This window comes from Cervus canadensis, chromosome 18 (assembly GCF_019320065.1).
Source record: "Cervus canadensis isolate Bull #8, Minnesota chromosome 18, ASM1932006v1, whole genome shotgun sequence".
NCBI lineage: Eukaryota > Metazoa > Chordata > Mammalia > Artiodactyla > Cervidae > Cervus > Cervus canadensis.
Window position 1 is genome coordinate 22,039,798 of NC_057403.1, and position 67,054 is coordinate 22,106,851.

Below are 67,054 nucleotides of genomic sequence, written 5' to 3' on the forward strand. Positions count from 1 at the left end.
ATTTTGCTTTCTATGAAGAACTCAGTAAAATGATCTATGAGCTGATTTGGAAGGCTCAGGGAAAGCTGGGTTTTGAAAACTTAAGAACTGGAAAGCCAATGTAAGAGACAATTGGTTGTAGGCCAGTACATCTTTACACAAAAGACAGAGGTCCACAAAAATCATATTTCTAATCTGAGAAGTAGAGATGAGGGGCCCCATTTTAGGATGAGTGAACCAGGGGTCTGAGCAGTAAGGATAGTCCTGAAGTGCAAAGATTTAAACAGCCAGACCTGGGATTTGAACCCAGGACAGCTGTCTGCAGAGCATCTCATGCCACTCTCACCAGTTCTGCCTGTCTTGTGGCCACGTCCTTTGAAAACCCTGATGCCACCCTTGGCTTCCCTCTCGTGACCCCAGAACACTCACAGGCCATCGTCAGATAGATCAGTTCACTTCTCTGAATGACAGTCCCTAAGACGATTTTGACCCCACACTGCAGCGGCGAGTCATAGTTCTTGACCCTTGTGATGATGAGGGTCTTTGTGTCTGGGGAGATGGCCGTGCGTTCAGAGCTGGACACCAGTGTGTGGGCCACATACCACTGGACCTCAGTGTTGTTGGTGTGGCAGATGGCAGCCATGGAGTCCACATCCTCTAGCACGATGCTGGCGTTGACTGAGATGTCCAGGGTTTCAAACTCTGGGTGAAAGAGGAAAGAGAAGATTAAGCGTTGGATCTGACTCTCCAAGCTCTGCTCCTCTCCGTAGGGAGTTTCAGGGTATCTTGGGGGAGAAGGCAAGACTTGTCAGATAGGATCTAGAATCCTGGCAGGAGGTATCCTGGGGCTAAGAGGGTCAGAGGAGCAGGGAGTGGGCAAGAGGCAGTCAAGATGCAGGCAATCACCCGAGCCCATCATCCAATGCTCTGAGCCATCTCTATGGCTCTCTTTCAATGACGGTTAGTTCTTCCCACAGGTGTGTAGCCATATGGTTCTTTCTGAACCTTCAAACAGAAAACTGCCATCCAAGGAGCCACAGGTTGAATTCAGAGTGAGGGGTGGTCTTTGCTCTCCATAACTATTCCTCCCATGATCTGAGTCCCATTCCCTTTACAAATACTTCCTCCAACCTTACAACAGACCACAATGGGGGTAGAACCTGCCCCCATTCTATAGATGAGAATACTGAGGACCAGAGAGGGAAGACAAAAGTGATTTGGTATACATAGAGTCAGAGGTAAGCAAAGTTCTCCCAGTCTTCAAAATCCACACAGTCCAGCCCTAGCTCTGTGGAGCCCCTGGGAACGCACTGGAGTAGACAGAATTCCAAGATGACTCCATGATCTCTGCTGCCTGGTATAACCCCTGTGTAACCCCACCCCCTCAATGCCGGTGGGCCCTGTGACTTTCTTGTAGCCTATAGAAGATGGTGAAGGTGATGGGCTGTCCCTCCCATCATTGTCTGACTGTGTGTGCTCAGTCGCTTGTTCATGTCTGACTGTTTGTGGCCCCATGAACTATATTAGCCTTCCAGGCTCTTCTGTCCATGGAATTCTCCAGGCAAGAATACTGGAGTCGGTAGCCATTTCCTCCTCCAGGGGATCTTCCCGACCCAGGGATCTAAACTGCATCTCCTGGGGCTCCTGCATCGGCAGGCAAGTTCTTTACCCACTGAGACACCTGGGAAGCCCCAGTAGCCATTGTCCTATAAGACTCCTTTTCAGCAGTCTAGAGACAGATACTGTTTTTAACCTTGATGAGGCAAAGAGCCATGATGTGAAATCCTGTGGACAGAGTTACCCATGAGAACACAGCTCTAGCTGACACTTTGTGAGTCTCAGCTCAGTAAATGAGCCACTCTCAGACTTGTGACTCACAGAAGTGGGTGTCCTTTTAAGCTACTAAGTTGGAGGCTATTGGTCATGCAGCAGGAGATAACTAATACACTGAGAGGGAACCTGGAGCCCTTGAAAGTACTGAGGGTCCCGTCTCCGAGGAGAAGCTAGATGACCATCCGCTAAGGCTCCCAGTGTCATCTGGAGGCAGGTGGAGACTGGACAGTGTGAGGTCCAAAGAGCATCCCTCCCCAAACCTCCAGTCCAACTCAGCACAGTTAGACAGGGGGCAGCTGCCCACTCACCTTGAACCTCGAGCCAGCCAGTCGCTCTCTGGGTGTCACTGATGGCAGCCGCCCGCACGGTGTAGTTCCCCGTGTCATTTAGTCGAGACTCTTTGATCAGCAGGGCACCAGTAGAAATCATGCTTTCCTGGCCACTGTACATGGGCCCCTTCTGCTGGGAATGAGATGTGGCATTGTAACTGATAATCAGATTTTCCTCAGTGTCATTTGCACCCCGGTGCCAGCTGTATTCCTGAACATCTTCAGGGGTGTTCTCGATGACCAGCAGGCTCTGTTGTCCTACCACTCCTGTGAGTGAGGTGATATCCATCTGAGCTGAGCCCTGGCAGATCCCACAGGCCAGCAGACCGGCTGAGGAAGCCAACAAGAAAAAGACACACGCACGTGGATTTACAGCTGTAGGCAATGATCTGCAGAGATACTCATGAACAGGTCAAGAGCTTCTAGCTCCTGAAGGACTCATCAGTCTGTCCCCTCCTCCCCATCCCCTCAGCCCCTGCCTCGACCCATTCTTTTCTGATCCTTTTCCATGCTGGCCTCCTCCCTGGACACTCAGCCTCTAACGTCTTCAAGGGAAAGTTTTGTGGATCCTTATAAAGTTCTACTGGTGACCCTGCTTCCCACTGCCCCCGCCCCCCGCCTCGCTCCAGTATCTTCCATGGCTCCCCAGTGCTCTCAGGATAAAGTTCAAACCCTTAGCATGGCTTTTGAGACACTCTTTGTGAGAACGAGTGTTGAGAACCCAACTAACCCCTTTTTGGATCCCATCTACCCTACCACATCACCCCAGGCACTCCCTTACATTCATTCATTTGTGTATTCACTTCTCAGGAGATGCTGCATCCAGGCTGTGTGTCCCAATCACACATATAGCTCTCTCTTGACCCACCACACTCTCTCCTGACTTCAGGCTTCTGCACTTGCTCTTCCCCATTTCTGGTACCCTGATCCCTTGTCTTCCCTCCCCATCTGCATCTTCCTGTTTAACTCACATCCTTTCATCTTTCAGGCTTCAACTTTGATGTCTGCTCCTCTGCAGCCTGGATCAGGCAGCCCCTCTCTGCTCCCCTAGACTCTGAACCCTCTTATTTCCTCCCCCGACATGCAGGGTTATCAGAGTCTAATGGCAGATCTCCATCCTTCACGAGACTGAGCCTGGCTGCATTAGTCACCAGTGCCTCCCCAGCCGCCCTGAGCACAGGGTGGAACCCAGCACAGGGGCTGGGCATGGTTATCTGAGCAGATGAATCTCCCCCAAGACTCTACGCCTGCCTTTTATCTAGCATCTAAGTTCAGTGGAGTGAACATGAATGGAGGTGAGAATGTGTTTTCTTTCCAGAGTGTCTGCTGCTCTGGGAACCCTAAGCCTTGGTTCCATGGAGGAGGCAAAGACAGCTGAGACTCCCTGCTCCAGGGCTCCAGGTGCAGACCCCAGAGGTGTTGGAGGACGGTATATATGGCCACCAGGGAAACATGTCAGCGTTAGTCGCTCAGTCGTGTCAGACTCTTTGAGATCCAGTGGACTGTAGCCCACCAAGCTCCTCTGTCCATAGGAGCATACGAGAGAGAAGGAAGCATAGAGTCCTGGTGAAAGTGAGGAATTTGAAAGGGGTGGAGCTCATGAGGTAGCAGAAAGGATAAAGGTAGTTGGGAAACTCAGAGGAGGTGATTGGGGTGGTGGGCATTGAGGTCTAAGTGCAACACTTCATGGGGTGGGTAGAAATGAATGCTATGTGTGTGTGCGTGTGCATGTGTTTGTGATTTGGGCGCACTGTGGTCATGTGTGTGAGTTCATGAAAGTCCTGCTGATAGTCCTGGGTCACTCCCTTCTCCCCCCTCCTCTGTCCTGCTGCCCCGCTCTCTTACCCACAAGGATCAGTTCCCTTCAGAATCTGCACCTAGGGCCGGAAATGTCCATGAGCTGCTCCAGTCCTCCTGCTGGAGGGATCTCTCCAGGGACCCGACCGTCTTCTGGGCCCCTTTACAGACCTGCGTCCTCTCAGGCCCTGAGCTGTGGTCTCTACCTGCTTCCTGCTTAGGGATGGACTCTGAACCGCATGGTGGGAGGGGCTGGGGAGGAGACACTCATCTGAGTGGGTCATTATCTTTAGGACTTCATGCCCACATGGAAGGACCTTGGACACGTGGCAATGTATAATATCAATGACCATTGTGGGAAACGTTTGATCTTCCCAACTTACTTTTCTTAAAATTAAATCAAACCACTTGTGCTCAAAAAAAAAATGAATAGCATCACTCATCACTTAGTTGTACAAGGATTCAGTCACTACCTGCTGCAGTCTCTCATCACAGTGCACCTTGAGAGGAATTCAGGAGGAAAAAACAGGATAAGGCACTTTATGTTTTGAATAATCAGGCCCCTAGATGCACAGCTCAGGGAGAATTTCAATGACCCCAAACTTTTGCATCAGTCATATGCAAAAAAAGCACTAAAATCATTAACTTGAGATATCTGTTCTTTGTGATGAACAATGATCAGTTATCAAGATGTATGCTTAACGACACATCTTTCCCAGCCCCCAAATTCAAATATACACTGGCTCCTCACCTTCCTTTTTGGAGCAGGTCCTCAGAGATGTCTCCTAGGCTATAGTCCTCAGGAAGACTCCAAATAAAACTTAGATGCTCTGTGTTTTTCTTTCAGTCAGCATCCTTTAATATCACTTTAGTCATTCAAATTTATCACCCTGATACCTCCAACTTATATCGGTTAGTTCATATGCTTGTCAGGAAATCCACCATTGGGTGGGTTTGTCCAGGAACTTGAAGCAACAGACAACACTGTTATCCCCTGACACTCTGTTATTCCCAACCCTCATGTATCATGGCCATCCATTCCCACTGGCAGTATATCTTTATCCTCATCCTGGATTTGCAGTCACGGTCCTCGTGGCTTCGAAACACTCCGGATCCCTCGGGTTCCATTTCTCTGGAGAATCCTGATTAAAGCTCAGGGATCCTCACCCACGCAGACTGAATCCCCAACCTGTGTTCTCACTCTGTTTCCTAATAACCCAAATGTAACATTCAGGTCAAATATCCACTCTCTGTATACACATTTCTATGTATACCGTCAGTTGAAAATTAACTATTAATTACATTGGGACACCCTAGCAAACATTCACAGAAGCACAGTTCTCTTTTTCTAGCTCTCAGTCAAAGACATGAGTCTGGCGTTGCTATGACTCAAAGGGAAGCCAGGTGAGGAAGCTGGGAGCCCGTGACAGGGGCTGGAGATCCCAGTCTCAAATCTTCATGATTTACATCTGGAAGAACTTCTCAAGGCAGCTCACAAAGGCTTGTCTCTGAACAAGGACTAGACTTGCCTTCTTCTCTCAGAATCACTTATGTAAGAGCCCTCCCAGCTTCCCCTGGGTTCCACAGGGCAATCCTGGGATGGACTCTCCTTGGTGGGAGGCTCCAGGCAGTGACAGGCAGAAAGCCCCATCCACTCTTTCCTTTCTCTGTTCCCTGCACTCCCTGGAAAATTCTCATCCCTCCTCCAAGACAAAGGTCCCTGTTTACGTGGCGTGGCTTGACCACTGTCCAGCCCCACCCAGGATGAGCAGCAGAATTTGTAACTCCCCCACACCCCCAGTTGATATCAGGGATTAATTCAAATTTCCTGGAGGCATTGTCACTTCTGAATCAGGCTGGGGAATGAACCGGGGTGTGGGAGGTCGCCTGTGCCCTTGCTGGGTCCCAGCTGGGCGGTGGAGTCTCACAGTAGCTTTCTTCTAAAAATCAATCAGACACACGTATGGCTTCCTGGGACCTTTGCCAAGCACCTGGCCGGTGTGAGGCTCTGTGCCACGTATGCCGAAGGATCCTGAGGAATGCAAAATGTCGCCCTGGTTATGGAGATGAGGAATCAGGCTCAGAGAGGTTAGGCGGCTGCCTCGGGGTCACCCAGCCTCTCAGGGCAGCGTTGGGACTCACGCCCCTGCCGGTTTCTGAGGGTCTCTTCCTCATGGGCTGTTGTTGGGTCAGGCAACCAGCAGATCCCTTGCACCAAATAACATCCCTGAGACCTTTTGATTTTTACTGAAGAAGGGGGTAAATGAATCAGTGACTCGGGGATGAGACAGACACAGATGAGGTGATAAAGGCTAGAGCAGGGGTCTGCAACCCCGGTACCAGTTCATGGCCTCTTAGGAACCAGGACACACAGCAGGAGGTGAGCAGCGGGGAAAACCAACCCCACCCCACCCCCCGCAAACACCCCCCAAACACAGTCAGAAGACTGTGGAAAAATTGTCTTCTATGCAACCTGTCCCTGTTACCAAAAAGGTTGGGGAGTGCTGGGCTATAGGACCCCTGCACATTCCTTTATTTGTTTCCCCCCTTATTTTACAAATGGTTTAAAAACTGAGGCTAAATTTACCCAAAATGAAGTATAGAGATTTTCAGTGTACAATGGCATGAGCTCTGCCAAACGTGTCCTCTTGCATGACCAACATCCCCTCAGGATACAGAATTTCTCATCATCCCAGAAAGTTCCAGGTGCCCCTTCTCAGACAAGGTCCATACTTAAGAGCTGCTACTGTGTGATCCTAGCACTAGACATTATTTTCCATTTATATAATTGGAATTATGTAAGTTGGTGGATCAGGTAATAAAATAAAGTTATACCAATTATAACATACATTAGATTTTTATTACTATTAATATAAGGTATCTCATGAATAATATATTTGAATTAATCACATAATGTGTATAATACAAAATGATAAACTATACATTTTTGATAATACTGATAGAATTAAAAATGCTAATAGTATGATTGATAATTTAAATAACATAACACACAAATTCTATAAACATAATATATATAATTGATTTATGTAACTGAAGTCATGCAATATGCTCTTTTGTATGTTTTTTTCACTCATTATGGCTCACTTTGAGATTTGTCCATGTAGTGTGTATCAATATGTCATTTTTTTTGATTGTTGAGTAAGATAGCAGGGAATTACAGTTTATTTACCTATTTTTCTGTGGCTGCACATTATGTTTGCTTCCAAGTTTTGGCAATTATGAACATAGCTGCTGTGAACATATTTGTCCAAGGCTGGGTATAGAGATACATTTTCAAGTCGCTCAAGTTTTAGGAGGCAGAGTCGAGACGGAGACAGTGAAGTCAGAGCCACATGTTGGCAGCTCAAAGTTCCCTGGGATACCTCCCCTGCCCCAGGAGACCAACATCTGACAGGCAATTAGAAAGATTAGAAAGATGGATGGTCTGGAACTCAGGAGGAAGGTAGGGATGGAGATACACAGTGGAAAACACCAGGAGGTCCAATAGCCCTGGTAATGAATACTTGCTATTGTGGGTTGAATTGAGTCTCCCCCACAAAAAAAGATATATTCAAGTCCTCACCCCTAATATCTGTGAATGTGGTTCTGTTAGGGGAAGCACACTGATTGAAACCGCCCACCCTGGCCAGGCACCATAGTAAGCATTTGCATGAGCTGTTCTACGACAGGAGGTCCTGGTAAGGAACAGGGAACTAATAAGCCTCCACCAACCAGAAGAGTTCGGGAAAGGTCAAAAGGAGACACCATGTGTCTGACCACCTCCCAGAATCCTTCTCTCTGGCATCCATCTTGGCTGAACAAGGCGTGTACCACCAGGAAGGACTCTGAGTCAGAATGATTGGCTAAGGACAACCTGGAAACTAACCCCATCACCATAAAACCCGAGACTACAAGCCATGTGACAGAGCAGTTCTCCTGGGTTCCCTTACCCTAGTGCTCTCCACCCGGGCGCCCTTTCCCGATAAAATCTCTTGCTTTGTCAGCGGATGTGTCTCCCCGGACAATTCATTTCCGAGTGTTAGACAAGAGCCCAGTTTTGGGCCCTGGAAGGGGTACCCTTTCCTGCAACAGCTTTATTTGGAGAAAGGGTCTTTGCAGATGTAGTCAAGTTAATATGAGATCAGGTTGGACACATCAGGAGATGCCAAGTCCAGTGAGTGGTGTCCTTATACAAACAGGGGCATTTGGAACGTGTAGGGAGGAAGGCCGTGTGACAGAGGAGGCAGACAATTGAGCTATGCTGCCACAAGTGGAGAAATGCCATGGATTGTTGACAACCACCAGGAGTTACAAGAGGCAAAGGAGGAATCCACCCTAAACTCTCCCAAGGATGCATTGACCTGCCCAAACATTGATTTTCATCTTCTGTCCTCCACAACTGTGAGAGAATGTATTTCTGCTGTTTTAAGCCACCCAGAGTGTGGTATATTGTGACAGCAACCCTAGGGAATGGATACATTCACTGAGCACCCACAGAGCATTAAATCCTCACGTATCCTGCATTCTCCAATTCTAACGTTGAGTTTAGAGAGGATCAGCACCATCCCTGGGTCAGGAGGGGCCCGGGTGAGCAGCTCCACGCCACCCAGGCCAGCAGGTAGAGGGTCCAGGTTGAACCCGGGCACCACAGGGGGTAGTAACCCTGGGCTCCAGGGGCTGCCTTGTGTTCAGACAAAGTCCTAATTGCTGCGTGAACAATGGAACAAAGTGCTTCCTGAGAACAGTGATGACCGCAGGGGCTTGGCCACAATTCCATAGATTTGGCCAGAAAAGAGTCTCTCTCTTTCTTTCTTTCTTCTCACTTTCCTTCCTTCCTTCCTCCCATTCTAACCGCCATGGGGATGGACAAATTTTCTTATGTATTTTTGGGCACATCCATGAAGAAAGTTCAGAAAAAAGATCCAGAAAGGACATTATGAGAGCTGAACTAATTTCAAGCTGTTTTAACTTTATTGGTTTTTTTTTTCCTAATTATATTAACAATTTACGCATTTTGTGATTTAACCAACCCTACAGAATATACATTAAAGTGCACTAAAGGAAATTGAGATAGAACTGTTGATGGCTAACATTTTCCACATTTTTTTTTTTGACAAGGGAGGGTATATGTGCACATCTATGCATACATGTGTATATACATGTGTGTGTGCATGTGTGCACATTTCCCACATCAGTGAGTCTTTTCCCAGCCAAGTTTCTACCGATGACAAATTCACTCGACATGTGCTGTGCCCTAACATTTAAGCAGTTCCCGGAGTTGGGCATGTGTAGGTTGTTCTGTCTCTCTGTCACTGGCGATGCTGAGATGTGACATTGCAGCATCTCTGATGGTCCCAGGGTGTCGGGTTAAGGAAGCAGAGAAGTCAGAAACCTATTAACTGATGGGGAAGAGGCGCCGGAATTTGAGCAGAGAGCTTTGTGCATGTCCCGCCCTAGTCTGCAGCCCATTGGCCGGCTCTGATTGACAGATGGAGTAGCCAATGGCTACATACTCATGATGTCACACCCGCTGGTGCTAGGAGCAACCTGTAGACTTCCTCCGGGAGCCTCCGTCTCCCAATCCCAGGGCGACTGGCCTGGATCTCTTGCTCGACTGTACCCTCCAGCAGTCCTTGGACCCCTTCCCGCATAGGCCGTCTCTACAGGGACTCGCACTCCCCCCTCACCTCCTTGCCCATCTGGTCTTGTCCTCCAGGTTTGAGGTGGACTCTCATGTGGCCCGATTTTTCCTATGGGGGAAAATTATAGAAGAAGTCAGATCTGGGATCTATAGGAAACTGTGAGAACATAGGAGAGTCCTGCGTGGATGGGCGGACACTGCTTCTTTCCAAGTCCCCACACTCCTAAGGGAGCTGATGAATCTGGGTGCTTACCCCTTACAATGAGTCTCCAACATTCTCCATAGTTTAGTATTTTAAAGATCTTAAGGTCACGAGAGAAAGATGCCCGTGGGGGCACGGGGTGGGAGAGGGAAAGAGGCTGGGTGTTCCTGGGGAAGGTATTGGCACTACCTGGCCTGATTACTGATGATGATGAAGGAAACATCTGTTAAATGCCAGGCACTGTATGGTAGATGATTTATAGAAATTCTCTTGAACCCTTCCTAAAAAATAAGATGAAATTACACAAGGTAGGTACCTTAACCTTACTTTGTGCATGAAGAACCAGGAGTTCAGAGAGGTGAGGTCACTTGCCCAAAGTCACACAGCAAGGTGATACATAAACCAATAGTCTAAAACTAGCCTCTCTGATTCCCAGCTCCCTGCTCTCATGCCAGACTAAAGAACTCATGGAGTTCTTTATGGAGCGCCTGGTACCTCTAAGGGGAATGGAGAAGTGGAGATGTCAGGTTGACTCCTGGCTGTGAGGTGATGACTGGTTAGAGGGCTTCTCCCAGCATGTAGACAAGGACGTGACCCAGACCTCCTGGAAACACTCAAACTCCTTAGAGCTTATCACAACCAGTTTGGAACTGTATACTGAATAAGGTCAATATTAATAATAATAGACAAGGTTGGGTTGAGTGCTTACTATATGCCAAGCCTTGTTCAAAACCCTTCACCAGGATTAGCTAACTTTACCACCTTGGCATATATCCCTGTGAGGCTGGCAAACCTAGGTACAAAAGGGCTGACTTGCTATTGTCATGGGCTTCCCGGGTGGCTCAGTGGTAAAGAATCCATCTGCCAGTACAGGAGATGCAGGTGATGCGGGTTTGACCCCTGGTTTGGGAAGATCCCCTGGAATAGGAAATGGCAACCCACTCCAGGATTCTTGCCTGGAAAATTCCGTGGACAGAGGGGCCCGGCGGGCTACAGTCCATGGGGTCGCAGAGAATCAGACACGCCTGAGCCACTGAGCAGGCACGCATGTGCGCTGTTGTCAGCGACGGTCAGCAGTGTACGCTTCTTGATATAGAGACATTGTCATGATCACAAATAGGCTTATATCAAAATAATAAAAAATGACATGAAGAACATATCTTCTCAAATCTTCACCATCATCACCACACAGCACCACCATCACCATCATTATCACCATTGTTCTTATAATTTCCACCATTATCACAGTCATAACCATTATCACTGTTGTCTCCATCATGCTGCCATTTTTAACATCTACTCCAGCGGTCCTCAAACCAGTGCAGTTTGGGCCCCCAGGGGAATATTCTAATGCCTAGACCTGGGGCCTCTGGTACCTGGTGGAGTAACATTTGATCACGCTGAGAAGCAGATATCCACAGATGATGACGCTGCCCATGACTGACCCTGTGATGAGGAATGCCAGGAAGGGTGCTGAGATGCTGACCCCTTGGATAAGCCCTAGGAGAAGAGGCACAGAGGTCAGGACCACCATTCGAGCATCCCTTCATTCACCCACACATCCATTCCTCGGAGACTTATGAGTACTTACTATGTGCAATAGTGTTTCGGGTACTATGGGCTCAACAGTGAACAAAACAAACTTCCCGCCCTTATGGGGCTGACATTCTAGCTGGGAGTTAGCTGGGAATTCTAACTGGTGGACAGTTGAGAATTAAACATAGAGACATCCAGATTCACAACAGGCAGCAATAACTGCCTTGGAAAAGCTTCAACCCACATCAGGGGAGAGAGAAAGCACCAGGGTAGGGAGTGCTGCATACACAGGGTCATGAACTCTTTCCAGGGTGATTCATTCACTGAGCTCCAACTGTATGCCCGGCACCGTGTTAAAAACACATTGGTGATCAAAGAACTTGCCCAGCCTCTGTCCTCCTGAAGTTTTAACAGTGCAGAAGATGCCAAATGGCATGAAATGCGGCATCATACATACACAAAAACTGTATCATTTGATGCTTAGTAAATAGTGCGGAGAGACTGAAATGTCTCCAGCCCCCATTCAGTGTCTGCTCACCTCATTCTCTGGGACGAGCCAGGCTGACAGCTTCTCGTGCCCTGTCTGATGTCCCTCATGCAGCAACCCCATCAACTAGAACCCTCACTATCAAACTGCAAAGGGGGAAACTGGGGCTCAGAGAGGTGACGCTGCTGCCCCTGTTCATGCAGGGGGCAGCGGCAGAGCTGGGATTTGATCTCAGGTCACTGGGCTCCAGTGCGCCTGCTCTTCACGGCCCTGCATGACTGCTCTCTCCCAAGCCCGTCCATCTCTCTCCGTGGTGTAGAGGATCGGGCGTGGGGTCCCTGAATAGGTGCCTCCCCCACGTGCAGACTCCTTCCTAACCAGCTTCAGAGGCCACACCATGGACAGCTCCCCACCTCCCCTGCATCACCTCCCCCTGGCATGTTTGCTCTTCCTCATCTCAGAGCAGCCCCGAGGATCGTGGAGGGCAGAGGGTATGAGGTCAGATGGCCAGGGTTCGTATCTTGCCTCCTCTGCCCATTAGAACTGGAGCCTTGAACAAAGCACCCAAACTCTCTGTGGCTCCATTTGCTCACCCGTAGAGTGGAGGTGATGCTGATAAGGGTCACTTACTCTGTAGGGAGGCTGGAGGGTCACCCAGGTTAGAATGGTGGCTGCTGGCACAGAGTAAGTGCTCAGTCAGTGTTGGCTGATCCTGCATCCCTGGAATTCACTCCAACTCTGACCTGAGGACTCCAGGGGCTTCATAAAGGAGGCAGTTTGGACTTGGACCTGGGAGTCTGGGGGGACTTCTGACCATCGTGAGGATGGCAACACACAGTGAAAAGGGCATTTCTGATGACAAGTACTGCCTAGGCAGAGGCATAAGAGTGGCGCGATTTGGAGAGAGCAAGGGGCAGCTGCTGCACTCACTGGGCATGTGGGTCTGGACCTGGACTTCATCGTACAAGACCTCGTGGGTGGCGGGGTTCTCCGCGATGCACCTGTATCTGCCCATCTGGTCCCAGGTCAGACTTGGGAGGGTGATGTTCTTCTCTGAGAAGCTCAGGACAGAGATGTTGTGGATCCAGTGGTACTTGACTTGCGGTCTGCCATCAGAAAAACACTCCATCTTCACTTGGGAGCCAATCTCAGCAGGCAGGATGCCCTGGTAGTTAACGGGCGTGCTGAAGATTGTTGCATAGGAGGGTCCATCTGCAGAGACAGGGCAGGCCACCCGGACTATGTTTCTGACTGCTGGGGGTCCTGTCTCCTCTCAATTCACAGGAAGTCTCCCTCCTACCAAGGGTGTCCCCACTCTTTGTCCCAAGTGGATCGCCAGACCCACCCCATGAAGGCAGCTGGGCCAACAACAAGGAGAGTTATCACAGTGTCTTCTGTTATGGAGACTTACTACAGGCCAGCAGTCTGGCTGCCCTTCATGTCACAATAAAATAGGTGTAGAGTAGGAGCAGACAGACTTCTCTGGTGGTTCAGAATGTAAAGAATCCACCTGCAATGCGGGACACCCAGGTTCGATCCCTGGGTTGGGAAGATCCCCTGGAGAAGGGAATGATAACCCACTCCAGTAGTCTTGCCTGGAGAATCCCATGGATTCCATGGGGTCTCAAAGAATGTGATGTGACTGAGCATGCACTCAGTCCCTTCTTTACACAAAAGCTAGATGTGCATGCATTCATAATATTTCCTGTCTGAGAAGTAGGGATTTGGGCCCTCAGTTTAAACTGAGTGGACCGGGGTTGTGAGCAGTGAGGATAATTCTGAAGTCCAAAGCTTAAAACAGACAGAGCTGGGATCTGAAGCCAGGACAGCTGTCTTCACGGTGTCTCATGCCACACTCTCTGCTTGTTTTATCATGATGACCCTGGGAGACCCTGAGACCAGCTTGGCTTCCCTCCCATGACCCATGGGACTCACAGGTCACCCTGTGAGTGACCACCCTTCCCTCCCATGACACTCACAGGTCACCGTCAGATAGACCAGTTCGCTTTTCTTAATAATCTCTGAGAAGACTTGGATCCCACACTGCAGGGGTGAGTCGCTGCTCCTGACCCTTTTGATGATGAGGGTCTTAGTGTCTGGAGAGATGGTCATGCGTTCGTAGCTGGACACCTGTGTGTAGCCTACATACCACTGGACATTTGTGTCATTGGTCTGGCAGATGGCAGCCACGGAGTCCACATTCAGTACTGCGTAGCTGGTGTTGACTGAGATGCCTGGGGTTTCAAACACTGGGTGAAGCAGGAAGGAGAAGATTAGGGGTTGGATGTGCCTCTCCAAGCTCTGTTCCTCTCCATAGGGGCTTTCAGAGCAGGCTGGGAAGAAGCCCAGAATTGTAAGATGGGATCTAGGATCTAGGGCTGAGGCAGACAGGGAGGCAAGGAGTGGGCACGAGGTATTCGAGATGCAGGCGATCCCCTGAGCTTGTGGTCTTAAGGGCCGAGCCATCCCTCTAGCGGTTCATTGCAATAATGGTGAGTTCTTCCCATAGGCATGTTGTCATGTGGTTATTTCTATAAAACTTGGATCCTCCATCCATGGAACCACGGGTTGTATGGACTGAGAAATGGTCTGTGCTCTCCATAACAATTCCTCCTACTATCCGAGTCCCATTTCCCTTCACAAATACTTCCTCTAACCTTACAACTGACCACACTGTCTCTGATTCTACTGACAAGAGGATCAGAGAGGGAAGACTAAGGCGATTTGGTATATACAGATTCAGAGGTAAACAAAAGTCTTTCAGTCTTCAAAATCCACACTGTCCTGCCCTAGCCCTGTGGAACCCCCTGGAGCTCAGGGGAGGATACAGAATTCCAAGATGACTCCACGATCTCCACTCCTTAGTGTAAGCCCTGTATAATCCCATCCCCTCAATGCCGGTAGAACTTGTGACTTTCTTGTAGCCTATAGAAGATGGCGAAGGTGATGGGATGTCACTCCCATCATTGTGTGTCTGTGAGTGCTCAGCCTCTGAATCGTGTCCGGCTCTAGCCCGCCAGGGTCCTCTGTCCACGGGACTTCACAGGCAAGAATACTGGAGTAGGTTGCCATGCCCTCATCCATGTTCCTGACCCAGGGGTTGAACCCACATCTCCTGAGTTTCCTGAATTGCAGGTGTATTCTTTACCCATTGTTATATAAGGTTCCTTCTCAGCAGTCTAGAGAGAGATACTGTTTTTGACCTTGAAGAGACAAAGAGCCATGATGTGAAATCCTATGGACAGAGCCACCCACAAGAACCTAGCCCCGGCTGACACTTTGTGAGTCTCAGCACTGGAAATGGCTGAGCCACGCCAGGGCTTCTGACTCACAGAAATGAATGTCCTTTTAAGCTACTAAGCTTGAGGTTATTGGTCCTATTTGTCATGCAGCAGGAGATAACTAGTACACTGAGAGGGAACCTGGAGCCCTCGAACATGGTGAGGGTCCCGTCCCTGGGGAGAAGCTAGACGACCATGCACCAAGACTCCCAGTGTCATCTGAGGGCAGGTGGAGACTAGACACTCTGAGCTCCAAGGACCACCACTCCCCAAACCTCCATATTCAACTCAGTGCAGTCAGGCAGCAGGGCAGCTGCCCACTCACCTCGAACCTCGAGCCAGACAGTTGCTCTCTGGGTGTCATTGACGGCAGCCGCCCACACGGTGTAGTTCCCCGTGTCATTTAATTGAGAATCCTTGATCAGCAGGGCACCTGTATGGGACACTGTTTCCCAGCCACTGTACATGGGCCCATTCTGCTGGGAGTGAGATGTGGTGTTGTAGCTGATAATCGGATTTTCCTCAGTGTCATTTGCACCCCGGTGCCAGCTATATTCCTGAACATCTTTAGGGGCATTGTTGACAGTCAGGAGGCTCCGGAATCCCTTGAAGCCTGTGAATGGGTCTGAGCTGATGTACATTTGGCTGGAGGCCTGGGTGATCCTACAGGCCAGCAGACTGGCTGAGGAAGACAAACAGAAAAAGACACACATACACAGGTTTATACCCACAGGCGATGATCCACAGAGACACTGGTGAACAGGCCATGGGTTTCTAGCTCTGAAGGACCGCCCCGTCTCCTCTCCATCACCTCAGCCCCTGCCCTGGTCCATTCTTTTATCATCCGTTTCCAGGCTGGCCTCCTCCCTGGATACTCAGCCTCCAGTCCATCCTCAAAGGTCAGTTTTGGGGATCCTTATGAAGCCCCACAGGTGACCCTGCTCTCCCTCTGCTTATGTATCTTCCATGGCTCCCCAATGCTGTCACACTCTTAGAGAGCGAACTGGTCTCTAGGACCCAATGTAGGCTCTTTTTGAGTCACATCTACCCTACTTTGCCACCTTCATTCATTCACTCATGTATTCATTCATTCATCTGAAGACTGTGTGGCCCAGTCACACATACAGATCTCTCTTGACCAATTTCACTGCCTTCTGACTTGGATTTTTGCACATGCTCTTCCCCATTTCTATGTCCCTGGCACCCTAGCTCTCTCCTCCCCATGTCCATCTTCCTTGTTGACCCACTTCTGTGTCCCAGCTCCCCGGAGGTCAGGGTGGAACCCAGCAGGAGGGCTGAGAATGGTTATCTGGGTGGATTAAATTCCCCCAAGAGAATTTGCACTGTCTTTGATTTACCATATAGGTTCAGTGGCATGAAATGAATGGTGCTGGGGACCTGTTATCTTGGCAGGCGTCTGCTGCTCTGGGAACCTCCCCCCATGGAGGAGGCAAAGACAGCAAAGACCCCGCTCCCTAGAGATCCAGGTGTGGATCCTAGAGGTTTTGGAGGACAGTGTACATGGCCACCAGGGAAACACGAGAGTGGTCAGTATCAGGAGGAAGCAGAGTGTTTGGGGGAAAGTGAGGAGTTGGGAAGGGTCCTGCCAGAGAGGTGGTGGAGGGGATCAGAGCAGAGGAGGTGAATCCAGAGGAAGCGATTGCTGGGAGCTGTGTGCTGGGGTTTAATTTCATCACGCTTTGTGGTGGGTAGAGGTGAATGCTATCTGTGTGTGTGTGTGTGTGTGCGTCTTGGGCAAGCCGTGCCCAGGTGTGTGAGTTCATGAAAGTTCTACTGAGGGCCCTGGGTCCCTCCCTTCTCCCCATGCCCCCTGCCCCCCATCACGCTAGCCTGACTCTCTTACCCACGAGGACTAGTTTTCTCCAGAGTCTGCACCTGGGTCTGGAAAGGTCCATCAGTCACTCAGGTCCTCCTGCTGGAGGGATCTCTCCAGGAACCTGGCCGCTTCCTGTGTCCTGTTATAGACCTGCGTCATCTCAGGCCCTGAGCTGTGGTCTCCATCCCCTTCCTGCTCAGGGATGGACTCTGTACTGCAAGGTGGGAGGGGCTGGGGAGGAGACATTCTTCTGAGTGGGCGATTATCTTTAGGACTTGATACCCACAAGAAAGGACCCTGGACATGTGGCAATTAAAATATCAGTGACCATTTTGTGGAATTTTTGATATCCCAACCTGCTTTTCTTAAAACAGAATTGGACCACCTTGACCAAAAGGAGAACAAACAGCGTCACTCATCACCTAGTTGTACAAGGGTTTTCAGTCGCTACCTGCTGCAGGCTCCCACCAACAGTGCACCCTGAGAGGAATTCAGGATGAGGTACTCTGTGCTTTGGATAATCAGGCCCCAAGATGCATAGCTCAGAAAGGATTTCAATGATCCCAGACTCCAGCATCAGTCATACTAAAAAAGAAAAAAAAAAACTCTAAAATCATTAACTTGGTATATCTGTTCTTTGTGATAAGCAATGATCAGTTACTAAGATGTATGCTTGATGACACATCTCTCCCAACCCCCAAATTCAAATACACGCTGGCTCCTCCCCTTCCTCTTTGGAGCAGTTCCTCAGAGCTGTCTCCCAGGCTACAGTCCTCAAGGAGACCCTGAATAAAACTTAGATGCCCTGTGTTTTGCTTTAAGTGGACACCCTTCAATACAGTCAGCCTAACTTACCACCCTGGTTTCACCCACTCATCAGTTAGTTCATATGCTTATAAGTGAAGGCTTGCCAGTGACTCCACCAATGGGTGAAAGCCACTAATTGGGCAAAGCCTGAGAGGTCTCTAGGATTACTGTGAGGAGGCCAGCCTGCTAATTTAATATGTGGTCAGGCTTGGGAAATCACTGGGCCACTTCATGTGATTCCTAGGGTTTTCCCAAAGCCCGTTGATTGGACAAAATTCAGGCTTGCACACAAAAATCTGATGAACCTGTTTATTGACAGGGCCCACATGGGGTCTCACTGATAAGATGGCTCATTATGTTGACCTCGCAAACAAAAAATAAAGCACAGTGATCTGTGAGACTGAAATTGCCCAAATGGCATCCTGTTATCTCACTGGAGCCTATTGTCTCAAAGCTGCGAGACCACCAGATTCCAGACCTCTGGCTACGTGACCATCCCTTCAGGGAATTTTTCATTGGTGGGGTATAAGAAGGACTCCATCAGAAAGGGAGGATGCTGGTTCTCCTTAGGAGCCACTCATCCTCTCGTTTCCCTCTAATAAATGTCCCTTTTCTTGCCTGGCTGCCTGGCTTACTCTCTTTTTCTCTGCACTTGCCTTACATTTATGACTATCACAATCAGCTTCAGGTTATTTTAAAGGATATTCTGATCTTCCTTCAGATGTTAATTCCATCCAGGTAGCTTTTAACTCTATGTTTGCTAATGGGCTGAACCGGGACCTTTCTTTCTCATAAAAAGGACCAGGATGGGGTGGTAAGTGCTACTGAAGATTTAGCTAATCTGGAAAAACAGCTCTTTCACTCTCTAGAGGAGTTCCCTAAAAGGAAGACCTCCCCCCAAATTCTTCATCTTTAACTCCAGCCATTGAAGACCCCTCAATGAAAGCAAGACCCTCCTTGTTTCTGCTCTTATTGCAAAAAAAAAAAAAAAAAAACCAGGACATTGGAAAGGACTGTCATAAATTAAAGGTCTTAAGTTGCCTTTTTCCTCCCAATTCTCAATGACAGAGCATTGAGGAGCTATAGGGCCTCTTCCCCCTTTCTCCCTCTTCACTGGTTTGAGAAATACTTTAGATTGTGAGTAAACCTCTCTGGTCCTGATTCACACTGTAGATACACAATTGGTGCTCAACCCACTATCATAAAACAGCCCCTGCCTTGAGTACTAAAATCATCCAAACAGTGGGGATCTCCAGTGAACCCCAAGAGATTCTTGCCTCTGAACCTGTTCCCTCTGTTTAGACCTTTGAGGTGCTCACCCTTTTCTCCTTTGTTCCTCCACCCTATGGATTCATCAGGTTGAGACTCCTTAAAGAAGTATCACGCTGTCATATCTTTCTTCCAAAGGGGAAAATAATTCTAGAATTTGGCCGTAGTAGTAGAATTTGACAGCAGCCAACCAAGTGAATTAAATGACCCTTTGACATCTTTTCTTTGTTCCATCTCTGACAAAGCTAAAGCTGAACCTGGAAACACTGATAAATTATCTCTACGGAATCAGCTACCTTCCTCTTGGGCAAAATCTCCAACTGATAAGTCACAGTACACTTCCCACCAAAATCCAGAACTTCCCTGGTAGTCCAGTGGTTAAGACTTCACCTTCCAATGCAGGAGATGCAGGTTTAATCCCCGGTCAGGGAGCTGGAATCCCATATGCCTCAACAGTCAAAAAAACAAACCATGAAACGGAAGCAATGTTGCAACAAATTCATTAAAGACTTTTAGGGCCTTCCTGGTGGCTCAGGGGTAAAGAATCCACCTGCCAATGTAGGAGACACTGATTCAATCCCTGATCTGGGAAGATCCCACATGCTGGGGAGCAACTAAGCCCAAGAGCCACAAGTACTGAGCCTGTGTTCTGCAACAAGAGAAGGCTGCTCAATGAGAAGCCAGTGCCTCCCAGCTAGAGAAGCCCCCACTCACCACAACTAGAGAAAAGCCCACGCAGCAGTGAAGACCCAGCACCGCCAAATAAATGAATAAATTTAAAAAATACATAAAGACTTTAAAAATTCAAATAGAGCTCTCAAAATTGCTTTTCAGAATTAATATCTTATAAGCAAGAAGGTCTTCGTGCTTCCCAGGTGGCACGTTCGATCCCTAGGTTGGGAAGATCCCCAGGAGGAGGGCATGGCAACCCACTCCAGTATTCTTGCCTGGAGAATCCCTTGGACATAGCAGCCTGGTGGGCTATGGCACATAGAGTTGCAGAGAGTTGGCCGCAACTCACGAACCTTGGCACATATGCACAAGAAGTCCTTCGAGGCTTGCAGACCATCACAGAAGATTACAAGGCTCAAAGCCCTTGTACCAGTCCCTGTTAACACTGCCATTTTGGCACTGAGGATGAAGGTCTGTCCCAGGTCTTCAAGGGATAAACAGAATTGCTGTACTTTGACACTGTTATTCCTAACACTCATATGTTGTGGGCATCCCTTCCAACCGTAAGTAAATTCCTTACTGCAAGTGATTCTTTTATGCAAGTGAAGGCTCCGTCTTGAAAGCAGGACTCCATCTTGGGCCGGACTGTGGACTTTGAGCTATGTGCCCAGGATCTATGAAAACAACACACCAACTGGAGAAACAGGCCCCCGGAAGGAAGAGCCCCAGTCCCCTAAAAGAATACCCTAATTATCTGTATAACTGAATAGAATCATACATTCTATTATGCTTATTGGGGTAGGACTACAGGCATATTGATAACTGTCCACTGTTAACTACCTAGGCTTAAGGCATAAGAATCGAGGGTTAACTTTGATTGTATCTTTATTTTCCTTTGTTCAGACTAGTTTCAGAGAATTTGGGGAGGTGGGTTTGAGCGTCCTTGGCTAAGAGGAGACTCTGCCTTGGTCCCGCCTGTGCACTCCAATATCTGGGATGTCCTTCTGAGTGAGTTTTTTTCTGGAACGAGTGGCTACAACATTGTGAGCCCAGGGACTGTCCATGGCTCCTCTGTCCATGGGATTCTCCAGGCAAGATACTGGAGTAGGTTGCCATTTCCTTCTCCAGGGGATCTTCCCGACCCAGGAATCGAACCTGGATCTCCTGCATTGCAGGCAGATTCTTTACCTACTGAGCTATGAGGGAAGCCCCTGGTACCAGAGCAGTTTCCAAAGGACAGGATGCAGGGAGGCAGCCAGGAGAAGGGGCAGCAGGTCCTGGCTTCCCAAGTGCCTTAGGTTGTTCGTTGCCTTCTCTGGACTGCAGCATCTCTCTGAAAAATGGATAAATGAGCATCATTTCCCAAGACTGCCAAGCTGCAATGAGAAAAGGTCTGAGGTTCCTCTTCTATACACACACACACACACACACACACACGCACTTTTGTCAGAACTTCCTCTTGCTCACAGGGCTACTGGTTCCTTGAAAGAGGGAACCTAGACATCAGACAATCCCAGAAAAGAGCTTGGCCCTTCCCACTCCCTCTACTGTGCCCACCTGTGAAAAGAATTGACTCCTTGGAAAAGACCCTGATGCTGGGAAAGATTGAGGGCAGGAGGAGAAGGGGACGACAGAGGATGAGATGGTTGGATGGCATCACCAATTCGATGGACATGAGTTTCAGCAACCTAAAAAGAGATGGTGAAGGACAGGGAAGCCTGGCGTGCTACAGTCCATGGGATGCAAAATTAGATACGACTGAGTGACTAACAGTTTCACATTCACTTTAGGAGGCTAAAGCTTTCTTTTACAAATGAGAGGCAGGGGACGTGGGGTGGTCTGTCTCTGGGAAAGGCCCTTACTCAATGTCAGTTCCACACCTGGAGGAACTGAGGACCTCTAGGGTCTGGACTAGGGTTTCTCAGTCCCAATACTGTTGACTTTGGGGCTGGATGATTTCTGTCGCAGGAGTAGGGACTGGGGGTGGAGTATATAGCATGTTAGGAAGCTTCCCTGGCCTTGCCCACACCCATCGGATGCCAGTTTCACCCAATATCCAATGTCCCCTGGCGTTTTGGGGCAGGGGAAAGAACCACTGGTCTGGACAACAGGGTGACCCTCCCTGGCCAGGGCAGAAGGACTTAGCCATCGAGACATCTACCACACCCACCCCCCCACATGCCTCTGAGGTCTGCAGAACCCCTGGTGCACCCATGACAGGTCAGGAGGAGCCTCCACCAAATTCGAGAGGACTGGAGGTTCATGAGCCACATTCCTCGTCCCTGTTGCACTGCTGGAGGGATGAGCCGAGATGGGGGTCAGGACAGGGGTCCCCTGCGTGTCTGCTCCTCTCTGGGCAGGGCTCTGGGTCTCTGGGCCCAGGGGTGTCCTGTCCGCTGTGTGTGGAGGGGGGAGGAGCTCTGGCTCTGAAGTTCCTCTTCTGTGAACAGAGCTCTTGCTACTCCCCAGCCTCCCACGGGTCTCCCCGCAGCCCTACCTGCCTGTCACCTTCCCCTTCTCTTTTCACACACAGGACGCCCAGACACCCTCCGGCTCAGACATGCTGCCGCAGCTGCTGCCGCTGCTGTGGGCGGGTGAGTGGGCGGCGGGGCGGGGGTGGGCGGGGCGGGGCTCGGCTGACCCTCGATTCCCGCAGGGTCCCTGGCTCAGACTCCGAGATACTGGCTGGACGTGCAGCCATCCGTGTCGGTGCAGGAGGGCCTGTGTGTCCGCGTGCCCTGCTCCTTCTCCTATGACATGGGCGTCTTCAGTGCTTCTAGCCCTGTTCACGGCTTCTGGTTCCGGGAAGCGGCCAATGAAATCGTGGATGCCCCCGTGGCCACAAACAAATTAGATCGTCAAGTTCAGGAGGAGGCCCAGGGCCGATTCCACCTCTTCGGGGACCCCAGGAACAACAGCTGCTCCCTGGAGATCAGAGACGCCAGGAAGAGTGACAGCGGTTCCTACTCTTTTCGTGTGGAGAGAGGAAGTATCAAATGGAGTTACACGTCTGAACAGTTCTTCTTGAATGTGACAGGTAAACCGTGGATCTAGGAGAGGCCACAGTGGGGGTTGTGGGGGTCCCAGGGCAGGGCTGGGGTGGGGGCTCCTCCTGGGAGGGCGTTGGGGGTAAAGCAGGTGGGGGTTCAGAGGGAGGGGTTGGACTGCAGCCTGAAGCTTCTCTGGGGGCCACACCTCAAAGCCTCCTCCCGATCCCCATCTTCCCCCTCCTCTCACCAGCCCTAACCCACCAGCCCCACGTCCTCAGCCCGGGGGCCCTGGTGTCCGGCCGCCCCGGGAACCTGACCTGCTCTGTGCTCTGGGCCTGTGAGCGGGCCATTCCCCCCATCTTCTCCTGGACGTCAGCTGCCCCCAGCTCCCTGGGCCCCAGGACCCCCTTCTCGTCGGTGCTCACCCTCACCCCACGGCCCCAGGACCACGGCACCAGGCTCACCTGCCAGGTGAAGTTCCCCAGAAGCGGGGTGATGGTGGAGCGGACCATCCTGCTCAATGTCACCTGTGAGTGAGGGGTGAGGATGCCCGGGGGGCCTGAGGATGTGGGGGCAGGCAGGAGATGGGAGGTGCTCTTGTCCTGGAGGCCCAGCTAAGGAGGGGGCTAGAGGGATGTATGCCTGTCCCTCCTGGGTTCTACAGATCTGGGTAGGGGCGGGGAGGGGATGACTACACTTCCGTCATCCAGTCCTCCCGCTGAGGAAGGAAATCCTCTCTCCCAGTCCCAGGTGCTCCACAGAGACCAGTGACCAGAGACTTCCAAAGAAACAGCACAGGTATGAAGGAGGGCCCCTCCTGGGCTGTCGGGGGTGAGGGTGCTTCCGGCTCAGGGCTGGGCTGGGCTCTGCTGGTCCCTGTCTCACTCTGGACCCACCCCAGTGACCGGAGCCCCCTGGTGGGTGAGCCCAGTGGTCCCTGCCCCTCCTCTGCCCCCATGGCCACTCTGCCCAGCTGTCCCCACCGGCCCCTCACTCCCCTGGGACTTGCCCACTTCCTCTTCTGCTCCCCAAGAGCAGGGTGACATCCCCAGGGCAGAGTCCACCCCTCAAAGCGCCTCACCATCCATGACCTGACTCCTCCAGCTCTGCTGTTTATTTTCTCCCAATAGCTTGTAACTTATGCATGTTTTCATGGATCGTATATTTTGAAAGCGTTTTGTTTTCACCACGGCCATATATGGTGAAACCTTTTGCTCTTTGCTCATACCAGGTGAAAACTGGCATATCTATATGGCATTGCTTAGTTAAATGCATTATTTTTATTGAGGAAAAATCAGATAAAATAAAATCGACCATTTTAGCCAGTTTAAAACAGACAACAGTTGGCTTCAAGAATGTTCACGATGTTGTACAAGTCTCACCACTCCCTAAATCCATCCGTCTCAGATTTTCATCATCCCAGAGGGAAGCCTGGTGCCCATGAAGTAGTCACTCACCACACTGTCCTCCCCAGCCCTGGGCAACCACTGACCTGCTGTCCATGTCCATGGATCTGCCTATGGGGGACATTTCATACAAGTTGAATGTTACAAGACTGTGGCCTTTTCCATGTGGCTCCTTTCTCATAAAAAAAACATTTTCCAGGATCACTCATTAAGCATGTATCAGTATCAGTTTCTTTTTGTCTGAACAATATTTCATTGCATGGATGGACCAGCTTCTGGTTTATCTGTTTAGCAGTGGATGGACATCTGGGTTATTTCTACTCTGGGGCTATTACAATGCTGCTATGAATGTGCTATACTTTTTTTTTAATCATTGACTGCAGTTTTCTTGGGCATATACCTAGGAGTGAAATTTCTGGGTCAAATGGTAGATTCTACATTTAAATTTCTGAGGAAATGTCAGCTGTTTTTCACACTGGCAGGACCATTTTATGTTCCCACCATTAGTATATGTTGGCTCCAATTTCTCCAGATCCTTGTTGATGTTGTTGTTTTCCTTTAAAAGCGCAAAAGAAATTTGGGTGTGAAGAAATATCTCATCATGATTTCAATTATGTTTATGGAGTGAGTAATGATGTCATTCCTTTTTTAAAATGAAATTATTGGTCATTTGGAGAAATTTTTTAATCCGTTGTTCCATTTTTAAAATTGCAATGTTTGTCTTTTTGTTGTTGAATTGTAAGATTTTTTTAATATAGGCTGGGTACTACATACACATCAAATCTATGATGTGCAAATATTTTCTCCCATTAGATGGTTGGCTTTTCACTTTCTCAGTAGTGTCAATTGACAAACAGAATTTTTCGTTTTCATGAAGTCCAACTCATGCATTTTCTGCACCGCTCCCCCCCCCATTCAACTGCTGGATGGTAAGGGCATGGGGATGGGGTGAGGCGTGGGCACATGGGGTCTGGCATCCAGTGAGTCAAGATGGCCTGGAGTCCTTGTGGGAGAGGAAGGAGGCAGGATGAGGTCCAGCAGGTGAATTTGTCCTGGTCCCACTTTCCTGCAGGGCAGTCAGGGCGTGTGGCAAGGTGGTGCTGAAACCACAGGTGGCATCTTGGGGGGGCTCCAATGAGCTCTGGTTCTTTATGACTCAGCACAGAAAGAATTCATCGAGAGGCAAAGTCACAATAAGAAGTGATTTATTAGAACAGGATGCTGAGGAGGCTCACAAGCCGAATTTCCAGAGGGTGCCGTGCCCTGAGATCTCAGTGGTTTAAGTCTCATAAAGAAAGGAAAGGTGGAAACAAGGAGAAATTCAGCTCCTTCTTCATTCTTGAGTAGACGTCACATTCCCTCACTAGGTCGCCTTCCACATCATGCTGGGGAATCTGCTTGTCCCCACATGGTCAAGCTGGGGCTGCCGTGGCGTCATGGAAAATTCACATCTCAGTACAGTGAGGGCCTTTCACTTTGAAGGGTCCTCTCTCTGTAAATTATTATTTTTGTGTGTGCAGACAGCACATCCTAGGGCTCATTAACTCACTGAGCTTGCTGGGCAAGGTGTGGGGACTCATGCCGTGGACATTTCATTGTTTGGGGCCACGTCTCATGCTGCAGCTCCTGGTTTTGTTGCTAAGCAAGACTGCTCTCTTGAGTGACCATTAACTTGCAGGGTCTCGCATACCTTTTTCTTTACCTACGATCCCCTAGTGGGATTAACGATTTAATCACCTACTTTGTTCCTTTATTCTGTCCCTGCCAGTCCTGGTGGCCTTCTGGGAAGCGGCTGTCAAGATCGCACTCCTCTTCCTCTGCCTTCTGGCCCTCCTGTGAGCACTGCCCCGGGAGAGGGGAGGGGTGGGGCGGGCAGGGTGCAGGGGGCTGCAGCCTTGACCCAGCACCACCGGGGGTGGGGCAGGGCCAGCAGGAGGCTGACGGGAAGGGGGGGTTGGGGTTGGCGGTGCTTAGGGTTCCCCTGGGGTATGGGCTGTTCTCTGTCTGGCGTCAAGGTTGGGTGAGTCTGCTGCCCAGTTGCACCCTGTTCTGGTCAGAATGAAACAGCCTGGTCTCTTCTCTCAGCGTGAGGTCCTGCAGGGGGAAGACAGCCAGGCCTGCAGGGGGCACCTCAGATGCAACCTCCATCCCAGGTTAACCCTTCAGGTGAGTGATGCAGGCATCTCACTGCCCAACATCACACTGCACACCTCCCCCAGGATGACCTTCAGGATTGCCCGGCTCAGCGTGGCTGAAATAGAGCTGCCATCTTCCTTCCCATACTCACTTCTCTGCTTGGCTCTCTGTCACACTGATGACAAGCAGCCTCTAAGCCCAGATGTTGGTGAGGGGGCAGGCTTTCCCCTCTTTCATCACCCCCTTTCCTCCTCTGGGATCCAACAATTCAGTAAGTGCTATCCATTCTTCTTCCTAAGCACAGCTCATCTTGAAGCCCATCTCCTCCCGGTCCTGACCTGGTCCTTCCAGCAGCCTCGTCTCTTCCCCGAGTCACTGAACCCACCTACCTCCTGCTTCCTCTCGCTGGGAAACACGGCCCTTGGGTCAGAGGACTCACCAGACACGGTTCCCATCCACTTCCCACACATTCGGAGCAGCTGTGTTTCCTCCCCACTCAGGGGACAGAGGAGCCCACACCACAGGCTGTATTCGAAGCCCTGGTGGGCCCTCCGTGCTGACTCTCCACACAGATTAGCTCTCTGTCTGCATCTCCCAACATCTCCACACCCAGCCTGGTCAGAATCTGTGACTCTGAGACTCTCTATGCGCAGTGCCTTCTCCTGAAACGCCCTTTCCTCCCCATTCCTGCCTCCCTGAGTCCTGAGCAACCTGCAGGCTCAGGCTTCAACGTCACTGTGTGTGTGTGTGTGCACTTCATTGTCTGGTTTTGCCCTGAAGAGCCACATCCGTTTAATTGCAGAGTATTCATAAAGTACTATTGCACATCTACTTTAAGTCATCTTGTGGTAGGTGCCCAGTGGGCATCAGTGAATACAACATCAAAATTCTGTGTCATTGGGACTTCCCTGGTGGTTCAGTGGCTAAGACTGCCCTCCTAGTAGGTCAGCTGGGTTTGATCCTGGGTCAGGGAACTAGATCCCACATGCTGAAACTAAGAGTTCACATGCTGCAACCAGAGATCCTGCATGGGCAACTAACACAGCTAAATTTAAAAAAAAGTAAATGAATATATATTTTAAAAAATCTGTCATCGAGCATAGGGTACAGATTTGTGGTTGCCTAGGAGAAGGGGTGGTGGGAGATGGATGGACTGGGATTTTGTGGTTAGCAGATGCAAACTGTGATATATAGAATGGATAAACAGCAAGACCCTCATTCTACTGCATAGCACAGGGAATTATATTCAACATCCTGTGATAAACTATTATGGAAAAGAATATGAAAAAGAATATATATGTATGTATAACTGTTAGGTAGTTAGAATAGGAAAAAGGAGTCTGGAATGGCCATGACTAAAAGACAAGGAAGGGAATAGCCCATGAAAATAGAACAAAGGAAGGTCTGAGGACCTGAGTGAGGACCTCAGGTAGAACAAACAGCACTCCTGGCTAGCCCAGTTTACATAGGGCAGGCCCAGGTGGAGAAATAACATATAAAAAGAGGAGCCAAAGGGCCTGGGGGGTTGGGGGGGCCTCTCTTCTGCACACATGCATGTGCGCGTGCTCTCATCTGCTTGCTCTTCTCTTCATGTCTTTTGGGTCGGCATGCCCTCACGCCTCGAAGATATATTTTCCTTTATTTTCTAAATAAAGCCTAGCTGTAACACGGAGCTGTACCACTGATCTGTCTGAAAGCTGTAACACGGTCTGTGAGAGCTGAGACACGGTCTGTCTGAGGGCTTTAACGTCCGTCACTTCAAATTTGTATGGCGATGAGACAGAACCAAGGAAATTACACACTCACCTGACATAACTGAATCACTTTGCTGGACAGCAGAAACTAACATAACATTTTGGAAATTGCAAATCAACTATGGTGTGGCGTGGCATGCACGCTCCATCGTTTCCAACTCTTTTGTGACCCCATGGACTGTAGCCCGCCAGGCTCCTCTGTCCATGGCATTTCCCAAGCAAGAATACTGGAGTGGGTTGCCATGGCCTCCTCCAGCGGATCTTCCCAACACAGGTGTGGAACACATCAATAAAAAAGTTTCTTTTTTACAGCTCTATCATGAAGAAGCTGTCCTTCTGGAAACAAAGATAGAAACAAAAGGAAATAAGGGGGAAAATTGAGAGTGTTGGATGGTAATATGTGTTTAGAGAAGCTTCACCCAGGGAAAGACCACATGGCATTTAGGGGGACAATTTTGTATATCCGAGAGGTGATGTTTGAGCTCAGACTTGATGATGGTGAGAAAGCAGGTTCTGCGATCATCTGAGGGAGTTACCCCAAGAAGGTGGGCGTGGGGGAGGGGAGACAGGGAACGTGAAAGCTCCGATGCCGCTGTGCTGTGCTGCGGAAGCAACCAGAGGCTGGTGCGTGACAGCACAGGAAACCAAAGGGCGTGGGGAGAAGCTGGGGGGACGTTGCAGACCCCAAGGCCGTACAGACTTTGGGAGGGCCTCAGGTCAAGGCAGCATCCGGAAGTCTTTGAGGAGGGCAGTCATATGACTGAACCTTCATTTAAAAAGGATCTTCATGAAATTGCAAATCAAAACCACAATGAGGCATCAACTGCTACCGACCAGACTCACAAAAAAGGCTACAAGTAGTAAATGCTGGAGAGGATGTGGAGAAAAGGGAAGCTTCCTACACTGTTGGTGGGAATGTAAACTAGTGTAGCCACTATGAAGAACACAATGGAGGTTCCTTAAAATACCAAAAATAGAGTTACCATCTGATCCAGCAGTCCCACTCCTGGATGTTTATCCGGAGAAAGCTCTAATTCAAAAAGATACACGCAGCCCCATGTTCATAGCAACACTATTCACGATAGCCAAGATGTGGAAGCAATCTAAGTGTCTATCAATAGATGAATGGATGAAAAAGATAATGGTCTATGTATTTAGTGGAATATTACTCAGGCATAAAATGAAAAGAAATAATGTCATTTGCAGCAACATGGATGGACCCAGAGATTATCACGTTAAAAGAAGTCAAAGACTGACATTATACAAATCACTTACATGTGGAATCTACAAAATAATACAAATGAATGTATTTACAAGACAGAAACAGACTCACAGACATAGAAAACAAATTTATGGTTACCAAAGGGGAAAGGAGGTGGAGGGAGGGATAAATCAGGGGTTTGGGACTAACATATACACACTGCATGCATGTATACTAGGTATCTTCAGTGGTGTCTGACTCTGTGCGACCCTATGACTATAGCCTGCCAGGCTCCCCTGTCCATAGGATTCTCCAGGCAAGAATACTGGAGTGGGTTGCCATGCCCTCCTTCAGGGGATGTTTCACACCCAGGGATGGAAGCCAGGTCTTCTGCATTGCAGGTAGACTCTGTACCGACTGAGCCACCAGGGAAGCCTCATATACATACTACTATCTATAAAAGAGATAATCAACAAGGACTTAATGTAGAGCAGAAGGAAGTCTACTCAATATTCTGTAATAACCTATATGGAAAAAAAAATCTAGACAAGAATGGGTATATGTATGTGTGTAACTAAATCATGTTGCTGTACAACGGAAGCTAACACAGTCTTGTAAGTCAACTATATTCTAATACAAAATAAAAACTATATTACATTGAAAAATAAATCCTTTGGGGGCACATTTAAAAGAAGTTTTTTCTGCACTGACTCACAGGACATGTGTTTGCCCTTTTTGTTTTACATGAAGCAAGATGCTATACAGTTTTATTTTGAAAATGCAATTGAAAGTTTGTGAATCAGCATAGTAGAAGTTTTTTTCTTTAAAAAATCCCACGTCATAATTCAGAAACCCCCGAATGCTGCCAGGACTCATGGCAGTCTCACTAGCGACAAAGCTCTAGAGCCGGCAGCCCTGTGTGTCAGGGGAGGAAGTGAGGGCCCCTGGCGGGGGGCATCTCTCGGGCGGGGACCAGGTGAGTCGGATCCCTTCTGGCCTCCAGGTCACCACCCAGTGATGCTCACTGCTGGGGGGATGCGTGAAGGGGTGGCAGGCTGCTGCCTTCACTGCATCCAGGAGTCCCTTCTTGTGTCTGCTCCAGACACTCCCACAGACCGTAAAGAGCCCGACATCTGCCAGGATTGACCACCCGAGGGTCTCCGTGAGGCTATGACTCTCCGGGTCAAGAGAGGAGTTGAGCAGTGCTGGTGTAGACAGCGGAGCTCGGATGGGGGAACCTTAGGAGGCCGCCTGAGTCCCAGCCCTCGGCGTCCTCACAGGTCCAAGCTCTGCTGCTTGAGAGACGAGCCCGAGATGGGGGTGAGGACAGGGGTCCCCTGCGTGTCTGCTCCTCTCTGGGCAGGTCTCCGGGGTCTCAGGGCGGAGGGGTGTCCTGTCCGCTGTGTGTGGAGGAGGAGGAGGAGGAGGAGGAGAAGTTCCTCTTCTGTGAACAGAGTCTCGTGCTCCTCCCCAGCCTCCCACGGGTCTCCCCGCAGCCCTACCTCCCTCTCGCCTTCCCCTTCTCTTTTCACACACAGGACGCCCAGACACCCTCCGGCTCAGACATGCTGCCGCTGCTGCTGCTGCCGCTGCTGTGGGCGGGTGAGTGGACGGCGGGGCGGGGGTGGGCGGGGCGGGGGCTCGGCTGACCCTCGATTCCCCGCAGGGTCCCTGGCTCAGGATCCGAGATACTGGCTGAAGATGCAGCCGTCCGTGTCGGTGCAGGAGGGCCTGTGTGTCCGCGTGCCCTGCTCCTTCTCCTATGCCACGGACTCCCCCAGTGCTTCTAGCCCTGTTCACGGCTTCTGGTTCCGGAAAGGGGCCAATGAAATGGTGGATGCCCCCGTGGCCACAAACAAATTAGATCGTCAAGTTCAGGAGGAGGCCCAGGGCCGATTCCACCTCCTCGGCGACCTCAGGAACAACAACTGCTCCCTGGAGATCAGAGACGCCAGGCAGAGCGACAGCGGTTCCTACTCTTTTCGTGTGGAGAGAGGAAATATCAAATGGAGTTACACGTCTGCACAGTTCTTCTTGAATGTGACAGGTAAACCGTGGATCTAGGAGAGGCCACAGTGGGGGTTGTGGGGGTCCCAGGGCAGGGCTGGGGTGGGGGCTCCTCCTGGGAGGCGTTGAGGGTAAAGCAGGTGGGAGCTCAGAGGGAGGGGCTGGACTGAAGCCTGAAGCTTCTCTGGGGGCCACACCTCAAAGCCTCCTCCCGATCCCCCATCTCCCCCTCCTCTCACCAGCCCTCACCCACCAGCCCCACGTCCTCAGCCAGGGGGCCCTGGATGCCGGCCGCCCCGGGAACCTGACCTGCTCTGTGCCCTGGGCCTGCGAGCGGGCCACGCCCCCCATCTTCTCCTGGACGTCAGCTGCCCCCAGCTCCCTGGGCCCCAGGACCCCCTTCTCGTCGGTGCTCACCCTCACCCCACGGCCCCAGGACCACGGCAGCAGGCTCACCTGCCAGGTGAAGTTCCCCAGAAGCGGGGTGATGGTGGAGCGGATCATCCCGCTCAATGTCAGCGGTGAGTGAGGGGTGAGGACGCCTGGGGGGCCTGAGGGTGTGGGGCAGGGGGACTAGGCTGGGGATGCGAGGTGCCCTTGTCCTGGAGGCCTGGCTAAGGAGGGGTCTAGAGGGACATATGGCCTGTCCCTCCTGGATTTTTGTGGCTTCTGGGTTTGTGTGTGGGGGGAGGGGATGACTACACTTATCTCACTCCATCCCCCCTACCCCCACTGAAGACAGAAATGCTCTCTTCCTGTCCTAGGTGCTTCACAGAATCCAAGCGATATCTGCGCAGGTGACAGCACAGGTAGGACATAGCCCCGCCCCCCCCCCCAACCTGGGGCATTGACTAGAGTGGGGCCTCTGCCAGCTTGGCTCAGAGCTGTACTTTCCACATTCAAATGATGGGGTTTGAGCGGGGTCCTGCATTGAGACAGAAGCCCCCATTAGGTCTCATCCCGAATATCCCCCAACTCTGGTCTTGCCAAGTGACCCACACCTTCCTCCCTGCCCATTCTAAACATGCTCTTTGCCCTTCTCCAATCACTGAAGTCCTTGGCAGATATATATATATCTTTTAATGTATTAGACTTCATTTTGAGGAACACATTGAGGTTCATAGCAGAAGATAAAGAGACTTCCCCTGCCCGTCCTGCACTTTCTTACACACACACACACAGCCTCTCCCTCACCAACATCTCCCCACTCCTGGGTGCACGTTACAGTGAACTTCCACTGACACATCCTTTTCAACCAAAGTCCGTGATTGACGTGAGAGCTCACTCTTGGCGTGGCACGCTTAGTGTGTGCCCGTGTGCTCAGTCATGTCTAGCACTTTGCCACCGCCTGGACTGTAGCTGCCCAGGCCCTCCTGGCCATAGAATTTTCCAGGTGAGGCTACTGGAGTGGGTTGCCATTTCCTCCTCCAGGGGATCTTCCCAATCCAGGGATGGAACCTCCGTCTCTTGTGTCTTCTGGATGGGTAGGTGAATTCTTTACCATTGTACCACCTGGGGTACATTTCATGGGTTTGGACAAAGATGTAATGACATGCATCCACCATTAGAGTGTCACTCAGAGTGGTTTCATTGCCCCCAATGTCACTTTGGGTCATTTATTGACTGTCAGCACCACCCACCCACCCCCAGCCCTCCCGCTGACCCCTGTCTGGAGCCCATTACTCCCCTCGTTGCTCTAGCCCCACGGGTCATGACAACTGGGCAGTGAGCCCCATCAGCAGTCTCTCAGGAGTGCCCATCCAATCAATGACAAGTAATGTCCAGATGTACCTCATCTTGAGTGTTGGGGTCCCAGGAGGCTTGGCCAGGCAGGGCCAGGAGTACCCTCTGGATCTGATATGAAGGTTTGAGAAGGTTCCTTCTTCCAGTTCCTTCTAGAGGCTCAAAATATCACCGTGAACTCTGAGTGACAGAGCCAACAGAGGCCATCCCGAGCAGATTTAGACACCCTCCCTGGGAGGAAGGAGGGGCGAGGCCTTTCAGCATCCCCAAAGACTTGCTGTCTGTCTGTCTGTCTGAAATGTCCACGGGGCTCAGAGCCTCATGGTTCTGCTGTGGCCAGGCATAGGGTCTGTTACATAGAGACCGTGGATGGAGAAGTAGCTGACTCCAAGGAGAGCTGAAGTTTCTTGGAAGAGTGTGGGCCGGAGAGGTGGTACCGCTTAGACCGTGCCCTTCTGCAAAAGGCTGAGGTTCTGAGAGGGGAGGGGGAACCGAGGGGCTGGACCGTGCATGTGAGGGGCGGGATACCCTTCTGCGTGCTGAGGAGAGGAGTCAAGGTTGGAATTCTCTCCAAGTGTCTCTCTCGTCTGCAGGGGAATCGGGGACGGGGGCAGGAGTGACCGAGGGGGCCATCGCGGGAGCTGGTGTCACCATGCTGCTTGTTCTCTGCTTCGGCCTCATCTTCTTCGTGTGAGCTGGGCTGGGTGTGGGCCGGTGGAGGAGAAGAGGGGCCTGGAGGGATTTTGAGGACCCAGAGCAAGGGCAGGGTTGCAAGGGTAATGAGAATCCAGCTAGTAGCCACCTAGCCAGGCATGACGGTGCTCCCAGCCCTGGTCCTAGACATTCAGGACCTGATGGGGTGGGGGTGGGGGGCCTTGTTACAGTTTTATGATAAAAGCTCCTGGACTTACTCTACCGTTTTTAAATTTTTATTGGAGTATAGTTTGTTTATAGTGCTGTGTTAATTTCGGGTATACATCAAAGTGAATGCATTATGCATACACCTATATCCACTCTTTTTTAGATCCTTTTCCCACATAAGTCATTACAGAGTATTGAGTAGAGTCCCCTGTGCTGTACAACAGGTTCTTATTACTTATCTATTTTATGCATCATGCTCATGCTCAGTCTGTAAGTCATAGCCGACTCTTTGGGGCTCTGTGGACTGTAGCCCACCAGGCCCCTCTGTCCATGGGATTCTCCAGGCAAGAACACTGAAGCGGGTTACCATTTCCTTCTCCGGGGGATCTTCCCAACCCAAGGATCGAACCTGCATCTCCTGCATTGGCAGGCAGATTCGTTACCACTGAGCCTCCAGGGAAACCCATTTTATGCATAGTACTGTGTATATGTCGATCCCAATGTCACAACTTATCCCTCCCCCTCTTTTCTGCCCTGGTAGCCATTAGTTTGCTTTCTACATCTGTGACTCTATTTCTGTTTGGTGAATAAGTCCATTTGTGCCATTTTTTTTTTTTGTAGATTTCACATTTATGTGATTTCATATGATATTTGTCTTTCTCTGTCTGACTTCAGGCTTCCCTAGTGGCTCAGATGGTAAATAATCTGGAGGAGAGCTGGATTTGATCCCTGGGTCAGGGAGATCCACTGGAGAAGGAAATGGCAACTCACTCCAATATTCTTTCCTGGAGAATTCCATGGACGGAGGAGCCTAGTGATTTACAATCCAAGGGGTTGCAAAAAGTTAGACACAAATAAGCAACTGATAGTTGTCTGACTTACTTCACTTAGCATGATAATCTCTAGGTCCATCCATGTTGCTGCAAAATGGCATTTCATTTTTTTTATGGCCAGTAATATTCCATTGTAGGGCTTCTCAGGTGGTGCTAGTGGTAAAGAACCCACTTTCCAATGCACAAGATGTAAGATACATGGATTCAATCCCTGGGTCAGGAAGATCCCCTAGAGGAGGGCACGGCAACCTATTCCAGTATTCTTGCCTGGAGAATCCCATGGAAGAAGAGCCAGGCAGGCTACAGTCCATAGGGTTGCAAACAGTTGGACATGACTGAAGCGACTTAGCACGCATGTATGCAATAGTCCATAGCATATAGGCACCACATCTTCTTTATCCATTCATCTGTCAAGGCACATTTAGGTTACTTCCATGTCCAGGCTATTTTAAATAGTGCTGCAATAAACATTGGGGTGCATGCATCTTTTTGAATTGTGGTTTTCTGTGGACATATTGGTCTGGCCCTACACTTTACCTGCATTAATCACTCACTCGAGCCTCAAAAGAGTGACCTTGTGTCACAGACCCTCTCTCTCATCAGAGTGAAGACCTACAGGAAGAAGGTAGCCAAGACCGCAGTGGACACGGAGGACATCTACTCTGCTGCAAAGCCAGCTTCCCTGGTGAGTGACATGGGTATCCTGGCAATGCAGCCTGCCCTATGTATCCCCCCAGTGCGCAGGGTGGCCCATGGCCATGCTCCTTTCAGCATGTCCAGAAATGAGCTCTTCCTCTTCCCCTTCTTGCTTGTTTGAAGATGTAAGATTCATTATTATTCAAATATGTGAGGTCGACAGATCAGGAGATGTTTGCCATGGAAAAAACAGCTAATATAGTTCCCGAGAGGAGGGTTCATGCCACACCACACAATCACACCATTGTTTTATTGTTTGAGGGGCAGGTCTTGGGCTTCTTTTGCATGGTTTTGTTGCTAAGCAAGCCTGCTTGGTTTTGTGGTTAAGCAGGAGAAGGGAAAGGCAATCCACTTCAGTATTCTTGCCTTGAGAACCCCATGAACTGTATGAAAAGGCAAAAAGATAGGACACTGAAAGATGAATTCCCCAGGTCAGTAGGTGCCCAGTATGCTACTGGAAATCAGTGGAGAAATAACTCCAGAAAGAATGAAGAGACGGAGTCAAAGCAAAAACAACACCCAATTGTGGATGGGACTGCTGATGGAAGCAAGGTCCAATGCTGTAAAGAGCAATATTGCATAGGAACCTGGAATGTGAGGTCCATGAATCAAGGCAAATTGGAAGTGGTCAAACAGGAGATGGCAAGAGTGAACGTGAACATTTTAGGAATCAGTGAACTAAAATAGACTGGAACGGGTGAATTTAACTTGGATGACCACTGTATCTACTACTGTGGGCAAGAATCCCTTAGAAGAAATGGAGTAGCCATCATAGTCAACAAAAGAGTTTGAAATGCAGTACTTGGATGCAATCTCAAAAACGACAGAATGATCTCTGTTCATTTCCAAGGCAAACCATTCAATATCACAGTAATCCAAGCCTATGCCCCAACCAGTAATGCTGAAGAAGCTGAAGTTGAACGGTTCTATGAAGACCTACAAGACTTTATAGAACTAACACCCAAAAAAGATGTCCTTTTCACTATAGGGGACTGGAATGCAAAAGTAGGAAGTCAAGAAACACCTGGAGTAACAGGCAAATTTGGCCTTGGCGTACAGAATGAAGCAGGGCAAAGGCTAACAGAGTTTTGCCAAGAGAATGCATTGGTCATAGCAAACACCCTCTTCCAGTAGCACAAGAGAAGACGCTACACATGGACATCACCAGATGGTCAATACCAGATCAGACTGATTATATTCTTTGCAGCCAAAGATGGAGAAGCTCTTTACAGTCAGCAAAAACAAGACTGGGAGCTGACTGTGGCTCAGACCATGAACACCTTATTGCCAAATTCAGACTTAAATTGAAGAAAGTAGGGAAAACCACTAGACCATTCAGGTATGACCTAAATCAAATCCCTTACAATTATACAGTAGAAGTGACAAATAGATTCAAGGGATTAGATATGATAGACAGAGTGCCTGAAGAACTATGGACGAAGGTTCCTAACATTGTACAGGAGGCAGGGATCAACACCATCCCCAAGGAAAAGAAATGCCAAAAGGCAAAATGGTTGTCTGAGGAGGCCTTACAAATAGCTGTGAATAGAAGAAAAGCTAAAGGCAAAGGAGAAAAGGAAACATAAACCCATTTGAATGCAGAGTTCCAAAGAATAGCAAGGAGAGATAAGAAAGCCTTCCTCAGTGATCAATGCAAATAAATAGAGGAAGACAATAGAATGGGAAAGTCTAAAGATCTCTTCAAGAAAATTATGAGATACCAAGGGAACATTTCATGTAAAGATGGGCATAGTAAAGGACAGAAATGGTATAGACCTAACAGAAGCAGAAGATATTAAGAAGAGGTGGCAAGAATACACAGAAAAACTGTACAAAAAATATCTTCATGATCCAGATAATCACGATGATGAGATCACCAACCTAGAGCCAGACATCCTGAAATGTGAAGTCAAGTGGGCCTTAGGAAGCATCACTACGAACAAAGCTAGTGGAGGTGATGGAATTCCAGTTGAGCTATTTCAAATCTTAAAAGATGATGCTGTGAAAGTGCTGCACTCAATATGCCAGCAAATTTGGAAAACTCAGCAGTGGCTACGGGACTGGAAAAGGTCAGTTTTCATTCCAATCTCAAAGAAAGGCAATGCCAAAGAATGTTCAAACTACTGCACAATTGCACTCATCTCACACACTAGCAAAGTAATGCTCAAAATTCTCCAAGCCAGGCTTCAACCGTACGTGAACCGTGAACTTCAGATGTTCAAGGTGGATTTAGAAAAGTCAGAGGAACCAGAGATCAAATTGCCAACATCTGTTGGATCATTGAAAAAGGAAGAGAGTTCCAGAAAAACATCTACTTCTGCTTTATTGACTATGCCAAAGCCTTTAACTGTGTGGTCCACAACAAACTCTGGAAAATTCTTAAACAGATGGGAATACCAGACCTGCCTCTTGAGAAATCAGTATGCAGGTCAGGAAGCAACAGTTAGAACTGCACATGGAACAATAGACTGGTTCCAAGTAGAAAAAGGAGTATGTCAAGGCTGTATATTGTCACCCTGCTTATTTAATTTATATGCAGAGTACATCATGAGAAACACTGGGCTGAAAGAAGCACAAGCTGGAATCAAGATTGCCGGGAGAAATATCAATAACCTCAGATATGCAGGTAACACCACCCTTATGGCAGAAAGTGAAGAACTAAAGAGCCTCTTGATGAAAGTGAAACAGGAGAGTGAAAAAGTTGGCTTAAAAACTCAACATTCAGAAAACTAAAATCATGGCATCTGGTCCCATCACTTCATGGCAAATAGATGGGGAAACAGTGGAAACAGTGAGAGACTTTACATTTTTGGGCTCCAAAATCACTGCAGATGGTGACTTCAGCCATGATTAAAAGACGCTTGCTCCTTGGAAGAAAAACTATGACCAACCTAGACAGCATATTGAAAAGCAGAGACTTTACTGTGCCAGCAGAGGTCCATCTAGTCAAAGCTATGGTTTTTCCAGTAGTCATGTATGGATGTGAGAGTTGGACTATAGAGAAAGCTGAGTGCTGAAGAATTGATACTTTTGAACTGTGGTGTTGGAGAAGACTCTTGAGAGTCCCTTGGACTGCAAGGAGATCCAACCAGTCCATCCTAAAGGAAACCAGTCCTGAATATTCATTGGAAGGACTGATGCTCAAGCTGAAACTCCAATACTTTGGCCACTTGATGTGAAGAATTGACTCATTTGAAAAGTCCCTGATGCTGGGAAAGATTGAAGGCAGGAGGAGAAGGGGACAACAGAGGATGAGATGGTTGGATGGCATCACCGACTCAATGGACATATGTTTGAGTAAACTCCAAGAGTTGGTGATGGATAGGGAGGCCTGACATGCTGCAGTCCATGGGGTTGCAGAGTCGGACACGACTGAGTGACTGAACTGAATTGAAATCTGTTTTCTCAAGTAATCATTAACTTACAGGGGTCTCCCATATTTTTCTACTTACAATCCCCTAGTGGGATTAACTGTTTAATCACCTGTTCTGTCCCTCATTCTGCCCCTATCATTGGGGAGTAGCTACCTTCTTTGAGTGTTTCCCTGTAACATAATAATATTTTCTACATAGCGCTTCCCAGGTGGCTCAGTGGTAAAAAATCTGCCTACAGTGCTGGAGAGGCAGATGTGGATTCAATCCCTGAGCCAGTAACATAATATTATTTTCTACATAGGTCTCTGTGAGTGTTCTGCAAAGTTGGAAAACAATCTGTAGCCTTATATCTGTTGGATGATTGCATAAACAGAACCTTGAGAAATGTTTAATAACAGAATGGAAGAATGATAAATGCTTGTCCCAGAGTCAAACTCACTTCATGGGCCCTCTCTGCCTTCTCATCCCAAAACTACCTTGATGTGACCCCTTTCTTTGCTCTCTGCACAGGATCGCCAGCAGGAATCCAAGTCAGAGAAATCTTCTGACCCCACAAGTTACACAGGGGCCACCCCCTCTTTGGAGTTGGAGCAGGAGTTGCATTATTCCTCCATCATCTTCCGTGGGGAGAAGCCTCGGGAGAGCCCTCACTCAGAATATGCGGAGATCAGGACCAAGTGAGGCACCAGAGGCAGTATGAGCCTCAGCGTCGGGACATCCATATCCTCTGCAGGAAGGAGGACCCACAGGCTAATTCTTGGAGACCTAACACCCCCGTCAGCAGTGGGTTCATGAACCTGCACGTTTCCTGCTATACGTCTTAGGCTTTGCAATCACAGAGACCTGGGGTCACACCCATGCTCTTTCATTTATTAAGAAAGTAGCATCTTGTGACCCACCTACCCTGACCCCCACCCACCATGCCTTGGTTTCCTGCTTTGGTGAAACAGACATGAGAAGTCCAGCCTCACAGGGCTGTTGTGAGGATTAAATGGAAGTATGAAATATGCAACAGAAGTCTTGATACATTGTGACTTTTGACTAAAACACACACACACACACACACACAGAAACACACACAACCTGAAAATTGTGAGTTATGCTTTATTTGGGGATCTTACTGAGGACTAAAGCCTGGGAGACAGCCTTTCAGATGGCTCTGAGGAGCTGCTCTGTAGAGGTAAGGGAGGAACAAGGATATATAGGCGTTTTTGCTGAAAACAAACGTGTAACTTAACATCAAAAGATCACTGCTAATCAAAAAAATCAGATACCTCAAGGTAATGATTTTAGTGCTTTTCTATGTATGGGAGGATGCAAAAGTCTGAGTCCATTGGAAATCATTCCTTAGATATGCATTTTAATCATCTAGGGCAAGTATTGTGTTTTTCTCCATCCTGAGTTCTCCTCAGGGCACAGCAGCAGGGCAGGCTGCTGTGGCTGATGGCTTGATGGTGGGCAACATTATTATTTTGTTTGCACATTTCACCCCGAGCTGGGTCGGTCCTGTCCCCGGGTACCACATCGGCTACATCTGTCAGTCTCTCTCTTACTCAAAACTCTCCCTTGGATCCCTTCCCTGGCTTGACCTCCAGCATCATCTCTCTCCATTCCTGAATCTCCCTTTTCCATCCTCTCTACCTCCTACTACTCCTGCTATAGGCAAAATCTAATAATGCCATTTAGAGAATTTCCTAAAGCTTAGAGCTGACCATAACCAAAAGACTGTTCTCTCTCCTTAATCCAACAGAAGAATTTGCAAGCTTCTCAACCTGATATTCCAGGTCAGAAGTCAGGAAACTTTTTGGTAAAGGGACAAATAGTAAGTATTTAGGCTTTTCAAGCTGTATGGTTCCTGTTGCATTTCCCAACTTCTGCCCTCTGTTCACAACTATAAATCCCCCAAATGGTGCAAGAGACAACCAAGGAGAATTCTGGAAGGTGGTAGGAAGAAGGCAAGTGGGCTTCAGTTCAGTTCAGTCGCTCAGTCATGTCTGACTCTTTGTGACCCCATGGTCTGCAGCATGCCAGGCTTCCCTGTCCTTCACCAACTCCAGGAGCTTGCTCAAACTCATGTCCATCTAGTTGTTGATGCCATTCAACCATCTCATCCTCTGTCATCCCCTTCTCCTCCTGCCTTCAACCTTTCCCAGCATCAGAGTCTTTTCCAATGAATCAGTTCTTTTCATCAGGTGGCCAAAGTATTGGGGGTTCAGCTTCAGCATCAGTCCTTCCAATGAATATTCAGGACTGATTTCCTTTAGGCTTGACTAGTTGGATCTCCTTGCAGTCCAAGGGACTCTCAAGAGTCTTCTCCAACACCACAGTTCAAAAGCATCAATTCTTCGGTGCTCAGCTTTCTTTAGTAAATATTTAGGCTTTTCAAGCTGTATGGTTCCTGTTGCCTTTCCCAGCTTCTGCCCTCTGTTCACAACTATAAACCCTAAGGATGATGCAAGAGACAACCAAGGAGAATTCTGGAAGGTGGTAAGAAGAAGGCAAGTGTGCTTAGGATCCCAGGAATGGAGGAACAATACAGAGTCAGGGCACCTCAGTTCCCACAATGCAACCCACTTAGACCCACCACCATCTCTTGAACCCTGACTTAGAGACAGTCAAGGGTCATCACCATATTGTCAGGGATGCACACACCCGTCCCATCCTCCAGGGACATCCTCTCTCCCTCCTCGGGGCTCCCACAGCCCGGTCCTCCCGGGTGGGTCAGCCCTGGCCACGCCCAACTCTGCAGCCCCTCCCCCACCCAGCTGGTGCTCCCCCAGTGTCAGCCCCACCCCCACCCCACCCCCCCAGGATGCTCTGCTGGACAGATGGCTGCAGGAGCAGCAACTGGCTCAACCAGCAGAGGGCCAACCCGAGCAGAGGCCAGGTCAGCACCGCCAGAAGTAAGAGCCCGCTGGGATCAGAGCCAGGGCAGAGGAGAGAAGAGGTTTCCTGGGGTTGCCACACCGTTCCTTCCCTTTTCTCCTCCCGACCTCAGAGGGGTCCCATCCTGCCAGCGGACCACTGGCCTCTGTGTGCACGGAGCACTCCATGGGTTGATTCTTCCAGGAGGCCCCGTGGGTTTACTCGCTAGGGCTGCTTCAAGGAAGTTCCACTGGCTGGCAGGTTTAAAGAGCAGAAATTCATTTGCTCACGAATCTGAAGGCTGGAAGTCTGAGATCAAGGTGTCCGCGGGGCTGGCTCCTTATTTTTTCTTCATTTTTACATTTTAAAAAATGAACTTATTTTCGACTGCGCTGGGTCTTAGATGCTGCCGTCTTGGCTTTCTCCAGTTGCAGTGAGTGGCGGCTGCTCTTCATTGCAGGGCACAGGCTTCTCAATGTGGTGGCTTCCCTTGTTGGCTCGAGGCCCGCGGGCTTCGGTACTTGCAGCTTCTGGGCTCTAGAGCGCAGAGTCAGTAGTTGCGGTGCACGGGCTTATTTGCGCTGCAGCGTGTGGGATCTTCCTGAGCCAAGGATTGAACCCGTGTCCCCTGCGTGGGATTCTTAACCACTGGACCACCAGGGAAGTCCCTAAGTTTTAAAACAATTTTTAATTATAGTTGCTTTACAATGTTGTCTTATTCACTGCTGTACGGCAAAGTGATTCAGTTATTCATATATGTATACAGCCTTCTGTGGCCTCTCTTCTTGGCTTGTAGACAGTCGTCTTCTCCCCATGTCTCCACATGGTAGCTTCTCAGTGTGTGTCTGTGTCCTAACCACTTCTTCTTCCATGGACACTGGCCCTATGAGGGCCGACCTCAATGACCTCATGTTACCTTAATGACCTCACACGTACAGTTGTGAGAGCTGGACTGAGCGCCAAAGGATTGATGCCTTTGCGCTGTGGTGCTGGAGAAGACTCCTGAAAGTTCCTTGGATAGCAGAGAGATCAAACCAGTCTATCTCAAGGAAAATCAACCCTGAATACTCATTGGAAGGACTGATGCTGAAGCTGAAGCTCCGGTATTTTGGTCATCTGATTCGAACATTGGAAAAGTCCCTGATGCTGGGAAAGACTGAGGGCAGAAGGAGAAGAGGGTGTCAGAGGATGAGATAGTTGAATGGTATCGCCGATTCAATGCGCATGAACTCGGGCAAACTTTGGGAGATGGTGAAGGACAGAGAGGCCTGGCCTGCTACAGTCCATGGTGTTGCAAAAGGTCGGACATGACTGGGAGACTGAATGATAAAAACAACTTCTTTAAAGGCCCCATCTCCAAATGCAATCACATTTAGAGGCACTGGGGGTTAGGACTTGCATGTATGAAATTTTGGTGGGGGTGATACAGTTCAGCCCCAACACCCCATGAACAACAGGGATGCAATTCTGCACAGAATAGTTAAGCCCCTTCCCAAGGTGGCACAGCATGCATTAGGGAGCTAGGCTCGGCCCAGAGCCATCTGACTGCAGAGTGTGTGCCCCATACCCTCTCTTTGGAGGCCTCAGATGAGGCTTTGGTATCTCAGGTATCAAAGATACCACTGACCACCAGGAGCTTCTCACTGAAGGAGGGACTCAGAGAATGGGCAGGGCCAGACATGTGACCTGCAAGACGGCCACACCAGAGTCTGTAGAAAATGCCCAGGACGAGGGTTGAACATTATTATTCCTGCACGTGACAGATGAAAAAGCTGAGGCTTGGAGGGGGAGAAGGGCAGACCCACCTGCCCCCAAAGGCTGTCATCTTGCTCTCAGTGCCCGGCTCCCAGGCCTGGCGTGTGCAGTCAACACCAGGGGGGCCAGGGCAGGCGGCTGTTACTAGGTCAAGAAGCCCCATGCTCCCCTGGGATCACGTTCTCATAGCACCTTCATTCTGTTCCCACCCACTCTGGCCATTTACACCCGGGAACTCACCTTCTAACTGCACAGAGCATTCGAGTTTTTCCTCCAAACACCGAGCTGGCTACCCCCAGCTCATACTGTATCAACGGGACCTAGGGTGTCAAAGAAGTTCTCCAGGATGAGACAAACTCTGTCCTGTTCTTCCTTGGACTCCAGTCCCTGAAAGCAGAGATGCTCACGTGTGCTGTTGTCACGTTCATCTCAGTAACTAATCACCACCTCTTTCATCTGGGGTGGGGGGGACCCATCCCCATCTTTCATGCCTGGAGCTTCCCCGGCTGCATCTCCTGCCTCCCACACCCGGCAGGGACTGACTGGCTTGACTTCCAGCTGTGGACAGAGGTGCAGGGGGGTCAGATGGAGGACAGGGAGCCGGGAGCCTCCCCTGGGCAGTGCTTGCTGCTTGTGACCCCCGGCGGGCCTCATCTGGATGGTTCCTCTCCAGGATTCCCGTGCTCCGGCAGCCTGTGGGTGCCGAGTTCCTCTTTTGTGGTCTGTCACTTTCTGACCTCAGCCCTGGGCTTCCCGTTGGGGCTTCCTCTCAATCCTGTGACACCAAGGCCCCAAGACTGTCACCCCAAAGATGCTGCTGCCGCCGCTGCTGCTCTTACTGCTGTGGGTAGGTGAGCGGGGCGGGGGCTCGGCTGATCCTCATCTCGCCGCAGGGTCCCTGGCTCAGGATCCGAGATACTGGCTGGACGTGCAGCCGTCCGTGTCAGTGCAGGAGGGCCTGTGTGTCCGCGTGCCCTGCTCCGTCTCCTATCCCCGGGAAGGCTGGAAGGACTCTGACCCAGCTCACGGCTACTGGTTCCAGGAAAAGGCAGATTCCCCTGAAGATCCAGCAGTGGCCACAAACAACCCAGAACGTGCGGTGGTCAGTGAGACCCGGGGCCGATTCCTCCTCGTTGGAGACCCCCAGGCCTACAACTGCTCCCTGGACATCAGAGACGCTCAGAGGAGGGACACGGGGACATATATCTTTAGGTTGGAGAGAGGGCCTACTGTGAGATATAGTTATGCATTGAATCTGCTCTCCGTTCGTGTGACGGGTAAGGATGGGGTCAAGGGGAGGACACACATACAGGAGTCCTGAGGGTCCCCAGGGCAGGGTGGGAGGGGAACCCTGTCTTCTCATCCTGGGGGGGGACCCAGGGATACAGGATGCTGAGGAACAGATGCTCTGAGGGGCACACAGGGGTCCCTGCTCCAGTCCTGGGTCTGCTCTCTCCAGCTCTGACAGACACACCTGACATCCACGTCCAGGGGACCCTAGCATCCGGCCACCCCACCAACTTCACCTGTGCGGTGCCATGGGCCTGTGACGGGGGGATGCCCCCCACCTTCTCCTGGACTGGGGTTGCCCTCACCTCCCTGCACCCTGAGAGTCCCCGCTCCTCAGTGCTCACCCTCACTCCAAGGCCCGAGGACCACGGCACCAACCTCACGTGTCGTGTGAACTTTTCCGGAGCTGGTGTGAGCACAGAGGCGACCATCAGGCTCAATGTGTCCTGTAAGTGGGGGGCCAAGATGCTGGGTTCCCGACAGTGTCAGGGAGAGGGAGGCAGGGCCTGGGCTGCTGGAACTGGGGAGGATGGAAGAGGACACCCCACTCCACTTGCTTCCCATTTCTGATGTTTCTGGGAGGAAGGGCCTATGTTCCTGCCCCTGAAAAGGAACAGTTATGTCTGTCTGTCCAGATGCACCCCAGGAACTGATCATCAGAGTGTACCAGAAAGAAGGCGCAGGTATACGTCAAAACCTCTCTTCTTGGGACAGTGATGGCAGTGGGGTCTGTCTCTGACCTTCCAAGCAGATCTAGGGTTCAGGATTCAGATGGAAGGTGTGCGAACAGCAGGGGTGGGAAGCCCCCCACACTGGCTCCTGGGCTTATGAACCGGCCTTCCCCTTCCGCTGACCCTGTTCTCATGGATATTGCCTGGCCTCTTCCTTGCCTAATGGACATAACTGTCCCCACTGTCTGGGCTATATCTTCCTCCCAAATCCTGCCTTCTCTCTCCTTAGGGGTTGGCTCTCACTGCTTGGCAAGAGCCAGCTGTGCAACTGTGTCCATCTTTTCCCACTTCTGGGTTCAGTGGCTTCAAATGAGGCATTTGAAATTGGCCATGATGGGAGTTTTCACACAGAGGAAATCGACAATGCTCCAAACTAGGACAATATGAGCCACTAAGCAATGGAAGAGACAGACAGACAGACAGCGAGGCTAGCTTTCTCTCTGTCTTGCCAGGACCTGAAACTCTGGACAAAAGCCAGTCTCTTTCAGTCCAGGAGGGCCAGTCCCTGCGCCTGGACTGTGTTCCTGACAGCAACCCTCCTGCTATGATCAGCTGGACCCGAGGGAGCCTGACCCTGAGCCCCTCAAATTCCTCAAATCCTGGGGTCCTCGAGCTGCCCCGGGTGGAACTGAGGGACCATGGGTTATATGTCTGCCGAGCTCAGCATCCACTAGGCTCCAAGGAAGCGTCTCTGAGCCTCGTTGTGAGAAGTGAGTTGGACACACCCGGGGGAAGGCAGCCGGGGCTCCAGGGAGGGGAGAGGCGCCCCTGATCCCTCCCATCTCTCCCCACAGCCCCACCGCAGCTTCTGGGCCCCTCCTGCTCCCAGGAGGACGAGGGTCTGAGCTGCAGCTGCTCCTCCCGAGCCTGGCCGGCCCCCTCCCTGCACTGGCGCCTGGGCGAGGGGCTGCTGGAGGGGAACTTCAGCAACGCCTCCTTCGAGATCACCTCCAGCTCTGCCGGGCCCTGGGCTAATAGCTCCCTGAGCCTCCGCGAGGGGCTCAGCTCCGGCCTCAGACTCAGCTGCGAGGCCCAGAATGCCCACGGGAAACAGAACGTGAAGATCCTGCTGCTGCCAGGTCCGGGGAAAGGGGAAGCTGTGCATCTGGGCCCTAGAAGATGTGGAGAGGAAGAGAAATGGGCATGATTCTGGGCTAAAGGGGACTAGCATTCAGGGTCCTCTGTGGGGTGGCTGGGGAGGGGGGCACAGGAGGCTGCAGTCTTATTAAAGGATGGTGGACACAGCGCCGAGTCCTGGGGAAAACTGGGCACACTCGTGGGTCATGCATGTGAGAAGGCTGGGGGCTCAGGCACCTGCTTGAGGGGGGCTGGAGGTCACCCCAGGTCTCGTGTCTGCAGGGAGACCAGGACCCAGGACCGGCGTGGTTTGGGGGGCCGTCGGGGGAGCTGGTGTTACAGCCCTGCTTGCTCTCTGTCTCATCTTTGTGTGAGTGGTGGCCTCCGCTGGGGACCACTATGGGGGTGGGTGCAAGGGGCAGACGAGGGGCGCAAAGACTCAAAGAATCTTCAAAACTCAAAGCTCAGGACTTCCCTGGTGGTCCAGTGGTTAAGAATCCACCTGCCAGTGCAGGGGACTTGGGTTCGATCCCCGGTCCGGGAGGATCCCACATGCTGTGGGACAACTAGGCCCATGTGCCACAACTACTGAGGCTCACTTGCCTAGAGCTCCATGCTCTTCAACTAGAGAAGCCACTGCAGTGAGAAGCCCACGCAGGGCACCTAGAGAGTAGCCCACGCAGGGCACCTAGAGAGTAGCCCCCACTGGCCCCAACTAGAGAAAGACCCTAGGCAGCCAGGAAGACTAGCACAACCAAAAAATAAACATTAGTTAATTAAAAACAAAACAAAACACCTCAAAGCCCAGAGTTGAGGGCACTGGTGGAGTGATGAAGCCGAAAAGGAGGTGGCTCGCTGAAGTGGCAGCAGGAATGTAGCCTCCTGACATCTTGGTCCAGTGTGGACCGTGCGGGAGGAGGGCGCTTGCTTTCTGGTCACGGTGTCTGCAGTTGGACACCGGCCAGAGCTCAGAAGTCCCCCTGGACTCCCTAGAGGAACCCTCTTAAGGGCCCTGGTCTCTTTTTTCAGAGTGAAGGTCTACAGGAAGAAGCCGTTGGAGAGAGCAAAGATCTACAGGAAGAAGTCGGCGGAGAGAGCGTCGAGCCAAGATGGCGACCACCCAGCGTCGAGTCCCGCGTCCCAGGTGAGTGACGTGGGCAGCTCTCAGTCCAGTGTCTCCACTGGACCCCTCTGCCCACACAGGGGCCACGGCAGCCTACTCAGCGCTTCAGAAGAACGCGATCTTTCCCGCCGCCCCCCTCCAAGTTTGCTTTTCCTCTCCAGTTTCTTGTTGCCCTGAAATCACCCTTTCCTCTTTCCGCCACTCCCCGGAGCCTAGAATTCACCAAGTCCTGTCCATCTTCCGTTTAGCAAAGCTCTTCTCCTTTTGGCCCCTTCCCTGCTGAGTCCTCACTCTCTCCTGGGTCACTGGTCTCCTCCCCCAATAAGCTCTCAGCAAGAAGTTCCCCAAACAGCTTTTCTTTGTGGTCACCCTGTGCTTTCCCTCAACAGTCTAGATCCAACAGAAATACGATGTGAGCCATGAGTATAACTTAAAACCTAGCCATGTTAAAAAAAAGGAGAAAGGAACGTGAGATCGGTTTTTATATCATATTTTATTTAACTGAATGTAGCCAAAGTATTATCGTTTCAAACATCATGTCATCAATAGTCAACATAAAGGTACAAATTATTAATATTAACGGGATATTTTCTCTTTCTTTCTCTTATCTCATCCTTCCTTCCTTTTTCTTTCTTTGTTTCTCTCTCTTTCTCTCTTCCTTTCCTTCCTTCCCCTTGCTTTCCCTATCTCTTTCTCCCTTCTTTCCTTCCTCTGTCCCCCCTTTCTTTCTCTCTCTTCTTTCTTTCTACAAAGACTTTGACCTCCAGTATTCATTTTTGACCTCCCAACACATTTTTGTTCTGATTCACTACATTTCTTGGGTTCAAGAGCCACCATGGCTAGGGGCTCCTGTATTGGACAGCACAGGCCGAAGGAATCAAGCCCAGATTCTTCAGTCTGGTGTTCTGTAATCTGCCCCTGCCAAGTTCTCCCGCCAGCATCCTGTCCCTCCCCACAAATGAGCTTATTGTGTTCTATGATATTATGATCTATAATAAGAAATATATATTTGATCTTTATCCTCTATTCCTGGCACAGACCTCCTGGAATGCTTGAACCTTGCAGTGATGGGAGTGTTAAAGGGGTCTCTTGTTATTTTCATGGGGTGACTTTTGGAAAGTACCTAAGGATAGGGCCTGGTTGCCAGGAGAACCAAGCAGAGGGCATTGGAACTTTCAGTCCCACCCCCTGACCTCCAGGGATGGGAGAGGCACTGGAGGATTTCAGTCACCAAAGGCCAATGGTTTAGTCAGTCATGTCTGTGGAGTCAAGCCTCTCTAAAACCCTCAAAGGATGGGGTTTAGAGAGCTTCTGGGTTGGTGAACAAGTGGAGATTTGAGCAGGACGAAGTAATTGGAGAAGGCATGGAAGCTGTCCTTTCCCTATACCTTGCCCTCAGCATCTCTTCCATCTGGCTGTTTCTTAGTTAATATTGTCCAGTCGCTCAGTTGTGTTCAACTCTTTGGACCCCGTGGACTGCAGCAGGCCAGGCTTCCCTGTCCTTCACCATCTCCCTGAGTTTGATCAAACCCATGTCCATTGAGTTGGTGATGCCATCCAACCATCTCATCCTCTTGTTGCCCCCTTCTCCTCCTGCCCTCAATCCTTCCCAGCATTGGGGTCTACATAAGTTCATTTGTATCATTTTTTTTTTAGATTTCACATATAAGTGATAGCATATGTTTGTCTGTTCAACTTAGTCCACTTAGTATGATAACCTCTAGGCCCATCCATGTTGCCACAGATTGCTTTATTTCATTCTTTTCTTTAAAAATGTATTTTGTTGAAGTATAGTTGATTTACAATGCTATTAATTTCTGCTGTACATCAAAGTGATTCAGTCTTGCATACATATATAAATATATATACATTCTGTATCCTATTTCTTCCCATTATGGTTTGTCAAGGTAATTGAAAATAGTTCCCTGTGCTACACAGTAGGCCCTTGTTGTTTATCCATCCTATATATAATAGTTTGCATCCACTAATCCCAAACTTCCAATCCATCCCGCCCTCACCCCACCCCCCTCCTTGGAAATCACAAATCTGTTCTCTGTGTCTGTGAGTCTGTTTCTGTTTTATCTCATTCTTTTTTAAGTGTCATGCCAATTGATGTCGTCTAAATATTCCCCTGCCCTACACCAGGCAGACTGTCGTCACGCTTCCCTATGGTAACCACAGGCCCGTCCCCCCAACACCGTGAGCTCCTGGAGGGCAGTGCAGGTCTCCTGCAGACCTCTGTGACTCTCGCCCACAGCACCCTGCTTCTGTCCATCAAAACACAATTTGCAATTTGATAAGTTTTGAGTGTGTGACAAGTTCATACTGTCTCCTTGTCCTGATAGACATTCCAAGGTCGGGGACCTTGTCTGTGGAAGAATCACTTCACTTTGCTCCCTCTATTTTACTATCTGTAAAATGGGGATAACATTTATATCACCCATGGAGGGAGGTTGTAAAGATTCAGTGAGATGAATAATAAGAACAGACCATTATGATTAAAGGTATGAATGAATAAAGGCGTGACTGAATGAGTGAATCCTCAGGAAATGGGTGTGAAAATGGATAAGTGAATAAATGCCTTCCTCAAGCCCTGGGTTCCCTTCTCCAGACCTCAAAGGCCAGCTCAAGTCATTCTGTCTTCTCACTCAGGGTCACTTCAATAAATCCTGGTCAGACAGCCCCTTGGACCACCGGACCCCATTTCTGGCTGCTTCCACCTCAGAGAAGGAACAAGAGCTCTATTATGCAAGCCTCAGTTTCCACAGACCAGGGACCCACAACTTTCAGGTCCAGGACACCACCGAGTACTCAGAGATCAAGATTGGGAAGTGAGAAGACCCCGCCTCCACCCCCAGAAAATGCACCTCTGAGGGACATGTGTGTCAGATACTGATTCTTGAAGACTTGGCTGCCTGCTGAGCCAAAGCTTATAAGTGAGAAGGTGAAGTTCCTTGGAGTGGCTGAAGGTCACAGAGAATCCTGGATTCACATCCAGGCTTGGGTAATGCTAAGGGTGTTATGTCAAGCAAGTCAAAAGAGTTTACCTCTCTGTGCCTCAGTTTCCTCCTCTGTAAAGTGAGGATAATATTCCTCAGTTCAGTTCAGTTCAGTTCAGTCACTTAGCCATGTCTGGTTCTTTTTGACCCCATGGACTGCAGCATGCCAGGCTTCCCTGTCCATCACCAACTCCCGGAGCTTGCTCAGACTCATGTCCATTTAGTCGGTGATGCCATCCAACCATCTCATCCTCTGTTGTCCCCTTCTCCTCCTGCCTTCAATCTTTCCCAGCATCAAGGTCTTTTCCAGTGAGTCAGTTCTTTGCATCAGGTGGCCAAGGTATTGGAGTTTCAGCTTCAACATCACTCCTTCCAATGAATATTTAGGACTGATTTCCTTTAGGATGGACTGGTTGGATCTCCTTGCAGTCCAAGGGACTCTCAAGAGTCTTCTCCAACACCACAGTTCAAAAGCATCAGTTCTTCAGCGCTCAGCTTTCTTTATGCAAGCATGCACTGTGGGATATGACTGACGTGACTTAGCACACACACACATGCACTGTGGCTGCTGTTAACCATATTTGTGATACGTTACCTCAGAATGGAGGGAGATGTCAGCTTTTGATTCTACCGCATACTTCTATTTTGCCTGATTAGTTTTTGAATATTCTTAACAACATGTATTATTTTAGTTTTTTGTTTTTCTTTTCTGGTGGGGTGTGACATGTCTTATTTTTTTTTTTAAGTATATCTAAATGTAACTCTCTGGGTGGAGAAGATACTTCCCAATACATGTATCTAACAAAGGATACCTAGAGTATATAAAGAATATGTATTTTAAAATAATAAAAAAATTAAACAATAAATTTAAAAAAAATTTAAAGGAATATATAAAGAGCTTCAACAAATCAATAAGAAAAAGTCAGACAAGCAAATAGAAAGGTAAGATAGTCACATGGCCAACAAGCATACAGAAATGTATTCAACTTTTGTAGCTGTTGGGGAAATACAAATGAAAATCGCAGTGGTATGCCAGTTGCACAGTGACTTTGCTAAGATAATAAAAATAATATCAAGGAAATTGAGTGTTGAGGATATTACACGAAGTGAAATAAGCCAGTTGTACAGAAAGACAAATGCTGCATGATTCCAGCTATAGGAAGTATTCAAAGAAATTAAACTGTGAAACAGAAAGTAGAGCAGTCCTGGAGCATACTCAGAGGTTGGGGAGATAGGAAGTTACTATTCAATAGGTGTAGAGTTTCATTTTTGCAAGATGAAAATATTCTTAGAGATTTGATGGCCAACAAAATGCATATAATAAACACTACTGTATTGTGCACTTATAAATGGTTAAGATGGTAAATTTTATATCATTTTTTTACCACAGTTTTTAAAGAAAAGCATTATAAACTGGATACCAGAGGCTGGGCACTGGAGGAGTCAGTGGACAGTTAGTGTTTAATGGGTACAGAATTCCAGTTTCAGATGAAGAAAAAGTTCTAGAAATGGACAATGCCGATGGTTACACAACTTGAATATGTTTAATACCATTTAATTGCACACTTGAAAATGGTTAAATCGGTAAATTTTATATCATGGGTAATTCATCACAATAAAAAATGCTTTCTTAAAGAATATCCAGTGTTGGGACTTCCCTGGCGGTCCAGTGTTTAAAACTTTATGTTTCCAATACAGGGGGCACAGGTTCAATCCTAGTTGGGGAACTAAGACTCCACATGTCTCAAGGCATGGCCAAAAAATAAATAACATTTAAAAGAAAAGAAAAAAAAAAAAAAGAATATCAAGTGTTGGTGATGATGTGGAGCAATTGGAACTCTCCCAAAGTGCTGGTAAGAGTGAGAATAAGTACGACCAACTTCAGAAAAAGCTTGTCACTCTGTTCTAACACTGAGCACACGAGACAACCATTCAACTCCCAGGTATGCATCCAACAGAAGCGTGTATGCACGTTCACCAAATGTATCCAAAAGCTTTCACAACAGTGCTTGTTGTAATGGCTGAAAAAATGGAACCTGCCCAAATGCCCATCAACAGTAAGACAGGTGACAGACAACAAGACCCTACTGTGTAGCACAGGGAACTGTATCCAGTGTCCTGGGGTGAATCACTATGGAAAAGAATATAAAGAAGAATGTACAGAGATGTATAACTGAGTCACTTTACTGTACCAGAAATGATCACAACATTGTAAATCAATTGTATTTCAAAAAAAGAAAAAATGTTAAGACAGGTGACAACAAGGTGCTATTGTATAGCACAGGGAACCATATTCAGGTTCTTGTAACAACCCACAGTGGAAAAGAATATGGAAAATAATATGAAAAAGAATGTTGTCCTTGTTTAGCTGCTCAGTCATGTCTGACTCTTTTGTGACCCTATGGACTGTAGCACGCCAAGCTCCTCTGTCCATGGGGATTCTCCAGGCAAGAATACTGGAGTGGGTTGCAGTTTCCTTTTCCAGGGGATATTCCTGACCCAGGGATCGAACCCAGGTCTTCTGCATTCTCAGGCAGATTCTTTACCACTGAGCCCAGGGAAGACATTAAAAAGAATATACGGCTGAATCACTGCTGTGCAGAAACAAACTCAGATATAGAGACCAGATCTGTGGTTTTCAAGAGTGCAGGGAGAGGGATGGATTGGGAGTTTGGGGTTAGCAGATGCAAACTATTATACATAGAATGGATAAACACGCTACTGTGTAGCATGGGGAACTATACTCAACATCTTGTGATAAACCATCAGTTCAGTTCACTTCAGTCGCTCAGTCATGTCCGACTCTTTGCGACCCCATGAATTGCAGCAGGCCAGGCCTCCCTGTCCATCACCCACTCCCAGAGTTTACTCAAACTCATGTCCCTCGAGTCCATGATGGAAAACAAAAAAATTGTAAGTGCCTCCCTAATAGTAAAAAAAAAAAGAAAAATCCAAATGTCTATTGGTGGATAACTGGATAAACAAAATATGACCCATCCATACAATGGCACCGACCCACTCCAGTGTTCTTGCCTGGAGAATCCCACGGACTGAGGAGCTTCGCAGGCTACAGTTCCTGGGGCCGCAACAAGTCGAACACAACGGATGGACTAAGCACTACAACGGCACATCATTCAGCAGTAGAAGCACAGATCCACACTACATCTTGGATGAACCTCAAACACATGCTAAATGAAAGACACCAGCTGCAAATGGTCACATATTGTATGATTCCCATTTATAGGAAACATCCAAGATATTTACCTCCACAGAGACAGGAAGCTGATGCGGGGCTGCCAGGAGCTTTGGGAAACAGAAGACTCTTGAAGAGTCCCTTGGACTGCAAGGAGATCCAACCAGTCCATCCTAGAGGAAATCAACTCTGAATGTTCATTAGAAGGACTGATGCTGAAGCTGAAGCTCCAATACTTTGGTCACCCGATGCGAAGAGCCAACTCATTGGAGAAGACCCTGATGCTGGGAAAGATTGAGGGCAGGAGGAGAAGGGGGCGACAGAGGATGAGATGGTTGGATGGCGTCACCGACTCGTTGAACATGAGTTTGAGCAAGCTCCGTGAGATAGTGAAGGCCAGGGGAGCCTGGCATGCTGCAGTCCATGGGGTCGCAAAGAGTGTGAGACAGCTGAGTGACTGAACACCAAGCAACAACAAGGGGTTTCGGGAAGGAGGAAATGGAGAGTAACTGTTTAATGGGTACAGAGCTGATTTTTGGGGTGATGGAAAATGCTTCAAAACTAGATAGAGGTACTGGCTATACAACATGGTGCATATACTAAATGCCATTAAACTGTTCATTTAAAAATGGTTAATTTGATAAAAATTAGATAAAACACAAGGGGATTTCCCTGGTGGTCCAGTGCTTAAAACTCTCACAGCCAAGGCAGGGATGAGGGTTCCATCCCTGGTTGGGGAACTAAGATCCCGCACACTCTGCGGCAAAGCCAAAAGATAAAAAGTAGTTTATTGGTTAATTTTATGTCATGAGGATTTCCTCTTCATTGAAACGATAATCATTGAAGCTCAAAGTCATTCCACCAGGATTCAAGCACCTCTTTCACTACTTAAGCTCTTGCTACTGCCACTTGCTCCTGCCTCAAATGGGGATGACAGCGTTTCTTAGCTCATCTGGTTGTTTTGAGGGTTCAGTGAATTCGCATCCACAGGCATGGAGCAGCGCTCTGCGCTCCGTGAGCCCGCAGAGACAGTCAGCTCCCGGTGGCCGATCAGAGTGCCCCATACAGCCCAGCGCTGCCCAGGTAACCATTAGACTTACTAAATGACCGCCAGACTCGAGGCTATAGACCCGGGCCACCCCCATCAAGTGGGTGTTCCTGTGGTTATGGGAAAAGAATGTCGACATGCAAGTTCGTAAAGGAGAAGTGTGAGGCTTATCTCAACTCTTCACGGCCAGCCTTCTGTTTCGGTTCCCTCCTCCCTCATCGCCAGTTTCCACTGAGTCACCAACTCCCAGATCTGTGCCCGTGTCTCTATCCCAGTGTGACCTCTGTCCCCTGAGCCTTGAAACACCCCCACTCCTCAAAACCTGGGCTCTAGTCTCGCTCCCTCCAGCCCATCACCACCACCGCCAGCAGAGGGAGCAAACACCCAGCTCCAGCCCTGTCCCTCCCCTCCTCTGCGTCCTTCCACGCCTGCCCTGTTCCCTCAAGACGAAGCATCAGCCCCAGTGACACTTATTCAAGAACGTTCACACTCTCACCATCATCTACCCTTCCCCTGCTCCCAGCCACCCCCTCACATGCCTCCGCCATATCGCTGCCACTTTCTAAGGACCATGTGCCTCTTCCTGTCTCTCCAACCCTGGTTCACGTGGTTCAACCCCGCTGTAGTATTGTCCCCTCTGTCCATCTGTGATGCATGCTTATCCTTTGAGATTGGGGTCTCCGTTCCCTCAGACAAGCTACGTTCCCTGCCTTACCCTGTCCCCGCCCCTGCAGTTGCCCACGGGTGGATAAGAGCTCGGGCATTTGGGGCTGGATGATTTCTTTGCTGATGGGGTGGGTCTTGTGGACAGCAGGACATCAGCAAACATCTCTGCTCTCTACCCATGAGATGTCAGGAGCTTTCAATGTCCGGTTTTGACAACGAAAAATGACCATTAGCCAATGCCCCTGGGAGAGTGGAAAGCCCCCACCCCCAGCTGAGCCCCACTGGGTTACAGTCTCCCTTCTCTGCCTTCACAATGAAACGGCAAACTTTCCCCAGTTCTTCTTTTTTAAAGTCACCGCAAGCACCATTTCATCACTCCTGGTCAGTTTCAAAACCATTAAGTGTATTTCGGTTCCTTTCCTTTGCCTCGCGTTCAGAAGGGGAGTCTTGGGAAGTTTTTACACTGCCTCCTCCTTTCTTTGTTCCCCAAACTTTTTTTGGTTGCTGTGGTTCCCAATGTGCATGAAAGGCTAAGAGCAGCTGAGAAGGGAAAGATACAGTGTCTGCCTCAAAGGAGTTCAAGTTCACGGGGTAAGGGTTGGAGAAGGAACAGAAATATGTGACCTGTTTAAAACACAGTGTGATGAGGCTCTGATCCAGATGGACATCGGGGATTAAGGGAAAAACAGGAGCTGGCCAACCAGAGTGAGAGGTGAGAGGGTGTGATTTGGGCCAGGGTGGCTTCAGGGCAACTGGTTAGAAGTGGCCAGACTTTGAATATATTTTGGAAAACAGCACCAACAGTATTTTCTGACATATAGAAGAGTAGTCAAGGTGGACTCCTGTAGTGGGAATACCTAATAATGTACTTTCACAGCCTTGAGAAATTTCATAGAAATAGAACCTGGAAAAACAGCATGTATCAATAAACTGTGTTGATGATTATTTTTCATGGTTTTCTTAGAATAATAGCCTTGTCACAGACCCCAAGGCCAGACCCCGAAGGGAGAGTGACTGGGATCATGAAAGCATGGACCTTGGAACACCGGGTCGGCGTTAGGTAGGAACACTGCCTATGTACTGGTTGATTGTTCCCAAGACTATGCCAGAAGGGAACGGCCTGGGGTAAAAACAAGGAGATCTGGACAATGTCAATATAGTGTCTTAGCAAAGATAGATCAAAGAAAGTCTTGTAGTCTGCAATCAGGAATAAAAGCTGGGCTCAGAGTGGACTCTGCCCCTCAGTCCAGTAGAGGCGGCAGGTCCCCTGACCCATTGCACTAGATTTCACGTTCTGCTTTCATTCTCGTCACTGCTTCCAGACCTTTAGGGCAACAGACTCTGAGGTCTTGATTCTTGATTTCCTCCTGAACATGATTTTATTTGATTTAGAGCCATGTTTCCTAAATTTTAAGTGATTCACTTTTTCCTTTTTCGAGCGAGATGAGGGCTGCATTGCTGTATGTGCACTGTCTTATCTGACTCTTTGTGACCCTATGAACTGTAGTCCGCCAGGCTCCTCTGTCCATGGGATTATCCCGGTAAGAATACTGGAGTGGGTTGCCATTTCCTTCTCCAGGAGAGCTTCCTGACCCAGGGATCGAACCCACGTCTCCTGCATCTGCAGGCAGATTCTTTACCACTGAGCCACATGGGAAGTCCTGAGTGGAGGGTGAGCCTGTATAAACATTTAATAGTAATTTGTACAGTACCCATAGTGCCAGTTGGCCAAAGAATGTGGGGAGTTTATATAATTTCTACACTCTCGAAAGTTGGTGTGGAGAAAGAGAAACTTGAGTTTTAATTCCATCTCTGACTGTATTGGGGTTTCCATGATGGCTCAGATGGAAAAGAATCTGCCTCCAATGCAGGAGGCCTGGGTTCGGTCTCTGGGTTGGGAAGATCCCCTGGAGAAGGGAATGGCTACCCACTCCAGTATTCTTGCCTGGAGAATCCCATGGACAGAGGAGCCTGGTGGGCTACAGTCCATGGGGTTGCAAATGAGAACAAACAGGTTATTGATTCTGAGCTTGCTGTAGTGAGAGAGCCAGCCACCACCACTTGCATTTGGCAGACACAAAGGCAGGCGGGGCAATGGGAGTCCTTTAGAGTGGAAAAAAGTGGAGTGTCAGCAGTGATGGGAGATGACTGTAATCCTGAGAAAGCTGGAGGTTAGCACCTCCTGTAGTTGTATTAGGAAGCATATTTGGTTTTCTTTGGTTGGTTCTGAGCTGGACACAGGGGCAAATAATAAGGAACCTGATATTTGTGGACCAAACTCTGACTGTTCTGGGCTAATTGTCACTGCAGTTGTGGTTTGGATTCTTGGACTAGTTCCTGGTAATTGAGGATCAGAGTCATATGTGCCTTACGGCTGAGACTTGAGGGTCGTATACCGTCTGGCTATTGTTTCTGTATATTCAGTCCCTCAGGTTGTTGGCGGGGGTGTAAACGAGACGTGTATGTGAAACTGACAGACATATGTGTTAAGTCACTTCAGTCGTGTCCAACTCTTTGCGACCCCATGGACTGTAGCCCACCAGGCTCCTCTGTCCCTGGGATTTTCCAGGCAGTAATACTGAAGTGGGTTGCCATTTCCTCCTCTTTCCAGACATATAGTAAACAATACATAAATACTAGTTTAAGTTAAAGATTTTTTCAAATCTCATTATGGCCTAATTAGGTGATCCTTTCTTTTTTTCCTCTTACTAATCCATCATCAGGAAAAGAATTTATCACCAGTGTAATACGTGAATGTGAACTTATATATCTAACAATAACAGAATGTGCATAATAAAAACTGAAAATCCTACTTCATTTTTTCCTTAATCACCAAGTTTCATCTCTCAGTCGTGTCTGACTCTCTGTGACCCCATGGACTGTAGCCCACCAGGCTCCTCTCTCCATGGGATTCTCCAGGGAAGAATACTGAAAGGGGCTGCTGAAGGCAGGTCAGGGTGATCAGACAGCATGTGGGGGCTGGTGGAGGATGAGGAAACCCATCGGATATTGAGGGTAAGGGATTTTGGTTAAACTGACTTCCTTGGTGGTCTAGTGGTTAAGAATCCACCTGCCAATGCAGGAGACACAGGTTCCTGGTCCAGGAAGATTCCACATGCCAGAGGGGCAACTCAGGCTGTGCGCTGTAACTACTGAAGCCCGTGCCCCCGGAGCCTGTGTTCCACGGCAGAGAAGCCACTGCAATGAGAAGCCCGCGTGCTGCAACTAGAGAAGGCCCGTGTGCATCAACGAAGACCCAGTGCAGCCAAAAATTAATTAATTAATTAAACTTAAGAAAAGAATGGGATAAAGGGGACATTGATGGGGTCAAAACAAAGGTCTCAGCGCAGCACTCTGGGAGACTGGGTGGGCCATCATCCCCCAGCACTGAAGGACCTCAATCAAGTCTGCGATAGAGCAGGTAGATAGATCCCCTGGTCTGGGGGAAATTAAAAAGCCACAAGACAGATGAGACAATGAGAAATCTGACTGCAAATCACCTGAGGTGATGGTCCCATAACCCAATACAGATGAAGATTGATAAGAGAGCCTGGGTTCCTTGGCCCCACTTCCAGTGAGGCACTCAAAGACATAAGCACATTAGCGGTAAAACGGAGAAAACATTTCTGGGACTCCTTAACACGGGAGCCTCATGCTCTGTGATTCTAACACTTGTTGTTTAGTCACTCAGTCGTGTCTATCTCTTTGTGACCCCCATGAACTGCAGCATGCCAGACTCCCCTGTCCTTCACTATCTCTCAGAGTTTGCTCAAATTCATGTCCACTGAGTGGATGGTGCTATCTAACCATCTCATCCTCTGTCGTCCCCTTTATCCTCTTGCCTTCAGTCTTTCCCATCACCAGGGTCTCTTCCAATGAGTCAGCTCTTCACATCAGGTGGCCAATGTATTGGAGCTTCAGTTTCAGCATCAGTCCTTCTAATGCATATTCAGGATTGATTTCCTTTAGGATTGACTGCTTTGATCTCCTTGCAGTCCAAGGGACTCTAAAGAGTCTTCTCCAGCACCATAATTTAAACGCAACAATTCTTCAGCGCTCAGCCGTCTTTATGGTCCAATTCTCACATCCATACACGACTAGTGGGAAAGCCACAGCTGTGTCTAATTGGACCTTTGCTGGCTGAGTGATGTCTCTGCTTTTGTAATACACTGCCTAGGTTTGTCATAACTCTCCTTCCAAAGAGCAAGTGTCTTTTAATTTCATGGCTGCAGTCACCATCCACAGTGATTTTGGAACCCAAGAAAATTAAACCTGTCACTGCTTCCACTTTTTCCCCTCCTATTTGCCATGAAGTGATGGGACTGAATGCCTGGTCAGCCCTAATGGGAGTTATAGTTGAATGGGGAAGCTATGGAAATGCAAGAATGATGAAATTAAGGTGAGAGTTTGGATGAAGATTGGAATGTTTGAACAAATTTCTTGGGACGTCGTTGTTTCTCCTCCTTTACCTCAATATATTAATAAATAGATTCTCTGTATGACTGGGGAACATTTCCCCTTTCTAGTATTATTAAACAGGAGACATGTAAATCCTCCCTTCAACCAAAATTGATTGGACACGATAAATGAGAACCAATAAAACTGCCCAAACACACACAGGTTGTTCATTTGAAAAGTATAGGGTGTCTGATGGAAAAAAGAAGTTAGAAGCCCAGTGTCTGATTGGCCTATTTGGATTTTGGAGGACACACACATATTCTACATCAGGGATTGTTGCTAGCCCCTGTCTATAAAATTACTGGAAAGAAGTCTCATAATCCTTATGCAGGCCAGAGTTTATGGCAAAAGCCAATGAGCTCCACAAAGTGGTGGCTGCTGGAATATCTGACCAGAAATCTCCTTGGTGAGAGACAGCTAGCTAGTTATTGGGCTTTAGTTGAGACCAACCCAATGTCTGAGGACATAAAATAACCCTGAAACCTGAAATACCCATGATGTCTCTGGTAATGCTTGATTAAAATGCTAATGAGGAAGGCCATGCCCAGACGTATTTCTTCATCCTGCCTCTTTCCCAGGAATTATTGCAGAATTACGGCAGAAATGGCCCAGAGAGGAAGAGGAGTTGTCTGTGTTTCCCCAATGAATGTGTCATAGCCGACATAATCGGCACTCAAACCCAGGGCTCCTGCTCTGAAGTCAGTGCTTTTCAAAAACAACAAGTGTGGTGGGAGCAATAGTTTCAAGGAAGGTGAGATTGATGTGGACATTGTATCAGTGACTATCAAACAAGCTCATTTCTAAGCTCTGCAGAGGACACAGAGGTCGGCTTGATATAGGATTGGTGGTCAAGGGGGAGCTGGGTGCGGGAGGGATGGATTGGGAGTTTGGGATTAGCAGATGCAAACTATTATAATACAGAATGGATAAACGACAAGGTCCTACTGTGTAGCACAGGGAACTACATTCAGTATCTTGTGATAAACCATAAAGGAAAGAATATGAAAGAGAATATATGTATATATATGTATATGTATATGTATAATTGAATTTCTTTGCTGGTGAATCCCAGGGACAGAGGAGCCTGGTGGCCTACAGTCCAAAGTGTGGCAAAGAATTGGACACAATGCAGCAGGCATGCAAGGGTATAGGGCACCAAGGAATCAGTGTGGGTTGAGCATCTACGAGCCAGATTCTGGCTGGGCTGTGGAGGTGAGGGGGAGTCTGCGCCAGGGAGTAGAGTTGAGGGAAAGGGTAGGAGCTCATCATGGGGGTCTGAAGATCTTTGAGCACAAGAGCCGTCTGAATATAGCTAGCACGCTGGGAGTTCCAAGGTTAGTCAGTGTTTCAGCATCTGTCAATCACTCTCCATGGCCTGCCTCCCCAGGTGGTGAAAATGAATCATCTGGAGGTCAGCGGTGGAGGAGAGACAGGCCAATTCTTCACTCCCCCCAAGTGACCCAGATGGAAAGTCCAAGATCAAGGGCAGCTCTTCAGGGGGAAATGACCCCTTTCCTCCAGTAACCCCAAACAACTCCAATGGCAAAGTATGTGGAAAGGCTAAGGACCGATTCCTCATTATTGGAGACCTTGAAAAGCGTGACTATCCCTTATTAACCCACAATCTCACTGAATAGACCACATGTCTGACCTGTTCTATGGACAGTGAAGTGGTTTCTTGGTGTTCTTACTCAGAAATCAGCATAGCAGTCTTTGCTTAAGATGAATGCTCAGCTCGGCCACCAGGATGGGGAAGAGGAATATCTACAAATGTTCATTGAATGGGTGGTACTTGGTCCTGAATTGAGGCAGGAACACAACAAATCTCAGGCATTGATTGTATGCCTCTTCCAGCAATGATAGTGAGACGTGCTCAGGGAGCCTCTCCGTTTTCCAGACTAGGAAAGAGCAGAGAGGGAGCGACTTGCCAGGAGCATGCAGACAGTGATGGAGGGAAAAATCTGACCACAGGTGGAGCTGGAAGGGCCAGAGCTGGGGACACAAGGAAGAGAGGAGCTGAGGGTGGGAAGTCTAGCCTGGGTGGGGGTGGATGAGGGATCGCAGGCAATGCAGAGCCTCAGGAGACTCTTCTGCCATCCGTCTGGAAAGGTGAGTGTTCTGGTTCAGGCCAGATGAGAAGAAAGGGTGAAGGGCAACTGGTCTGTGAGGCCTGACTCCTCTGGACATCCAAAAAATATTTATTTATTTTTTTAATATAAAATTTTTTTCATTTATTTGTCTCTGACATTCCTGGGCCTTCATGCTGTGCGGGCTTTCCTCGTTGCAGTGAGCGGGCTTCTCACTGTGGGGGCTCCTTTCAGAGCACAGCGTCGAGGGTGCCTGGCCTTCAGGAGTTCTGGCTCATGGGCTCGGTCGCTGTGGTTCCCGGGCTCTAGAACACAGGCTTAGTAGTCGTGACACATGGGCTTAGCTGCTCAGCGGCCTGTGGGATCTTCCCCAACCAGGGGTTGAACCCGTGTCTATAGGAACCTGGCCTCCTTGGGAGAGGATAACTTCCTTCCAGAATCCCTTATCTATCCTCAGGGTTTTGGTTCCTGCATTTCTAGAATGTCTCCTAGATTCTTCTGCTTCTTATAATAGAGTTTCAGATCCCTGCTTTCTAGGGGTAATGGGAATATGTGAGTTGAGAAAGAGAGACTTCATGATGATTCATTATGATTTTTAACCTTCCTCTCCCCTGAGATAATCTTCATCTTTTGCCGGGGTCCAGCCCCAGCAGGATCCAGGGGAACCCTCAGGATGAATGGCGTCAGTGAGAAAAGACACGTAAGACCGGCCTTGATGGGGCCACATCTGCAAGGGAGAGAGAGAGAGAGAGACCAGACCAGGATATGCGGCAGAGTCTGGCAGTTGCTTTATTTTTCACCATCGCCTTTATACCCTAAGTTGGTACATTTCTAAGGGGCAGATAAGCATACAGACTTAGTTTAACATTCCATTAGCTTGTCCTTCACAAAACCATGTGTGCTGTGTATATTTTTGTTTATGAGAGTCTTTTCCCATAGATTTTTCATACATTATCTTCTGGCCTTGAGGTTAGCAGAAAACAGAAAATTGGCAGTCTCATGGTACAGCAAGTTGTAACATAATGAAAATACAATCCTGTTAACATAAAAGTCAGTCTTTTTGCAGATATTCTCAGCTAAATTTATCTAAAAAGTTTAACAGACAAAGACTCTGCAGCTCTGGAGAGGCAGCCCCTGTTTAGCACTCTTGGTTAAAATTAACAATTATCTTATTGTTTTTACAGTAGGGCTAAACTCTTATTTTTCTAGCTCTCCAACTATATTAACAATACTTTCCACTGCACAACCTCAGCACATTAACATCAATCAAACGTTGATCCAATAACCACTTTTTAAAACAATATGTTTTGTATTCTCTAATAGGGCTTCCTCACCCCCCAAAGGGCTCTGTGCCTATTAGGGCCTTTTTTATGGTTAATCTCTATGTATAATATCTTTTGGCTTTCATGCCTGTTGACAATTTATGACCTGCACCTGGTGCAACTTTAAGCAACTTCAATAGCCGACTCTGTCTTTTTTGTGGTTAATCTATTTTCTTTCTATTAGGTGTCATCTCCATGGAAACTAGATAGGATTACATTTTTACAGAACAGAAATGCAAAGGATTGCAAAAACAGCAGATATAGCACAAAATAGGCTCTTAGTCTAAAAGTTAACTACCTGCAAGAAGTCATCAGCTAATCTCTATCTAAGTATTTTCTATTAGGCACATTTGTGGCTATAGTATTTGTGGGGCTTTTCTCACCCCGCAGAGGGACCTATGTTTAATAGTTTCTTTTGTTAGCGTACTGTGCTTAGGATGTTTAGAACAATCATGAGCATTTTTTGCAATGAGCACACATTTATCAAACAAGCCAGAATGCCAGCAAAAGGGTTTGAATTGGAGCATTTCCTTCATCCCTGGCCCTTTCATGGGGTACCAGTGTCTAGGACATTTATTAATTAGGGTTTTAAGTTGGTCCTCATTCAATGAAAGAGGAGCAGGAGAACCCTCGGCAGGCAACACAAGAAACTGCAACAGGGCAAACAAGAACACCAGCAGAAAAGGGGGGAGGATACAGGGTGGGGTAGAGGCTGAGGCCAACCTGGAGGGTCCCTTATCCTAGACGGCCTTACCTGCCCGGTATTTTCTTCATGACCTCGTCACGGGCGGGACCTCCCATAATGGTTCCCGGCAATCCTTCATACTAGATTGGTGGTAATACTCTTAGTTCTGTGGTATAAATTAATGGTACCCTCCTCTTCAAATCAGATTTCCACCACTTACTTTTGCCTTAGTAGTACTGGACCAGGATCTCAGGATCTGAGTTTTATGTATTTGTTAGTGTTGTAAATGGAGAAGGCAATGGCACCCCACTCCAGTACTCTTGCCTGGAAAATCCCATGGACGGAGGAGCCTGGTAGGCTGCAGTCCATGGGGTCGCTAAGGGTTGGACACGACTGAGCAACTTCACTTTCGCTTTTCACTTTCATGCATCGGAGAAGGAAATGGCAGCCCACTCCAGTGTTCTTGCCTGGAGAATCCCAGGGACGGGGGAGCCTGGTGGGCTGCCATCTATGGGGTCGCACAGAGTTGGACACGACTGAAGCGACTTAGCAGCAGCAGCGGCAGTGTTGTAAAGGTGCTTTTAATAAAGTTTTGGGGGAAATCATTTTCCAGGCTGTATTAACATTCTACCACAACTTTTCTTCTAATCTGAATAGATACTGCTTTGGAATCTGATGAGTCTTTAGCAGAACAGACATTCCTTTCTCTGATGAACAGGTCTTGTGATCTCTAAGCCACACCCGGTCACCTTTTCGGAGCAAAGAAAGTTTCCTCGGGATGGAGGGAGAATGGAGAGAAAAGCCACACACCCAGGTAGTTGTGAATGGATGGAGCCGATGACTCAGATGAGAGGTCCAAGGATCCATGAGGAAGTCATCCTTCATCATGTGGTTTGGGAAGATCTGCTTCAGTGGAAATGATTTTGGAGAAATCTGGGTTTAGTTCCCTCAGTGTCACAGAGGGTCAACTCCAGCCTCATTCTTGGCTCCTTGATCTTTCTTTTATTTTTCTCCAGTGACTAACTTTCACATTCACAGTGAGAACCAAGATTCTCCTCTTGGCCTGTGCCATCCTGCCTGACCTGATGGGTCTTCCATTTCTCGGGGGTTCTAGGAAGACTCTGCACACTTTTGAGTAACTATGTTCAGTTAGTTCAGTTCAATAGCCAAGTCATGTCCAACTCTTTGCGACCCCATGAACTGCAGCATGCCAGGGCTTCCCTGTCCTTCACTATCTCCCTGAATTTGCTCAAACTCATGTCAGTGATGCCATTCAACCATCTCATCTTCTGTTGTCCCCTTCTCCTCTTGCCCTGTCTCGTCCCCAGCATCAGGGACTTTTCCAATGAGTCAGCTCTTCGAATCTGGCCAAAGTGTTGGAACTTCAGCTTCAGCATCAGTCCTTCCAATGAATATTCAGGGTTGATTTCCTTTAGGATTAAACTGATTTGATCTCCTTGCTATCCAAGAGACTCTCAAGAGTCTTCTCCAGCACCACAGTCCCAAAGCATCAGTTCTTTGGTACTCAGCTTTCTTTATCATCCAACTCTCACATCTGTACATGACTACTGGAAGAGCCATAGCTTTGATGATATGGACGTCTGTCGGCAAAATTATGTTTCTACTTTTTAACACACTGTCTAGGTATGTCATAGCTATTCTTCTAAGGAGCAAACATCTTTTAATTTCATGGCTGCAGTCAATTTCTGCATAGATAGAGCCCAAGAAAATGAAAATGAAATATGAAATGAAAATGAAATGAAATATGAAGTGAAAATGAAATATGACCCTTTTCATATTTCCTCATCTATTTGCCCTTTTAAGTGCTTTGGTTCTGTCTCTAGACAGAAGTGTGTGAGTGGAGTCATGGACAAACTGCCAAACTTCTAGGAATACTGGGGACAGATATTTTATAAAGCGTGTTTTATAAAGATATTTTATAAAGATGTTTTCTGCTTTATAATTTCCAATCCCCTGCAAACTACACATATGACTTGATAAATTTCATACTCAATTAATTTCTTCACTGCATAAGGGACCTCTCTCCAATGAGAAATATAAACCTGAAGATTTCTTCAAAGTTTGTCTTTTCTTAGTACAAACTAATGTCAACATGTTAAGTGTATTTGCCCCATTTCCACAAACCTAAAACACTTTTATATTTATTTAACTCATAGAATTTTTAAATTGTTGACTGGGAAATTAGAACGTTTATCACCTAAATGTTTGTGGTTTATTCTCACTATTAAACTTTTTAGATTACATAAAGAATTTTTTAATTAAAAAAATAATTTGAGTACAGTTGCTTTACAACATTGATGTTAGGTTCTGCTGTACTGCAGAGTAAATCAGTTACATGCGTATATGTGTGTGTGTGTGTGTGTGTGTGTGTGTGTGTGTGTGTGTGTATAATCCCTGGAGGAGGGCATGGCCACCCACTCCAGTATTCTTGCCTGGAGAATCCCATGGGCAGAGGAGCCTGTCGGGCTACAGTCCATAGAGTCGCAAAGAGTCGGATGTGACTGAAGCGACTTAGCAGCATGCACATATATAATATTTACCTGCTCTATTTTAGATATCCATACCATTTAGGTCACCATAGAGCAATGAGTAGAGTTCCCTATGTTAAAGAAATTAAACAAGAATTGAAACTTAAAAAATTCCACCGTATTTTAAGCTCTCAATTCTTGTTTGATTTCTTAAGAACTGTTACTTTGTTAAGTTTATCTTGTTTGTTATGAAGCTTACCAGGACTGTGTCCCATATGTTCTTACTTTCTCATTAAGTATACATCAAGACCATGTATGATTTTAGATTCAAAACATTTAATAGAACACGCCCAAATAAAAACATTTGTGTTAAGAACTGCATTACAGAATTCGTAGGGACCCTGGGTTGGTGAAAATGTTTGCTTTGTAAATTTAAGATTGCTGAGGAGGAGGCAGCAGCTGGGGTCATGAGATTGCCGTGCAGTCCCTGGGGTCGCAGAGAGTCGGACACAACTGAGTGACTGAACTGAACTGACCGTGGTGGGAGCCCTCCCTAGTGCCTAGTGAGGCAATGGCTGGAACACGTGGACAGAGG

General features: G+C 48.6%; 2 protein-coding genes across 11 annotated transcripts; both read left to right on the plus strand.

Annotated features, from left to right (window-relative positions):
- Window positions 1-22,225: 22,225 nt before the first annotated feature.
- Window positions 22,226-39,680, plus strand: LOC122421553 (myeloid cell surface antigen CD33-like). 9 transcript variants are annotated; one of them, XM_043437668.1, is made up of 7 exons: window positions 22,226-22,264; window positions 22,327-22,707; window positions 22,911-23,189; window positions 31,929-31,973; window positions 33,501-33,597; window positions 35,205-35,286; window positions 39,182-39,680. In XM_043437668.1, the coding sequence occupies exons 1-7, from the start codon at window positions 22,231-22,233 to the stop codon at window positions 39,350-39,352; spliced, it is 1,089 nt and encodes a 362-aa protein (XP_043293603.1). In that variant the 5' UTR covers window positions 22,226-22,230; the 3' UTR covers window positions 39,353-39,680. The 9 variants fall into 9 exon arrangements, with proteins under 9 accessions (XP_043293603.1, XP_043293604.1, XP_043293611.1 ...); XM_043437669.1 differs by lacking the exons at window positions 31,929-31,973; window positions 33,501-33,597; window positions 35,205-35,286; window positions 39,182-39,680 and adding exons at window positions 23,405-23,458; window positions 25,835-25,901; window positions 26,082-26,232; window positions 30,260-30,337; XM_043437676.1 differs by lacking the exons at window positions 31,929-31,973; window positions 33,501-33,597; window positions 35,205-35,286; window positions 39,182-39,680 and adding exons at window positions 23,405-23,458; window positions 25,835-25,901; window positions 26,152-26,232; window positions 30,260-30,329.
- Window positions 30,628-50,681, plus strand: LOC122421552 (sialic acid-binding Ig-like lectin 5). 2 transcript variants are annotated; one of them, XM_043437667.1, is made up of 10 exons: window positions 30,628-30,759; window positions 30,824-31,204; window positions 44,185-44,568; window positions 44,751-45,029; window positions 45,217-45,264; window positions 45,765-46,022; window positions 46,107-46,391; window positions 46,672-46,759; window positions 47,419-47,533; window positions 50,165-50,681. In XM_043437667.1, exons 1-10 carry the CDS (start codon window positions 30,723-30,725, stop codon window positions 50,345-50,347), a joined length of 2,058 nt encoding a protein of 685 aa, XP_043293602.1. In that variant the 5' UTR covers window positions 30,628-30,722; the 3' UTR covers window positions 50,348-50,681. The 2 variants fall into 2 exon arrangements, with proteins under 2 accessions (XP_043293602.1, XP_043293601.1); XM_043437666.1 differs by lacking the exons at window positions 30,628-30,759; window positions 30,824-31,204 and having other exon boundaries at window positions 44,083-44,568; window positions 45,801-46,022.
- Window positions 50,682-67,054: the final 16,373 nt, after the last annotated feature.

What these genes read in the sequence shown, in the direction of transcription:
- LOC122421553 (XM_043437668.1), top strand. Translation starts at nt 22,231, where the DNA reads ATGCTGCCGCAGCTGCTGCCGCTGCTGTGGGCGG. An exon ending in GTTCTTCTTGAATGTGACAG is followed by an intron (nt 22,708 to 22,910) that starts GTAAACCGTGGA and finishes TCCTCTCACCAG; the next exon opens with CCCTAACCCACCAGCCCCAC. An exon ending in TTCGGCCTCATCTTCTTCGT is followed by an intron (nt 33,598 to 35,204) that starts GTGAGCTGGGCT and finishes CTCTCTCATCAG; the next exon opens with AGTGAAGACCTACAGGAAGA.
- LOC122421552 (XM_043437667.1), top strand. Translation starts at nt 30,723, where the DNA reads ATGCTGCCGCTGCTGCTGCTGCCGCTGCTGTGGGCGG. An exon ending in GAAGATCCTGCTGCTGCCAG is followed by an intron (nt 46,392 to 46,671) that starts GTCCGGGGAAAG and finishes TCGTGTCTGCAG; the next exon opens with GGAGACCAGGACCCAGGACC. An exon ending in CGTCGAGTCCCGCGTCCCAG is followed by an intron (nt 47,534 to 50,164) that starts GTGAGTGACGTG and finishes CTTCTCACTCAG; the next exon opens with GGTCACTTCAATAAATCCTG.